Source organism: Halichoerus grypus, chromosome 1 (assembly GCF_964656455.1).
Source record: "Halichoerus grypus chromosome 1, mHalGry1.hap1.1, whole genome shotgun sequence".
Classification (NCBI taxonomy): Eukaryota; Metazoa; Chordata; class Mammalia; order Carnivora; family Phocidae; genus Halichoerus; species Halichoerus grypus.
Genome location: NC_135712.1, coordinates 14,930,959 through 15,003,047, shown reverse-complemented (window position 1 = coordinate 15,003,047; position 72,089 = coordinate 14,930,959). Strand labels below are relative to the sequence as shown.

The 72,089-nt window shown below is 38.1% G+C and overlaps 5 protein-coding genes and 1 pseudogene across 5 annotated transcripts; 3 read left to right on the top strand and 3 right to left on the bottom strand.

The window, feature by feature from the left end:
* Positions 1-11,112: 11,112 nt before the first annotated feature.
* On the bottom strand, positions 11,113-11,734 carry KRTAP27-1 (keratin associated protein 27-1). The gene is given in 2 exon segments (XM_078059854.1): positions 11,113-11,637; positions 11,639-11,734. Coding segments are annotated over 2 exon segments (621 nt in total).
* A 7,547-nt stretch (positions 11,735-19,281) lies between these two features.
* Positions 19,282-19,761, bottom strand: LOC144379677 (keratin-associated protein 13-1-like). Its single transcript, XM_078059853.1, has one exon. It carries the CDS (start codon positions 19,759-19,761, stop codon positions 19,282-19,284), a length of 480 nt encoding a protein of 159 aa, XP_077915979.1.
* A 19,315-nt stretch (positions 19,762-39,076) lies between these two features.
* Positions 39,077-39,604, bottom strand: LOC118541475 (keratin-associated protein 13-2-like). Its single transcript, XM_036101095.2, has one exon. The coding sequence runs from the start codon at positions 39,602-39,604 to the stop codon at positions 39,077-39,079; it is 528 nt and encodes a 175-aa protein (XP_035956988.2).
* A 20,871-nt stretch (positions 39,605-60,475) lies between these two features.
* LOC118541476 (keratin-associated protein 13-1-like) lies at positions 60,476-61,048 on the top strand. The gene has a single exon (XM_036101096.2). The coding sequence runs from the start codon at positions 60,533-60,535 to the stop codon at positions 61,046-61,048; it is 516 nt and encodes a 171-aa protein (XP_035956989.2). The 5' UTR covers positions 60,476-60,532.
* A 6,312-nt stretch (positions 61,049-67,360) lies between these two features.
* On the top strand, positions 67,361-67,901 carry LOC118541477 (keratin-associated protein 13-1-like). Its single transcript, XM_036101097.2, has one exon. It carries the CDS (start codon positions 67,361-67,363, stop codon positions 67,886-67,888), a length of 528 nt encoding a protein of 175 aa, XP_035956990.1. The 3' UTR covers positions 67,889-67,901.
* Positions 67,902-69,249: 1,348 nt separating this feature from the next.
* Positions 69,250-70,001, top strand: LOC118541486 (keratin-associated protein 13-2-like; annotated as a pseudogene).
* Positions 70,002-72,089: the final 2,088 nt, after the last annotated feature.

Sequence of the window (72,089 nt, the reverse complement as noted above, 5' to 3'; positions counted from 1 at the left end):
TAAGACAGGCAGAGTGACCTTCCTCAAGGAGTTTAGCTATCTTAATGTTAGTATTTTGCTAGAGGCAAAAGGCAACCTTAGCTTGACATTAACCCAACCTCCAGGATCCTATAAAAATCCCTTTGGAAATTTCCTTTATCTGTACCCCCCCCAAGATATATGTTAGCAATCATCCTCCAAGCATATGGCCCACTGATATACATCTGAAGGATCTCATGACTAGGGTTTCAATAGACAGTAGTAAATGGCATTTTCCTCACAACAGCTAGCCTCTCAAGGTCCTGGAAACCTTGCTTCCAAATTCCTTAGAGACTTACACTATCCCTAACCCCCTCCCAACTTGAAAGTATATAATCAGTCACTCCTCACAACCCCAGTGTAGGTCTCTCTGCCCACAGGTCCTGTCCCCGTGTTTTAATAAAACCACACTTTTTGCAACAAAGACGTTTCAAGAATTCTTTCTTGACAGTTTGCTCCCAGATCCCAACATTTCACATCACATTCATCTGCTCCCTTCCCCACAAACATTCATCTACATTCTCATTTTCCCCCTGGTAACAAAGATGGGATGTTGACAGAAATATTGCTTTCTGAAAGAGGGAAGAAGACCTCACAGGTTGATGAATAGAATTTGAAGGAAGCCCATTGGAATCAAGTAAACATGTTGACCAGCTTGTATGGCTAATAGGGCAATATTTTATTGTCTGTTAACTGTCTACTAATTAACACTTTATTGTCAGTTAATAAGGAGGAATTGGGCAAACAAAGGCTAACTCCAAGGAAACAGATTCACAAAGAGCTTACCAACAGTGCCTGATTTGAGCAGGAGGAAGTTTACTCTGATAGTGCATCCCAAGTTCTCCCTAATATAATCACCAGTACAAAGATTCAACTAAGTGGGCAGAAATTTCCACCCTCTTTCAGAGGACAGTTACAGAGATGTGCACCTACATTGAGCTTGAAATGAAGAAAATTCATTAATGCTATGATCAGAAACTGGTTAAATTGTTAGAACCTCAGCCGGTTCTCTTGGGGGATTAGAAGATGGTGTTCTTCCTGTGAAGGAAGAGTGAACAGTTGGGCTATCTCCCAGCTCAGCCCCTCCTGTGGCCTGACCCCTTGGAGGTGATGGTAAAAGGTCAAAGAGTTTTTACAGTGGGTTCTGCTCACTAGAAGAAGGCTTTGGTTTTCTCAAGGAAATTTCCAAATAGACTCCTGTGGGACACTCCAGATGAGGCACTGTGTGCCTTGGATTGGGTTTATAATGATGATAAAGGTGACCCACTGTAGAATGAAAAACTGACTTTAAGAATTCTAGGTGAATTCTTGCAGTCCACCCACCACCTTGGAAATCTCCTTTAGCCCTGTGTTAAAATTGGATGAGTATAATAGAGGTTTTATTTTAATAATGCCCCAGATTAAGTTGTACTCCTTAAAAATTAGTTTGTATTGCGTGTCTCAAATCCGAGGGAGCAAAAGGTATAAACCTTGTGACCCACAGCTGGAAGGCAACCTGGCTGTGACTGCTGAGCCAAGGGATTCCCAAGGTTTAAATAAATGGAGTGAGTGTGATGATGTTATTGCCCAATATAGGGCATTGAATGCACTAAAAACATTAGAAGATTGTTTGAGTCCCTAGCTGGTGTCTCATTGCTAAAAATCAAAAGTAAAGGCACCTTGCTTACTGGTACTGAAATACATTCTCTCTTTCTCCTCTCTCTCTGTCTCCGCACCTGATGATTCCTTCCTCCCCCATACCCTGACATCAGTCACTTTGAGGAGATAGATGATTCAGAGTAGGACCCATAGGACCTATGTCTCTCTTTCCCCAAGGAAGACAGAGGCCCGTATGAGCTCCTTTCAATACACGTGAAACTTCTGGGAAATAGGGTTTCACACTTTTATAGTTCTTTTTGGTACAGATGCCCAAGTCATCTTTCTAGTCAGTCCAGGGGGGAGTGCTTGGATTTAGCCAATGAGATTTTGAAAGATATCACAGTAGGGAAGAATAGATAATGTGACCTTGTGGGTGGGGTCTTTGGGGCCAATTCAATGTACTTTTGTTGTTACAAGTATCATAGACCTATACTTCCCCATTTCATAAATTCCAAGGGGGATTCTTCTGATAGAATTGTTAGTACCCCTTGGGACCCTTTTGAACTTAAAGTCTCTGTGACTGATGATTTTGCTGATTGGAGCCTTTGGCAAAGGGAGATAGCCTCTACCTACTGAATGCTGCTTGGAGACCTACTAATAGTAGCCTTACTTAAATACTGAATGAGACATACTGAATACATTTGGGTGCAACTTCAGACTAATCAGATGGATCAGAGTAGCCAGTGGAGTGCCACACTCACAGAAAAATTCATCAGTAGCAGTGTAGAAATAAGGATTAGATATTGGGTGGGGGAGATGATCCCTGTAGGGTTTTAGCATTTCTGCATATCTTGAGAAAGGGTCACTGATTCTTTCTGTTCTAAATTATTTTTTTCAACCATGTTTATATAGTAAAGAGTTTTGGAAAATAAATATAGTCTTTCTCTCTGAGGCAAAAGACAGGCATGCTTACTGCCCATTACCATATCCATGATCCAGGCTTCCTGATCTCAAGGATGCTCTCTTATAAAGCAACTCACTGCAAATCCAAGTATCTTCTGGCTTCTTATTCTGCTGGGGGAATTGAGGGTTAGGGAATTGGTGCAAATGCTAATATTCTGGCTTCTGCTATTGCCATGAATAATAAAGCTTTTGTCTCTGACCCAGGGGTGTCATGTCTTCTGCCAGCATCCATGAATCTGTGCTAGGCTAACTTGGTAGCTTGCAAGTAGGGTAAAAGATCAGACTTTTTATGGTTCTTGTTATCCCCTTCCAAAGATTTTTGTTTTCTAGTTGAAATTGTGGCACTGCAATGTCATAACTAACTCTATTTGTTTTAACAATCATTTAATAAGACAGAAATTTTGGTAGAAGTACAGTAATTGTAGTAATATTGAAATAATGATGAAAAATTAGGCATTTATGCAGCAGTCACTAGGGCAGATTAATCACATTTATTAGAAGATAAAGAAAACAATTTGATGCCATATTGAAAACATATTTCAAAGCCTTAAAGGGCACTAAAAGAAGAAGAAAATTGACAAAAAAGAATAAATATTAACCATGACTTAGTTAATAAATAATCTTAAGTCTGAATAGTAAAGCAATATATGTGTATGCTAGATTTTTCTTTAAAACAATGTAGCCAAGGGGAGCCTGGGTGATTCAGTAGGTTAAGTGTCCAACTCTTCGTTTCAGCTCAGGTCATGATCTCAGGATTGTGAGATCGAGCTGAACATGGGGTTCTATACTCAGCGGGAGTCTGCTGGAGATTCTCTCTCTCTCCCTCTCCTTCTGCCCCTCCCCCCTGCTAACTAGTTTTTTCTCCCTCTCAAATAAATAAATAAATAAATCTTAAAAAAAAATACAACCATATAATATAGTCTTCTAAGAGACTGTCCACCTCTCCCAACTAGGCTAGGTAGAAATGTGTAGGTACTTTATTTAGGGATCAACAACTATGAGGGATTACTCAAAATACCTCAAGGTATAAGATATGGAACTCAGGGACAAAAGCTGTTGAATATGTAGCTCATTTGTTAACAAGAAAAGCACTCCACTAGGGGTCAGCAGATGCTATATCCAATCATGGATGAGCCACAAGATCTGTGAATCCTAGGACAGTAATTCTTGTTCCACATAGCTCAAAGTTTTGAGTGCAGGTTACTGGGTGGTAGGGACTAAAGACTTCAGGGGGAAAAGGTAGGTGATGATTATGTGGCAGGCTCTGGACACACCACAAATGGAGAGGTGTAGGGGGTGGTTCATGGAAGCTGGGCATAGGCATGCTGGTTGGCAGCTGATGGTTCCCTTCTGGTTTCTTGGCCGTCCTTCAAGAGCTGGGTTCTGTCACAACTGCTACTGCCTAAGCAGAGGTCACCTCCAAGTCTCACGTGGAGGAAAGAGTTATTTGAGGAGACGACAGAAACATAGCAATAACCTCCGAGGGAATCACAATTGTAGTTTGAAGCTGAGCAATTATTAAAAAAGACAAGATGACCTTAGTATAGATTCTAGGCAAAGTACCCACACTTTGTGCTATTCCCCCTTTTGTGCTGTGGTTTCTAGAACTTTTTAGTAATGAGTATTGACATCCAGTGCAGACTTTATTCTGACTCACAATTTCAAAACTGGTGATAAACATAACTCAGTTATTTAAATGTCAGGGAAGATAGCTATTTACAGCTGAATCTCTGAAATAAGGGACCTATAGTCTTATTTAACATTCAAAAAAACCATACATTAAGAAAAACAATATTCCAACCTTCATTAAAAGATATTTGAAATTCTGTGGATAGATTAATGTTTATTACAGCTGGTATATTAATTTAAGATAGGTCACATTTATGATCCAATAAAGGTTTTTATGTGTTATGTGTGGTCTTTAATACACATACAGGGCTCATTAAAAATTATTGTGCTTAGTACATTTAAATATTTTTAATAAACTTCTCATGAGGGACACTTTGGCGTTCGGTCAATGGGGCACTGGAATGGGAATCACTAGGTTTGAGCTCTAGCCATGACTCTGCTTGAGTAAATCACATAACCTTGGCAAGTATATTTGTTCAACTGTATAATGAGTGAAGCTCACTAAAGATCTCTTACACATTGAGAAATAATTATGATTTGATGAAGATGTAACCGTAATAGAAATGAGGGAGCATAAGAAGAATGGTTGGCTGGTCTTTGCCACAAATACTTAGGCCACCAGCATTTTGCTAAGCTACCTGATGGAGGTTGTGGGAAACACTTAACTCTGATTGGACATCTTTCAGAACAACCACAGTCTTGGATGATACTTGTCCTCCAGAGGAAAGCTCAGTGGGCTAGAATGTAGCACGTTGTTTTTTGATTGCCTACCATTCCATTTGTAGCCTACAGGCCCCCGACCACTGGCCTTGCATTAGGAGCCCCTCCAGGACCACCTCAAGATCAATTCTTTGATTGCTAGACTCATTCACTGCAGGAAATTAAACCAGACTACTGGGGACCAAGTCACCTTCAGCTGCAGCCCCGGGGAGACAAGGACACAGGAATCGAGGAGCAAATCCACTTTGAGCAACCTGCCGAACAAATCTAGACTTGAAAAATGATAGAATGGCACTGATGCCTGTTGTTGTTTCCTGAGAAGCATTTTTGAAAAACATTTCTCTCAGTAGTAATGGATGTTCTTTAATCTGGTAAGTACGCCTATTATCATTACAAACCTTGACTGTGATTTACTATAAATCTGGTCATTAGATAAATACATTATAGCACTCGTAAATATCAATATGGCTAACATGTAAAATTTATTTGGTTCACTCTATCCTGCAACTTAATTTAATAAAGTATGAAGTCTAGAAGAAGATACTTTGTTCTTGAGACTTTCAACATGCATTATTACATCGGTTTCCTAACCCAGACAGTGTCAGAGTGAATCTAGCTCATTTCAAGGGGAAACAAGAACAACAGTTAATAACCCTACTGTAAAGGTTGACAGGGTTTATGGTGGAGAGGGTTTTTTAATCCAGGTGTTCCACTCTGCACATTCAATTTAAATAAGCAGCATGCACTGTCCACAAAGCACTGGTGACAAGACAGTGCTCTGATAAGGGAGGTGTTACACGTAGGCTTTTCTTTGGTTTTCCATCTCCTTTCGTCATTATCTTTGTCAGTGAGTAGTTACTGAACTCCTGCAGGGGCATCAGCCGTGCACACGAAGAAATACCATGTTGAGTAACTGAAGAACAACAATGGGCTTAACCATTTCCAGTATTTACCTCTGAGATTCTTTTGTTCTTGTGTCTGGATACAACCACATTCCTTTTGCCCCTGGGCTCCACGGAATAACCCTCTTTGAATCCCATTAGTGAATTTGTTTCCATGAAGCGAGGGAAAGTTATCCAAAAAGTCAGGCAATTCTTAATACTATGCAACCACAAAAATGTGGGGTTTCTTAATTCTAAATTTCATTTAATTTTTAAATTTATTTATTTTTTATTTTTTTTAAAGATTTTATTTATTCATTTGAGACACAGAGATACAGAGAGAGAGAGAGAGAGCATGAGCAGTGGGAGAGGCAGAGGGAGAGGAAGAAGCAGACTCCCTGCTGAGTCAGGAGCCCGATGTGGGACTCGATCCCAGGACCCTGGGACCATGACCTGAGCCAAAGGCAGACCCCCAACCATCTGAGCCACCCAGGCGCCCTCTAAATTTCATTCAATTTTTAGATCTTTACTCTATTTGCACCTATCTCCCTATGGTGTGTCTTATTGCTAACTGAAGCCATAGTTCTAATATAACCAAGATTAGTGAGTTATCAATTGTCCAAAAAAAGTACTCTTGGAACCTTCCTACACTGTTGGTGGGAATGCAAGCCAGTGCAGCCACTCTGGAAAACGGTATGGAGGTTCCTCAGAAAGTTGAAAATAGAGCTACCCTACAACCCAGCAATTGCACTACTGGGTATTTACCCCAAAGATACAAATGTAGGGATCCGAAGGAGCACCTGTGCCCTAATGTTTATAGCAGCAATGTCCACAATAGCCAAATTATGGAAAGGGCCTATATGTCCATCAACAGATGAATAAAGAAGATGTGGTATATATATACAATAGAATCTTATGCAGCCATCAAAAAATGAAATCTTGCCATTTGCAGCAATGTGGATGGAACTAGAGGGTATTATGCTAAGTAAAATAAGTCAATCAGAGAAAGACAAGTATCATATGATCTCGCTGATATGTGGAATTTGAGAAATAAGACAGAGGATCATAGTGGAAGGAAGGGAAAAATGAAACCAGAGAGGGAGACAAACCATAAGAGACTCTTAATCTCAAGAAACAAACTGAGGATTGCTGGAGTGGAGGGGGTGGGAGGGATGGGGTGGCTGGGTGATAGACATTGGGGAGGGTATGTGCTATGGTGAGCACTGTGAATCGTGTAAGACTGATGAATCACAGACCTGTACCTCTGAAACAAATGATACATTATATGTTAAAAAAAATACTCTTGTTTTGTGTTCATTGTTCCTTTTTTAGCTATTTTTGGAATTGATTATCATTATTTTCACTTGGACTTCAGGGAAAGAATCTGGAACAATTCCTGAAGTGAAAGAATTTTGAACTGAGGGAGTAACAGGAACTCTCTGAAGGGGGAAATGAGAAGCAGAACAGGAGAAAGCTACTCTGACTTCAAGAAAGGTACCAGTGACTCTGATGCCACATGGAAAAAATGCTGTCCTCATATCCCATTAATGCCTAGAACAGGCTCATCATTTTCAAAAGGAACATATTTAACAAGAAAGACGTAGGGACTAATTGTATAAAAAAACAATTACTAACAACATCAAGACAGTCAAGCTTACTTGTAGAAAAATCTGACTCCATGCCATCTAAACATCTTCCCTAGCACTTAGATGATGTAATTTCACGTGATTTGAAGTTCTTGGTCTTTTCTAAGACACTGGAAATCTGTAATGTTTCACAAACTCCAGTGAAATATGCCCAATTACTTTCTAGCACTTATTCCTGAGTTGTGATTAAACCATCCAATCAATCATACTTAATTTTCTGGTTCTTTCCTCTACAGACTTACAACAATACTATATAGCCAGACCAATAATTTTCAAATTACATATATAGACCCTCCTTAGGACACAGAGATTTTCCCCATATTTGAGCTGCTCTAGTGACAAAGCATGTAATGTTACCAGGGAGTCAAAACTTATAGCTCAATCTCTGAAGTCTAACTCACTGAATTAAAATCCTGGATCCACCGTTCTCTATCTGCCTGATCTTGGACAACCTACTTAATTTATCTGTGTCTTCATCTTCCTTGAAAAAAAAATGAGGATTAAAAAATTGTACTCATCTGACTGGGTTGTTTGAGTTTCAAGGTAAAAAATACATACACAGTGGTTGGTTAACAACTAGGGCCACATTAATAAGATCTATCTGATGGCTTTTGGCACAGTACTGCATAGGCAAGAAAATGTTCATAAAATTCATTGTGCTTGGCTTCTAGGAGAAAAGCATGCTGTTAATCTATCTATGTCTTAAAGAGTCTGGGGTAAGCAACATCAATGCACAAATCCTACCATAGCCTTTCTGTTCAAGCAAGAGGAAATTCCTTGATCTATGAAGATTGTTTTGTAGCATGTACCCCCGAGTCATTTCTACATTTTTTGAGAGTACTGCATACACTATCTAGGTTATGTTCCATACTGCTTACGCCCCTTGCACCTATAATGGAAGGGCTTTTCTGGGTCTCTGTCTTAAAATTTAAGTCCAGTATAGAGAACTCATGAAAACAAACTGAGGTTGTGGCCCAAGAAGCAAATATCAGCTAAAGTGTCAAATGATATATATATTGACACAAACACTTCATTAAGCATTTAATGGCCATGATGGCATTTTGTTGCCACAGTCATCCAACAAATTAGGCATTATCTCCATTTTCTAATAGAGAAACTGAGCCTCAGAAATGTTAACTTGTCCTAGGGCACACAGCTAGTAAATGGCAGAATTTGGATTTGTACAAGGTCCAGTATAATCCAAAGCCAATTCTCTTCCCACTACACTAAATGGCCTACAAAGCATCTCGTCACGTCATCACACCATTATCTATTCCAATATCAAGAATCCTTAGTTCCTGAATCCACACAATTTCTCCCTATAAAGAGTTCCAATGTGCTCCATGGTGGGTTAGATTAGATGGATACTGACATCTTCTTCAGCTAACTTCTCCTTAGGGGATTGATCAAGCTCAGCCTGAAAAGAATGAATTAGGTCTAGGATGATAAACAGAGTAGTTGGAAAAAATGAAAACCTCATTTAACTGCTGTTCCTCTCTCCTGCCTCCCCCTGCCCACCAGCACCACACACACAAACCCCACTCTTAGCCACTTGTCACCAAGGCCCTGTCTCCCAACAAACCACACACATTAAAAGAACGTATACTTGGGAGACAAATGAAATGTCTGTTTTCCCTCTTGTCTTCAGAAACAGTGGCCAAAATGCGTTGTACTCTTCCCAGACCTTCCTATTTGAGTTGCATCAATCTTCACTGTGCATGAATTTCAACTGCATTTGCATGATTGGCTGTGACAGGAATACTGAGAAGCTGCCACGCAGATGAAGTCTCTCCTTGTTGTTGCCAATGCTCTGTCACTGGTATGCCCAGAAGCTTCGTGTCAACGTCTCTTACTGCAGGAATGCTCTGCTGGTGTGGCTGCCATATGCTCTGTTACTATTGATGGGATCACACAAAGTTCATTCAGGCTCTTTCAGACCTGCCTCAGCCACCTCTCAATTCCACCCCTCTAAGGAAACACCTGTGCAAGTAGTGCTTTCTAGATTTTAGGCTTAAATCTTCCTCTTTAGGATGAGCCATGTCTAATCTACCCACAGAACTGACAGGTAAATCAACATTAGCCTTGTCATAAACTCAGCTACTTGCCAGCCCACCTCAGCAAGGCATGGCGTGTTTCCTAAGCATTTCCCTTGGTAAAAGGCGCTACTTGCATCATTCAAGATACAAAACAGCTAGTCTTTCATTTTTTTGGATGACTAGCTTTCTTAATCTGTCATAGATTCTGGGGTTTATCTATAAATCCCTGCCTCTGCTCTTCATATTGAGTCTCCAAACTAGCTAGCTAATCATGTTGTTATATCTTACTGAGGGTTTCCCTCAAGGTCATGTGCTGAACACTTTCAAATTATTAACTTATTAAGTCTCACAGTGGCACCATCATTATTATCTTGGTTTTGGAGGTAAGGAAACTGAGGTGAGAGTGGTTAAATAATTTGTACATAGCCACACCGCTGGGATCAAACAGCCTTCACCCAGCAAAGTGAAGATTCAGACCCAGGAAAATCTGACTCCAGGGTTCATGCTCTTTACCACTACCCTCTGTTGCCCTGAACAATGAGAGCTCCATTTAATAGTACACCCACAGATTCACAATAGCCAGGCTATTCTAAACAAAATTCAGGTATCTTCACACCTTCTTTCTTCATGGTTTTACGATCTTCATGTTGAGCATGTTCCCCATATTCTGCTGACTAGCACAAACGTGCGCTTCTATTCTGGTTCATACTATACAAACAATTGGAAGGGAACATGGTCTCCTTTTTTCTTCCAAATATTTATTTGATTTTCATCTGGTGAAAAACTAATAACATAAAGCCCACAAAAGTGTTGAACAAAAATAATAGTGTGACAATTAAGTTTGTAATTCTAAATGAAGTAAATTTATTTAATACAAAGAGTATTTTCCCAACTCTAAAAACACTTAAGAAATAGTGAAAAGAGGAAGAAGAATAGGTAGTGGGTATACTAAGCTTGAACTCATTATATTCAAAGGTCTCTGGCTACTATGTGGTTATGAAGTCCATGGAAGTGAAATTGAAAATTTTCTTGCACTTTTCGAGCAATAGATTCAACCTCACAGTTGACGACAAAAGTGTTGTGATGCAGCAGATAAAAGAGTGGATGGACAGGGAGTTGACACGGACTTCATTTGTGGTTCTGATGTTATAAACAACATGGACAACATCTGATAAGAGTTAAATCCATCAGAATTCATGGGACTAGACAGGGTTCAGTGTCCCTTTAAGCTCCAATATTATATGGATTTCTGATATTAGTAGCACATTGTATTTATATATTATAATAAGCCAGATTTGATGCTAAGTGTTTCCATAGATAATAATAAGTGGCCAAAGAGTTATGTTGACTGAAGTACTCATGTTAGCTCCTGGTTGCCACTCTCAGTGCTCTATAACAAATAGTGTCCTAGTGACCTAAAGGATTTAACATGCTTTCCAATCCTAGCTTACTACCAGAAATGCCCCAAAGAGCAAAAAAACCAAAAATTATTTTCTTTGAAGACAGAAGACATGTCCATTCCCTCACAAACCCATGCACAATAATATGTATTTAGAGAAATAAAAGTTCCTAGATATCTTAAGAAATCAATTTATCTCAATTAAAATTTGTTATCTCCTATCTACACATCCTACCCATTCTTCACTTACGAGGCAGTTGCAAACCACCAGTAACACAGCAAGTTGGCTCATAAGTGTTAGAAGAAGAGTCCAGGAGTTGTGACCCTGGTGCCACATGGACCGGAGGCCTACAGGAACTGGATCCAGGGCTCTGAGATTGACATTGGCCAGGTTCACGTTCCAGAGTCTGACAACTCTTAAATGCACATGTCTTGGGTGGACAACTCTTTGCCACATAGCTCACAGGCTGGCAGCTCTGGGCTACAAAACCCACTTGCTGGCTGCTTCCTGACTGGCAAGGCTGAGAAACACACTCTGACAGTGTTGAGGAATATCTTGATTGGCATATTGTCTTTTCACAGGGCCTGGAATTAGAACAAGTTGTTTGGACAACTCTGGGGAGGCCAACACTTTGCACACAGCTAGGCTCTGTGCAAGGTTCCTGTTTATGGTTGGACACTTTGCAGCTGGTAGTCTCACTGCAGGTTTCTTGAAAGCTGTCCAGGAGCCAGGTCCGACCATGGCAGCTGCTGGGTAAAAAAAAATCCATCTTCAAAGTTTATAAGCTTAAACCCATGTATGATGGCAGAGAGTGGTGGGACATTGTAGAAGCTCTTGAGCAAGTGGCCTTGGCTCTGGGGCATACTGTTGAAACCCTTGATTGAAGTTGATCATAAGGACCCAGGATGCCAGGTCTGAAGTTTCTTTTTTGGTGAGATTATATACTCAGAAAACTGGGTGTTGCCTTCTTCTCAAGACTCCTTTCCACCTCATTGCTTAAGTTAATTTGAAGGATAACATCTCATTAGCACTTTGTTTAGTAACATATGAAGATGGCATCCTATTAACAAAGAAGCCAGTCCATTTTGAATCTTCAAAATGACTTTCATGTTAGCCCCAAAGCTGATTCATCAGGGCAGTTTCTCAAATATGAGTCCCAACATGCCACCCAAGCTAACATTTTTTTTTTTTCTTAGTCGCCATGACTCTCCATATTGGTAAATGGACAAAACAAATAGATGTGGAAACAACCAATCGTAAACTAATCAATATTCCTCACTGGAGTTTGGATGGATGCTCTTTTGGCAGAACAGAATAATATGATCAAGACCTTTTCAGTCAGAAGCCAATCCAATTAAGCTAACCCTCATTCTACTCAGATCTTAGTCTGTCCAGTTGATCAGGATGTGTGAAGGACTCGACAATGAAATCTCTTCTTACGGCTCACCCAAAGTACTGAAAGTGGCCATTGCTTTATAAACATCATTCCCTTTGTCTAACATTTTGTAACCCTTGTCTTATTGAAGGTCAAATATAAACATTGTCTCTTTATGAATCTTTTCCCTGATCTTCCTATTTACAGGTTACTACTTCTTCCCCTGAATTACCAATGGACTTTGACACATTCTTTATTATGACTGTATTTATACCAAGTAGTGTATTTACTTTTATTTGTGCTTCTCAACAGTTGATAATTTGCCTTTGTAACAAACCTGTTTCAGATGTGCTTTTCATTTTTCTTTATTGTATTTTGTTTTTTTGACTATAGAATGTTGATCGGCTCCTAAATTTATCACATTAGCAGCTGTACACAGCCTAGTTTCATACTCATAACACAGGACCTGCCAGCACAATTTCTATAGCACCTTCTATAATTCACTTAGCTCAGCTTATGAAAGTGAAACAACAGAAGTGTGTTCTTAGCACAATGCTCTGGCCTCTTTTCTCAGATCTGAAGAAAATCAAAAACACTCAGAAACCTGGAACAGCTCTGATACAAACTCCTCCTTAACATGTGATGGACTGGGAATATCCTATATTTCAAAGGACACATCTGAATACATTCGACCTGACAAACAGCACGTTTAACCTGTGTGTAATGCCTTCACAACATATGCAAGTTACTTATAATGTTGAATTACCGGTCTTGTGTGTTTAAAGATCCCATTATGCCCTCCACATGACCCCAACAGCACCCCATTTAAATTGTATGCATATTTGTATTTATCATCACAGAGGCTTCCACTGTAGCTTGTTAACTCTCCTGCTTAGAAGTATTAAATGGATTTTCATTGCCCTGAGAGTAAGATCCATCCTCTTTAATCCATCCTACCCAGCACTTGCGAAACCTGGGTGTTGCCTATTTTACTAAGTCTAAATCTTGTCCTTTCCCTCTGCCCCACATCCTCCATTTGCACAGGCTTCTACTGGGCTCTTGAGTATGTCAAGCCTCTCTCTGCCTCATTACTTTGCATGCAGCTGCCTGTCTGTCTCACCCCTTCACTGCCCTCTCCCACTCCACATGCAGCTCCTCTCCTCATCTTTTGTGTCTCAGCATAAGAGCTATCTCGAATAGTGGCTTTCCTTCATCACCCTGTTTGAAAAAAGATTCCATTCTCAGAGTCTGTTTTTCTTCCTTCATAGAACGTACCTCAGTTTATAATGACTTTATTTGTTTCTTCACTGTGCCTTTGCCACAGCACTGTGAGTTCCATAAAGGCAAAAAGTATGTATATCTTCCTTGCTATTATATACCCAGCACTGAGCACAAGACCTGGCTGACACATAATAAGAGTTCCATAAATGTATTTTGAAAGATTAATGAATAAATAAATGGAATTGCTAAATGTATTCAAATTATAGTTAATGTCTGAGGGGATAGAGTTCTGAAACCTTGACATACCTAAGATTTTCAACAATTGGCCAAGGTACAGAGTTTAAAGAGAAAAAAATAATAATAAGACCCGTGCCTACCTTTCAGCTACCCCTTTGTGAAATAAGAGCAAAATCATTAAGGAGGCCACTTATTAGCATGGCACAAGCTGAGTCAATTATTTCAAAATAATGTTTGATTGTATGTAGGCATGTTTTAAAAAGCTTTCCCCATGAAAAAAGGGCACCAGTTTTCACTGTCAGCACAACAGAGTCCTGTTGCAAAACCAGACTCAGAGGGGGGCAGAGGCAGGACATCATCCAGGCCAACATTCACACAATTGTCTCCAGCAGACTGCCTTCTTATTAACCTCACAATGTGTAGCAAATTAGTGAATACCTGTGCAGTTCCCAATCTCCAAATGTCAAATAGTGATGCTAGGTCTGTCATTTGTGAATAAGGCCACCCCATGAATTCTTTTCTCTTTGGGATGGAGCATTAAGTTGTACATGCTATTTAACTGAGTGCTGAATTAATAGGTGTTTCAGCATACAATTTTAGTTCAATGAGTAAATACAGATTTTGGCTGGTACTGGATTTATAGAGGGAGTTACTAGGTTTATCACTGTGGAATGATGTATGCTAGGACAACTGGTCACCTTCAGACTGTTTTCAAGCAAACTATTAAAAACTAAGTGTTCACTTTGTAGGCACTTGAACAATGATAATTATGTAGTCTATTTCTTAGTTTTCTTGTGAAATAGGTAGAAAAAGTCACATGATTGCTTATGGTGACTGGATACTTTTCTACTAAATGGTAGAACAATTCCCTGGTATCTCCTGGTCTTGAAATAGAAGTGATCGCAGCTGCAGTAGCACTTCCTTACCACCAGAGGGTGGAATATCAAAAATTGTTGTGAAGAAGAAAATACAAGGAAGGGTTCTCCAGTTATAATTCCAAGCCAAGATCTACAATCACACACCTTGAACATTTCCCTTAAATGTCTATGCCTTGGCTCATTCATTTTTAAAATGAAAATTGTAAGAGTATCAACCACATAAAATGGTTTTACAGATGAAATGAGATTATATATATGATACCCAATTGCTTGCCACATATGGAGTGGTAGATGAATAAAAGTAGCAATTATTTCTGATCAGGTTAAGGATCTTTGTGCAAACCAAAATGTTGTTCTGATGGCGACATCAATCTTGTATTGATATAAAACTATCAGGTAAAATAAACACAGTATCTTTTTTGTGTGTTTGAGATTATTTTGTTTGTGTCCATAAATGTTGCAGATTCCATTCTTCTAAGGATTGGATTGTATTCATCATTCCCATTACAGGCCTAGTCAACCTGTTTCTATCTCTCAAGGGCTTGGCACTTGATGATTATAAGGTTGAACAATTTATATTACTTTTATATTTGATTATGTGGCTATGTTGGACTTCTAAACACTTGTTCAGCTATATTAAAGTAAAACATAAATAAATAAAAAATTAGAGCAACATAATTCAGCTCAGTTCTCCCACAATTTATTTCCTCTATCCTTGCCTTAGTTTTATCTCACCAACCAAATGACTTAAGTTAATTTAAATCAATCCCTCTTCTTCAACGAGGAAGTCACTCATATAGACAAATTGCATAGCAATGGAAGAATACTAGATCAAGAGTGAAGAGATCTGATTCTAGCCCTGGTTCTATTAATTCACTGCATGAATTTGAACAAGTCACTCTGCCTCTCTGGATATCTTCTAAGATAATGAGTTTAGATGAGAGGATCTCAAAGGTCCTTTCTAGCTGTCACATTCTATGATTTTCTATCAGAATCTTAATATTTTAGAGTTGAAAAGGACATGAAATGGCATCTTGTCAAATTTACCTGCTGAATGAAATCTGCACTTTCATTTAAGCCATCTAATTTTTATTAAGATTACTCATAAAAATTTTAACAGGACAGAACAAAGACTGAAGTCAGTAGGCTATTAGTTCCCATGCATAGTGGTAGAAATTTATCACTTAAAATGAATAGTCCTATTGTATTTGAGAGTAACTCTGAAAAATAAAGAAAAAGTATATTTTTCATTGGCCCACCTCAAAAGAGTGTGCCAAGGGGAATGAACAACTTCCTTTAAATATAACATTTTGTAAAATTAGTCAAGTATCATATAACCTCTCTCAGACACTGTAATGTATACAGAAAAAAATATTTTAGTCTCTGGAATACTCAGAATTATGACACTATAACCATAATAATGACCCTATGTGGAATATGGAAATGGTCTCTTGCCAGTTTCATCTATTTCTAATGATAAATAGATTGTCTTAGAACACTGTAATAAAAAGGATTCACATGTGACATCATTTTTTTTCTATGAAACTCTCTCTAAATAATTTTGCTTCTTGAGATAATTCTTGGTCATTTACAATTCAATGACATCAGACTTTGATGTAAAAAGAAAGAAAGGAAGAAAGAAGAAAGAAAGAAAGAAAGAGAAAAAAAAGAAAGAGTACTACACACTGTCTATGTAGCCCTTAACAAAGAGTAATTGGAAAGAAAGAATGGACCATGGTACCTCAGCCATTTGAGCATTAACTCCAATATTTTCCAACCCTTTGTTCCATTATGTCTTGGATGTGAAAGTGTCATGGTTTATTATAGTAATTATACACTTGTTTTTGTTCCTTTCCCCAGATGCACTTACTCTGGCCTGTCCCTGAGGTTAGCTTTTGGTGAAGTTATTTTTCTGCCATTATGTGATCCAGAAATGGGAATTTGCTTTTGAGTTTTCCCACTTATCCTATGGCTACTGCAGTTGTGATAATATGTCATTAAGATAGAGCTAAGTCATTTTTGATAATAATGGTGACCAGAAGATTAATGACATTATTGACAACTAGCTTATCCAAATTGAGTTCAACTAGCAAAAATGAATGAATGTTTGTTTCTATTGACATAATACATCCTGGAGACTATCACCCTAGCTCCATTTCATTCTTTCATCTATTAAATTAATATTTATTGAGTATTTACTATTTTCCAGATCCCATTAGGTAAGATTCTATTGTGTTCATCAAGGATATAACAAGGGAAAACAAACAAACAAATAGTACTGATTAAACAAAGTAATACTTTAAATAAAATATAAAGGAGTGAATTTGTAATTGACAAAAATATAAGCATATTTAATGCTAGTGTGTAAGAAATAATCAACTCTATTGATTGTGGAGTCTTCCAAAAAGGAGTGAGAGAAGAGATAATATTTCTGTGGGTTTTGAAGGGTTAGAAAGACATGACACTCCTTCTAAAGGTGCCATTTGCAATGACATGGATGGAACTGGAGGGTATTATGCTGAGTGAAATAAGTCAATCAGAGAAAGACATGTATCATATGACCTCACTGATACGAGGAATTCTTAATCTCAGGAAACAAACTGAGGGTTGCTGGAGTGGTAGGGGGTGGGGTGGGAGGGATGGGGTGACTGGGTGATAGACATTAGGGAGGGTATGTGCTATGGTGAGCACTGTGAATTGTGTAAGACTGTTGAATCACAGACCTGCACCTCTGAAACAAATAATACATTATATGTTAAAAAAAAAAAAAAAGGGGGAAGAAGAAGATAGCAGGAGGGGAAGAATGAAGGGGGGGGGAATCGGAGGGAGAGACGAACCATGGGAGACTATGGACTCTGAAAAACAAACTGAGGGTTCTAGAGGGGAGGGGGTGGGGGGATGGGTATTAAAGAGGGCACGTACTGCATGGAGCACTGGGTGTTATACACAAACAATGAATCATGGAACACTACATCAAAAACTAATGATGCAATATATGGTGATTAACATAACATAATAAAAAAAAAGGTGTAAGACTGTATAAGACCTCAGTTCTGCACAATGTGTTCAAAGAAACGGGAGTAGATAGCATTGGTGGAGTGAATGCATGTGGGAAGTTGTGAGGAGAGGCACTAGGACAGAGCAAAGGGGGACTTCAAATGATCTTTAACATAACACGGTGCCTTTATTGGGAAAAGGAGTTGTTCCAGCTTTTAAATGAGTGTCTCATTTAGGAAAACATTAGCTACAAGTAACTGAAATTGTTTTTCAAAATGGTTTAAGTAATAAGAAAAGTTTACTGGCTCATATTTACCAAAGTCCAGAAATGAGACAGTCTGGGCTCTGCTCCTTGCATTTCTCTTGGCTTTGCTGTCTTTCACGTGATGGTTTAATTTTTAGGCCACATGCAAGATGGATATAGCATTCCACACATGATATGACAAAGTCCAGAGGAAGAGATGGTTGCTGCAAAGAACTCCGCAAGGACTTTACCAGAAGCACCGGTTCATATCATTCCTTGTTCCTCATTGGCTTAAGTCAGATCACATGCTCCATCCTGAACCAATCACTTTCAGGGAAGATTGGGGTGGCCCTAGAACTAGCCAGAATCCATCCTGAAACCAGGAGCATGGCCACCTTATTTTATAGGATTGACTATGTATAGATAAGGAGGGGTACACAAACAAAACCTAGTTCTTTGGGGACGAGGAGAGAGAAGCACCTTGTGAGGGCAATGAACAATCAGTACCCATATCCAGTTACATATTTTTCTTCCTGCTTAGGTATTTTTAAATGTAGATGACTGTGTTCCCCAAAACAAGAGAGTTTAGTAGACTATCTAGTTATCACATCCAGATCTAACCCCAAGATATCAAAAGATAAAGTCCTCCTTCTCGGGTAATATTATCTATTCATGATAGCACCCTGTTTCCAGGAGTTCCCAGGTGACTTCTTTGAAAACAGTGACCAGATTGAGGAAGGAGAGAGTTAAGCATCAAGATGATAAATAAGTTAGAAATTGAATTAATTTTATTATACTCAAATGCATAAATGTTTCATTTCATCCATATTTAGGATGTTTGTTTCATCATACCAGTTACTGCTGTTAGTTAATATCAGGATCTCAAAATTCCATTACCACTTGCATAAGTCTACAAAAGGGGCTCATTAAAAGTATTTTGACATTTCCTCATCTAAAACAGCCAGGATGGTACGCTTAAAGCATCACTGCTGTCTCTGGAACTTTTCTTCTTGGATTAGACTGAGTAGTTTAACCAAAGTAAGGTGCATACTAAGGCTGAAATGATTATACACAGAAGCGTTTAGAATGACCTCCTGCCCCAAGCAATGATTCCACTTGCCAAAAATTCCAGGGAACTAACTCTGTGCTGTCAGAGAATTCTGCCTACCAGGGAGTCTAATTCTTAAATATTTCTTTTTAGACAAAGAACAGTAGGTTTGAAGTTCCCAATGGATAGCTTTTTCTTTAAATTAACATTGACCTGTGATCTGATATCAAATTATATGAGTTTATTTGAAGGAAAAAAAAAAAGACCTCTTGGTTCATTTTTAACTAAAGAAGTAAGAGGGAAAATAGAAGAAAATAGAAGGAAAACAGGATGAGTATGATGAGATAAACAATTTCATATTAATAAGATTTTTATTTAATTATACTTTTCTAGGTAGTAGAATATAGACTCTAGCCAGATCTGCAGGTTGGTTGGCAACGAGAAGTTTGGCAGCTCCTAGAAGCCAAGTAGGTTAGGCGGCAGAATCTGGATCCATAGCCCAGGAAAGGGAAGCCACAGATTCCATTACCCAGGGGTCTGAAGCCAAGTGATCCACAGTCCAGGCAGTAACTTCTGCTGGATCCACAGCCTAGAGACCCAGGGTAAATTGACCGGCAAGGATCGCAGAGCATGGAGGTCCTCTGGCGGTAGCAGGACGTCTGGAGGGGGCTGGACACCACACGGGATGTCTGGCAACTGGTGGGCTCACAGCAGGTCTCCTGACAGCCACTGGAGAGGGAGGAGCCCAGTTGGCAGGTGCTGGGAGAGCAGAGGTCAGTGTGGTAGACCAGGTTGCTGGGGCAGGAAGAGCGACAGGAGGAGCTTGGGGAGCGCAGGTATGCCCCAAAGGAACGGGAGGAGTAGTTTCCAGAGCAGCAGCTGTAGGACATGTTGGCAGGAGATGTGAGTTCAGCTGAGTGACAGTGAGGAGATGTTCTGATATCCCCTCTTTCTCCCAGGCATGTTTATATATATACCCTCACTGCACTAGATGTGATTCAGACCCTCCCCATTCTTGTGCATGTCTTGTCATGAAAACAACCAATTCACCTAGGCCATAATTATAACTGAACACATTCATGTGTTCTTAACTGCTGTTTAATTATTCGGGTTTATAGAAGGCACTCCTCTTCTTACCTTTTTTTTTTTTTTTTTTCTGGAAGTAAGATGTGGTTTGCCTTCAAAAGACATTTGTCATGACACACATAGTACTCTCCCTTCTTCACAAGCTTGACTATGGGGATTTTTGAGCATGAACGTCTAAATTGTTACCAGCAATGTACTCCTAACAGTCATCAGCACCTCCCTCCCAAATATTTGTATATGTTTTATTGAGCATTTACCCTGTGTGCAACATTGAAAATTGTGGCATCATTTAATCCTTGCAACAACGGTATGAGATAGGAATTATCACTCATGTAGTCACCCACGTGTGCCTGTCTTAAAAGCCAGCAGGAACCACATAGCTATGCCAACAACTCGAGAAGCTTGTCTTTTCCACTCCCAGAGTCACATGAACAATGAATGCCAGGTGGAAAAATAACATTTCAATGTGATAACATTTGCATTTTATCTGAGGTGCCTACTTATGAAGTCCTACCTCTTTTATGAAATTTGCAAATGCAACCACTGAAGGAACAACTTCTTAATTCTTTTAGTTAATAATTTTTTAGTATGCAAAGTTACCATGAAGATGATTGTTTCAAACTACCTTCTATTTGTCCTCTCATTTAGCTTGTCATCAATAAGCAACTCATGTTTTATCCAGTATGGAGTTATTGGATTCTTTTTCCAGGTGAGGCAGAGAATTCTTTGGCAAACACTTAGACTATCACTGAGAATAATTGTTAAGAACTGATACACCTTTTGAGTGAGTTGACTACCAATGAAATACATTTGCAAAAACTTGAATTTTAATAGTGTGCTAACCTTTGCCAACTCAGTCGGGAGTGAGAAATGAGACACCTCAGAGAGTGATTCATTTCACTCCCTGCTGAGCTTCTCTTTTGCTCATCGTTCTAGAAAGACAAAGAAGCATAAAATTTACCTTCATACTAAGTAGTTAAAATCATCCTTATCACTATAAAAAAATCAATGGTACAAAGAAAAGTCCTGGAATTAGAGATGTCTTTTTTTTTTTCACTTATTATAATATCCAACTTCTGCCTTAAAGCATCTTTTAGAAATTGGAAACAAAAAGCTATTTATGTGACTTGATCTTTCCTACTTGTTTCCCAGGTGATTGTTTTTTCTAATCTCCTATAGTATTTGCTTATCTATCTTCCACCAGTGGAAGAGTCTGCCCATTGTTTTGCTTATGAATTTTTACCAAATGTTTTGCTCACTTCTCCAAGTCCTTTTCATCTCTTAAAGCCCAAATCCCAAATCAAATTCCCCATCTGACAGGTGTTCATCTCAGCTAAGCTTTGACTCTTCTGACATAAGAATCTTAGTATGTTATAAGCTATCTATTTGGTACACACACACACTCACTCACTCACATATAGAGAAGGAATTGCAAGGGTTGTCTTTTGATATGGCTCATGCAGAATGAGTAAGACTTCAGTCTTTTTTTTAAGATTGTATTTATTTATTTGAGAGAGAGAGAGAGAAAAAAAGAGCGAGCATGGGGAGGGGCAGAGGGAGAAGGAGAAGAAGACTCCCTGCCGAGTTGGGAGCCCTACCTGGGGCTCGATCCCAGGACCTGAGTCGAAGGCAGACGCTTAATGGACTGAGCCACCTAGGCACCCCAACTTCAGCCTTTTGAATTTGCAGAAGAGTCACATGTGGGGGTCAGCAACAGGGCTTAGTCATCTTTAACCCAGTGACTGGCACATGGTGGGTACTCCAAATTATTTATGAACTGAAAGAATATATCAAATCATTAACTTTCTATCTTTATAGTGAACTAATTGTTTTTTTTAATTTATCTTTAAGAAAAATGCTAAGTGAAAATAAGTATCTCTTTCATAATTACATATAATTCTCAAGTTCAGCATATCAACTTCAGTGCCTGAAGTGACCCTAAGATATCTGTCCCCCACCCCCACTCCACACAAAGCTGGCTTTGGGACCTCGATCAGTTATTATTTCTTTCTCTTTCAAACAGTTTCATTCTCATCCATTCTAATAGTTCTGTTTTCTCAGCCTTGTGACATGGTCAACTTTCTTCAATCCAAAAATGTCAACTAGTGTCATTTCCTTTGTGATGATAGGGCTCTTCTAATTTTTAAAGATGGAATTCTCTAAGAAGTTTGTCAACAATCTCACTTCTTATTCACTTTTCAATAACAATATTGTCTCTATCTGGTTTAACACTCTTCTGAAACTTCACTGCCATGCTCAGCAGTGGCTCTATGCTGTTAAATGCCATGGACATTTTTAGGATGATCCTATGTGAACATTTAGTCACATTCAACACAAGTGACTGTGCCCTTCATCTTGAAACATGTTCACCTATGTTGTTCCATGACATCCACTCCTCATTTTCCACTTAATTCTCTGTACCCTTGGTTGGGTACTTTTACATAACGTTTCTTCAGGTTTGGTGCTCATCTCTCGACATATTCTCTCTATAGGGGAGGCACCTCCCCTTCATGGCTTAAAATACAATCCATATTCTGTGCCATTCAAGTGTTTATTTCCATACACATCTTTTTTTTATTTTTTTTAATTTTTATTTATTTATTTGACAGAGAGAGACACACAGGCAGGGGTAGTGGGAGAGGGAGAAGCAGGCTTCCCGCCGAGCAGAGAGCCCAACACGGGGCTCGATTCCAGGACCCTGGGATCATGGCCTAAACCGAAGGCAGACGCTTAATGACTGAGCCACCCAGGCACCCCATCCTCTTTTTATTTTTAATTCTAGACTCAGATATCCAATTACTTACTAGACATTTCAATTTGGAGGTTTCATAAGGGTTTCTAACTTTTATGTGTATGAAATTGAACTTTTGCTCTTCCTTAGGAAAAATAAAATATTTCTTTTCTTATCTGAGTAAGCAGCATTTCCACCCATCTAGTTGGAATCCTCCTAATATATGAAATCCATCCCGAATGTGGCCCATTCTGTCTTCCAGATTCTCCATAAATCTATCTAGTCCTCTTACTGCTTACCTTCTAGTCTAGGGTTTCTCAACCCGATCATCACTGACATTTTGGAATGCATAATTCTTAGTTGTAGGGACTGTCCTATGCATTGTTAGGTATTTGGCGGTACTCTTGGCCCACTAGATGCCAGTAGCACATGTCTTCCCCAACCCCCCACCGACACACACACACACACACCACGACAATTAACTATGTCTCCAAAAGTTGCATGGGAGCAAAAGCAGTTTCTGGGAAAGAACACCTGCTCTAGTTCAAGGTGTTTCCTTTCTTGGCAGGCTGTGGAAGAGTGCCAACATGGCCTGTCTCATTTTCAGAAATTGTCCCCTCCATTCTTTTCTCCCTACCCCCTGCCTGATAAATGTTAAAATGAAGGGGTGCCTGGGTGGCTCAGTCAGTTAAACATCCGACTCTTGGTTTCGGCTCAGGTCATGATCTCAGGGCCCTGGAATCGAACCCTGCATCGGGTAAGTGCTCAGTGTGGAGTCTGCTTCCCTCTCCCTTTGCTCCTCCCCCCACACACTCTCTCTCTCTCATAAATAAATAAAATCCTTAAAAGAAAATCTTAAAATGGAAAGCAGTCACATCACTCTCCTGATGAAACTTTCTCTAGTACCTGTGTGATAAGATACAAATCCTAGACATGATTTGCGAAGCCGCACGGTTATGGCCCTGGCCATGTCTCTAACTTCATTTGCACCCTGGGCCCTTTCCCTCTTTCACAATTAAACTCTTTCTAGCTTTCCCCTACCACAAGGACATGTTATTTCCTCTGTCCTGCATGTTCTTCCTTCATCTGGACAATTAAGATAATTAAGCCTTTCCTCACTTTATAACCACTGTATCCCAGGATAAATTAGGCTTCCATGTTATGATATCTATCATCCTTGTACTTAATTCCAACATCTTTATACTATATTTATTTTTTAAACTGTCCTGTCGACTAGGGCAGTGCTACTGAAAATGACTAGTCCATGGAGATCATTACTATCTACCATGAGATAGTGTATACCAACAGGTAAATCAATGCATCGCTTCCTTCATTAAGAACGTTAAGAAGTCTTGCGTGATTAAAAATGTCAGCTTAACTAAATCATAGGTTTAGTAACACTGTTGATTTACCCTGGTCTATGACTCACTCTGAATAGCACGTCTCTGACTGTAATCTCGGGGAGGGGGGGAGGGGCAGGAAATTACTCTTGTTCAACCCTGAATCCTCAGCTCAAGAAAAAAGTTGTATAGTTGTTGTTCAATAAATACTTCCTTAATGGATAAATTAGGAAATCAATGGTTTTATCACTACCTAAATATCTCCTATCTTATTTTGTCTTTAGACTTCCAAACTTTTCCTTGCTTCACCCTGGGTATTTCACAAAAACAGCAAACTCAGCAGAAGCTTGACTGTCTTCATAAACAGTCTCCTGGCCCAGACCTGCTTCTACTCCTTTGTACCCACCTTAGTTATAGTAAACCATCTAGGCAACCCTGAAAATGGGATGCCCAGGAGATATCTATGACATCTTTCTTCCTCACTTCCCCGGTCTGATCTCGGATCAGCATGTCTTCCTATTTTTTTTTTTAATCTCCAAAACATATTAGAATACTTTCCTTTCCTTTCTTGCTGCATCTCAGCTATTCTGCCTTTGCTTTTGCATGTTGTCCCCAGTATGGGCCCAAGCCTCTGGCCTTGCCTCTTTCAACCCACTGTCCTTGCATTTCTCTGAATGCTCTTTCTAAAAGTCTAGGTTGGCCTTTGCAAACTTAAATTCAATTTTCTAAGTATTTTATGCAAGTCATCCTATGATCTGACCCCCAATTATCTTACACCCGAAACCTTAATGCCTTAGTTTTATGTTCGAAAGATAGCACATCTCTTCAGCTCAGTTAAAGGATTGAAGGCAGAGGAGTTAGTCAGGCAAAGGGGTCTTGTTTCAAGGAAGCTCAGCATCAGCAAAGAATGTCAGAAGAGAGGAGATAGAAGATGAAGCTGGACACAGACAGGAACCAGATTACAAGGGGCTCTGGAAGCCACAGAGGGGTTTGGACATTCTTCAAAGGTCCCCAAATCTCTGAAAATCAAAAATTCTTTGGAATTAATTTGGAGGTGAAAGACAACATGATATATTCCTTCTAGATGGAATCACATAGCTCAAACTAATGGAAACTATGCATATTAATTTCTTCTTGTTAGTGTGGGTATCTTATGTTGTGCTTTAGATATAAATCAATATGTTTGATTATGGGATGTTGTCCCAGATACTACCTGCGGTATTATATAATATACAGCTTATTCATTCTATTATCTTTCTAAATTCTGAAAAACTGTGGATTCCAAATCTTATCTGTCCTCATTGGCTTAGACAAAGGAGTATGAATCTGTAGCAGTGAGAAACCATCCATAGGTTATACATATGGATCCAACTAAATCAAATTTGCCTCCTACAAAATGACTCTGGCTGTCATGTGAAGAATGGATCAGAGGGTCCCTTAGAAGAAAGAGTGGGCCCCAGGCTTCAGACCATGAGAGTACGATTCAGTAGCTTATATTCTTAACCACAGTGCTTGGCCACCTCCCATGAAAATGACGGAAGCCCAGGAACACGTAGAATGAGAAGGGGCCTATGGTGGCACCCCGAGAAAATCTTACATTTAAGGAATTGGCAAATCATTTTCTGTGATTACAATGTAGCTACCAAAAACAAAAACAAAAACCTACAACAACAACAAAAGACAACTCCTTAACATTTATGGCCAAGTGGTCTGGTTTGTGCCCACAAAAGACCTAGAGGAAATAGCCAGTGAAGTAAAAACATAATCGGGAGGGCAACAAACAAAATCAATTTGAAGATATGTTACAAATAGAGGAAAGTAGTCAAAAAAGTATCGAATGTTGGAGAAAGGTCAAGTTAGGGAGATGCTCCTTCTGGATTTTAAGCATCTCTCCATGGGAGACTGCATACACTTTTTTGTTTGTTTGTTTGTTTGTTTGTTTTTTAATTTAGAAATGGCCACAATTTCAACAGTGCCTGGTACAGAGTGGATACTGAATAAACACTGGTTAAACTGAACCATCTTGGGGTGCCTGGGTGGCTCAGTAGGTTAAGTGTCTGCCTTCAGCTCAGGTCATGATCCCAGGGTCCTGGGATGGAGCCCCATGTCAGGCTCCCTGCTTCTCCTTCTCCCTCTACCCGGGGGGGCTCATGATCTCTCTCTCTCTCGCTCTCTCTCATTCTCTCTCTCTGAAATAAATAAAGAAATAAATAAAAATAAACTGAACCATCTTGTCCAATTTTTAAAAAATAATTACAGCTGATTTTTATTGAGTTCTTCCTGCGTGCAAAGGAATCTGTGCACATTATTTCATTTAATCCATAAAAAGAGCCCTATGAGGAAAGTGCTATTGTTATTATCATTTAGAGGCCCAGAGAGATTAAATACAATGCCCAAAGTCATGTGGCTAGTGAGCAGTAGAACCAATATTTGAATCTAGTTTGAATTTGGAACTCATGCCCTTAACCACTGTACTTTCCTGCCTCTTCAAGGGACAAAAGACCACAAATTTGCAGATCACAGGGGCCTCTGGAGTACCAGGCTTGAGCCTCAAATTCAGTTCTAATCTTCTTGGATGTCAAAAAGAAAGGGAAACAGTTAGTCCATAGTACTAATGCCCTCACAGCTTCCAGGTCTTTGCTCAAGTGTTTTTTGGAGATTTTTAGTGTTACAGGGTCACTGGGTTCTTGTCTCATGGAGCCGAAGAATGAATCTCATGGACACAAAAGGGTGTAGTGAAGTGAAAGTTTATTAAGTGAAGGTGAGAATAGAAAGGAAAGAAAAAAGCTCTCTAGAATGAGAGGGGTCCTGAATGGGTCGTCACTGAAGGCGTTCAGTGTCAGTCTTTTATTGAGAACGGACCAGGAAGCTTGTGGCCTTGGAATTGTGCCATCTTGGTTTGAGCAAGGAGTATTGATAACGTTCTTAATGGCTTACTTCTTCTCTGAGGTCTGGTCATTTTCTGTGATTACAATGTAGCTGCCAAAACAAACACAAAAACAAAACCAAACAAACCTACAACAACAACAAAAGACAACTCCCTAACATTTATGGCCAGGTGGTCTGGGTTGCTCCCTTATCTCTGGTTTTGATCGTTTCAGCATTTCTCCACATTTGGGATTTCTGTGAGCCTGGTCATGGAGCACCCTCCCTGTGTGAGCCTAGCCAGGGAAGTCAGGGGCCTCCTATCTCTCCCTGCCTAGACCTTAACCCTTTCCTTACACAGTGTTACATTACTTTTAGGTGTACAACATAGTGATTCCACAAATTTATATATTATGCTCTGCTCACAGCAAGTGAAGCTTCTTTACAAATGGGCTGTCCTTACTGATTTTATAAAATGAGCAACCAAAGCTATCCATATAGTAATATGTAATATAAAAAATGCAACCCCAGTAAGCCAGTAAGTCTTAAAAAGTCAAAGAAAAACATGAATATGTTTAAAATCCATAAAAGTTTAGTTTAGTAAATGGAGACATATCTGTCACATTGTAGAAGAAAAGAATATGAAATAACCTTATAATTTTTTTATATAATTTCTTATCATCTGACATAAGGTAGTTTCCCAACTTTGACTTTCTTTTTTTTTTTTTTTTTTTTGACTGTTCTTTGATTGTATAATGATGACAGAACATGTATCTCTCAGAGAAACTAAGTAGTTGGTGGCCAGTCAATTCCAGAAGTGAGGGGTAGTAGTAAATGAATATAATAGCATTTCCTTGTAGGAATGTGAAGAGGCATGAAGCTAATTTATAGAAGCCAGTCCTACAGGCTGGTCTGTATTAAGTTGTAGAGAAGTAGTTTTCATGGCAGAAGCTGGGATGATTCAGGTTTGGGGAATCACAAGATCTATAATTTAAAGATTGGAGACCATTGAATTCATAGTCTCTGGAAAAAGGATAGCTTCTGGCTGCTGGTGGGTTTCTGGCAACTCTCTTGTGAGTCACTACAGAGAGACCTATCTAGGTGGAGACTGGGAGAACAGAGATCAGTGGGTAGACACAATAGCTGGGGTAAGAACAACCATAAAATAAGATGGGGTAGACCAGGAATTCTGTAAGAGAAAAGGAAGAGAATTTTCCAACTCAGCAGTTGAAACATATAATCATTATGTCTAATTCATTCGTTATCAATGTCAGAGAGTGTCTGAATATTCTCTGCTGGTTTAGACAGCTTATGTGCTCACCCTGTTGGTGAGACATTCTTGACAGTGGACTTCAATATCCTTCTACACTACAATTTGCATAAGACCAAGGTGTATCGTCTAACTTCAAACAACTAGAATAATACTATTATAAATATGCTTACTTGTATTTTGTAGGTAAAAGCCAGCTTACAGTTTTGCCTTGGATTTCAGATGATAATTGTATGCTCAAAGCAGTTGGTCATCATTGCTGGTTTAATTTGTGACTCGGAGGGTCATTTACAAGGTGCTGAGATATAGCTCTCTTCTTTCCTCCCAGCTTACAGTATTACATTTTGTTGTGATCCTTTTCTCAGTCATTCCTAATGTGGCTTGCCATATTATAAAGCATGTACTTATGTTCAGTAACAAGTAATGTGTGTGACAGAAATGGTTCATAAAAGACAAAGATTATTCCATGATCATGATACTCCATGAGAATCAAATGAGTTTTATGGAAAAATAATTCTGCTTGGCTCTCTTTACCAGCTGGATGACTATGGAATGTCTGATATAAGTGGACTTAAATTATATTAGCTAAGAAAATGGAAATCTCAGCCCAAATACTTTAAAAAAGTAATCTACCATCAAATTTATAGTGTGTAAATTTTTAATGGCTCCTTAGGGGCTGTGTTTATAAGCAGTAAAGCAAATACCAAATTATTTTCCTCCAGCACACTGAAAATTGCTGAACAAATAAAAATTTCCAAAGCAATGTTATAGATATCACATTTTCATGTTATGTGAGGGTGGATATTACATCTAAAGATCCCCGATTAACCTCATAGAAGAATGTGGTGGCTTAAAGACCAGACGAGCTCCAGTGAAGACCAGGAGTCAAAGGCAAAGAGGTAAGACTGCCTAGAAGGATCACAGTATAAAAGAAATATATATTTTTTAAGATGAATAGAAAAAGCATTATAAGGAAATTCTGAGCTAGGTTATAACCAGGGATTAAATATATATATTTATATATTTAAATATATATATATATATATTCTAAAGGTATTGGGTTAGACTATGTTTATTTATATATTTCTGATGTTTGGGAGGGAATAGAGTACACTGTTGTGTACTTTAGTGGATATTTAAAATGTTTAGGAACTGAGAGAATAAATATTTCGTTTTAGACTATATAAAAGATGTGATGGGCAGCTGGGTGGCTCAGTCACTTAAGTGTCTGCCTTCAGCTCTGGTCATAATCCCAAGGTCCTACTCAGCAGGGAGTGTTCTCCCTCTCCCTCTGCCCCTCCCCCTGCCTGTGCTCTCTCTCTCCCTCTCTCCCTCCCTCTCTCTAGTTCTCTCTTTCTCAAATAAATAAAAATCTTTAAAAAAAGAATGTGATGTCTATGGCTCATGCAACCAGACAGTTAGGTCAAGGGACTCACATGCATTGATTTGGGGGACATAAGTTCCATACATTTATAGTCTAAATAATAATTAACATTTATAGAGTGCTTTCTATATCCAAGGAACTCTTTTAGTTGCTTTGGATATCTTATCATCCATTCCTCATTGTAAACCTGTGATATAAATACTATCATTATCTCTTTTTTACATTAAAGGAAATTGAATTTTTGAGAGGTCCTACAATATGTGCAAAACAAATAAGCACTAAGTGTTAGAGTAATGGATTCAAATATGCATGGTGTTTCCTCAGGAGTCACATACTTGGACGGTTCAGCTGGGTTCCCTCTCACAGCAGACAGATTAATGCACGAGTGAAAAAAGGTGTGATTCTAAGTGCTCAAATATTCTAAGAAATGATTCTGAAGCACAAAAACTGAGAAGCTCCCCTAGGTGGAGAAACCAAAGTTGGGATCCTGAGTGTGGCATTCTGATGACCAAGGGTGGTACAGGTTGGGATGTCAGTTGGTTAATGGATAGGAAAGCCCAGCCTCCTCTGAACTGACTCTGTACCTACCACCAGGAAAGAGCTATCCTAGTTCTAATCACATGTGGGGAAGAAGGAGTTTCTGGTAATAATCAAGTCCTGACTTACAAACACACCCCACCATTCAGGAATCGAATAACTATTAACAGGGAGGAGCTCTGGGGATCGTATTAGATTTATATGGTTTCAGCAGCTTGAAGGCGATGTGTCTTCATTCTCTACCCATACTGGCAAAACTTCAAAGTTCAACAGGCAAAGGTAATAATGTATGTTGCTCATTCATTTTGAGTTTCAAGACTATTAGTAATTTTTTGTTTGGCATTCTCCACAGAATCATTAATAGAGTAATGACTGAAACTGTTATCCCAAGGAATAGGATCTGGTGGGCTAATGGGTACCAGGTAGCTCTTTGTTTCGATAGTCATGCTTTCCTAACTTTTCGATGGCTCTCATCACATGCTGCAATGATTTATAGGGGTTTATCCAAAGTAGTATCTCAGCAGGGAAGGACTCTTTTAAGGAAGGTTTGCACATTTTTGCCTGTTTTACTCTGACCCAACACAGCAAAGAGTAAAGATTTAAGCAAGGAAATATATTAAATTAGTCACAGGTAAACTCTGGAACACAAAATTGGTATTTCTCCATATTGGAAAAAACAACTATTGTTTTGCTTCTGCTCAAAATAGCAATGTCCTTTGGGGCGCCTGGGTGGCTCAGTCATTAAGCGTCTGCCTTCGGCTCAGGTCATGATCCCAGAGTCCTGGGATCGAGCCCCGCATTGGGCTCCCTGCTCCGTGGGAAGCCTGCTTCTCCCTCTCCCACTCCCCCTGCTTGTGTTCCCTCTCTCACTGTGTCTCTCTCTGTCAAATAAATAAAATCTAAAAAAAAAAAAAATAGCAATGTCCTTTGCATACATTTTGGAATCTCAGTAACGCAGACCAAAGTCCATTCTATGCTCCTCCCACTTGCTAAGAGACAATTAATATGTGAACATTAATTGCCATGTATCTGAGAATCACATCGTATAGCAAGGGGAACGTGCTCAGAACAAAGATGTCTGAAACATAGTACCTTCAATAAATTAAAAATCTCCACTGTATATTACATAATTCTCATATACATTCCTCATAATAGTCCTGTGAATTAACTAATATTATTTCCATTTTTCATATAAAAAAGAGAGTAGTGGTATGGTAAGTCATGTGTTAAAAATTATTTTAATAAAAACTATAAAGCCAAAAAAGTGAGACTGGGTCTATCCGTCTCCAGATATTTCATTACCCACCCTTACCTTCTATATTTGTTAAGCCACAATATGAAGCTACAAATGTGAAGACCAATGCATGCTGCAGTTGAGGTAGAGTTTTATTACTACCCTTTTTGGCACTTAAAACCCCTCAGAAGATAGAATTAAAATGGAGGTGATAGGGGACAATCTCAGGTAAAGTGCTAAACCACGTACAAAAGGTATGGAGTAGGAAAGTAAAAAATAAATCATTTTAAAATTCACAACCATATTCTTTTCCCGTCGAGAATTTGAAAGTGAAAAACTGAATAGAACTCCATCTCATGACTTCAGTAAACTCAGGCGTGCTGTACAAAACCCTTCCCCTCCATGTGTTGACAATCGATTAGAAGAACATTTCCACATCATTCTCCCAGAATGAAGTTTGCAGCTCCCGAGGATGTGCTAAATGTGGTTTGACTGTTTGTTTTTCCTGCTTTACCTAGCGCAATAATAGACCATGAGAAATCACCATAAAATTGTTGAAGCTAAAGCATTTTTCAAATTTGGTTTATAAGCTAGAGAAGATGAACAATCAATGACACCTCTTCACCTTGCAGTATCCATAGGACATAGAAAGTGAAGTCCTCTGGAATCAATTTTATAGTCAAGACATTAACCTCTGTGGTCATTTGCCCGGCAGGAAGAGTAAGCTGTTAAAAACACAGAATCAGCCACTATTCACTCTTTTTATGATTATGAGTGTGATAACAGCTTCCCTTTCAATTACATGACTGGGATTATTTTGCTGGTAAAGTACCAAAATGAGAGTGTATATCAAAAAACAAATTTAGATGTTATCTATTTGCAAAAATTCCCCAAAGTAAGGACAATACCTCATTGTCTGGAGCATAGATTTTTGACTAAAACTGATTTTAACTAAAAATTACAATATTATCTGGCCTAAAGAACTTGGGAAAATTCATGGAGTGTCGCTGTCAACTCCATCATGGATGGGGGCAGAGGAGACTGTAATCTTCTTTCTTTTGGAAATTCACAATATGCCTAAACATATTTTAAAACTCTGAAAGGGGAAGAAAGCGAGCCTGATTAATTTGATTAGTCCAATATTCATCACATAAATGTAAATTTCTATCGAATCTATTATGTGTCCCTTAAGACTAGTGTTCCAAGAAATAAACATTGGGAAGTGGGGCTTTAGTCATTTGGAGTAGAGGAATTTTACTGACTCCATCAAGAAGCAAAATGGAGATTGATGGGAAATCTTACAAATTCTGAAATAGACACCTGGTGAACATAGAAGAAAAGAACAACTTTGGGCAATTTCTAATCCTTTGACTTCATTCACAAACCGCATATCTACCCTTAGCAGATTGAGCTTCCATGCCATCAGTGATGACTGCATCTTGTCACTTTAACTCACAGACGTTAACATGACCCTATGAATCTTCCAGAAATGTCCATTATAAACCTATATCACATCTTACCAATCGATAGTCTACTTACATTGTCAGCATATGGTTAATTTTCATTTAGCTGAGGTTTTTGTGTTTTTTTTTCTTTTGCAAATAATTACAGACTCACAGAAAGCTGCAAAAATTGCACATAGAATCCCTTGAGCATTACCCAGATTCCTTCGATAGTGACATCTTAATTAATTGTACTACAGTGTAAAAACCAGGAAATTGACACTAGCTCAAAACTGTCAGACTACAGTTTTCAGTAGTAACTGAATAAAACTGAATAACCGTATTCAGTTTTACCAATTTAAACATGCACACATTTATGTGTGTGTGTGTTTGTATAGTTGTGTGTAATTTTATCCTATGTATAGACTCATGTAACCATGTTGCAATCAAGATGGAGAACTCTTCCATCAATGGCTAACTTTTTCATGTTAGAAAAATTAAAAAGGGTAATGAATCTGAGATATGGACCCCCAGTTGTGGCTATTATATTTACATAATGTTATTTAATTTAATTAAATCTGAGGTTTTAAAAGAGTGAAGCTTGTTTTTCCTAAGCAATGATATGAAACAGTGGTGTGACAACTGAGGTGAGGTGAGGGGTGGGGCAGGGCAGGAAGAAAGACCAAGTCAAAATATCCCACCTCTCGGGCACGGGGGTGGCTCAGTGGGTTAAACGTCTGCCTTCGGCTCAGGTCACGATCCCAGGACTCATGATCCCAAGGTCTTGGGATTAAGCCCTGCCCAGGCTCCTGGGATGGAGCCCCATGTCCTGTTGGGCTCCCTGCTCAGCGGGGAGTCTGCTTCTCCCTCTGCCACTCCCCACCCCGTGCTCTCTCTCCCTCTCTCTCTCAAGTAAATAAATAAAATCTTAAAAAAAAAATCACACCCCTATGTAATAATATCCCTTTTCCTCAAGCAGACACAGTGCCATTAGAAAAGCCTAAGTTGAGAGAGTAGATCTTTCCATGGATAGTGTATGTAATACCTTTTCTTATTTTCTATATTAAAGGAAAAAACATGGTTCACATATATTACATGTTTTAATATGTTTTACAATTGACATTTCTGATTTCACATACTGTTGTCAGAAGTCTTGAAAGACTTTGAATTAGGGGACATGGGAATGAATTACTATGTGGCCTGTCTCACTCACCTTTCAGGGTATCTGCACTTTTTATTGCTTTTGATCTGTTTTGTTGTAGAAAATTGATAATATGCAAATGATTCCTGTCCATAGAAATGAAAATGATTTCTGTCCAGTGCCACTGATTTTCACTCCATAGAGCGAACCCTTTGCACCGATCTTTGTAAATTCATTTCAGCATTTCTGACAGCCTACATAACTGTGTCCCTTGAATTCTCCTTCTAATGGTCTTCTCATCTATTAATGGGTTCAATAAGATATTTCATTTGTGTTTGTTTTTTATTTACATGAGAATCATGATTCTACTATTTGAAAAGTTATCTCTTAATACTATTAGGTTTTATATCGCATCCCATTTTACACATTAGCCTTCTGTTTCTCCCTTTCCAGGCCACAAAGAAGAATCTAAACTGTAGTGGGTGCATTAAGAGCCCACCCCCCACATGACACTGCTATCATATAATATAAATAGGTCTATAATGCTGAAGGAAATCTTAGAGATCACAGATTATCAAGGACTATCTCATTTTACATATATGGAAGACAGTACCCAGAGAAGTGAGGTGATGAATATAAAATCAAAGTCTGGTTAATAAGAGGACCAGCAATAGAACCCAAGTCCCACATGTTTTTTATTTGCTTTATTTCCCTGTCCATGGTGCCATAAAAGGAAAGGAAAATTACAAGATTTCAAAAGCCTAGTCTACCAATAGTAATCTTAAATATAGCAACATTCTTCTAAGCTGGAAATTTAGTGTCTCTTTAACAAAAATATCAGTATTTCTTTAAAACCTAGAGAATCCAAAAGATATACCAGACCACACACACTAATGAAAAATAATAGAGTGCACAATTTTGGTTCCAGTAAGTTAAATCTCTACAGTCTCATTTTTCTTTATTATTTTCTACTTGCTTATAAAGATCTACTTCATTGTAAAGGATAAGCCTTGAAATGTAACATTACTAAGATTTAATAATTTTTAATGGGTGAATCAAATAGCCTTTGATGAGCAAAGGCTATTTTTCTCTAGGTAGATGGTTGCTGGTCCAATTACAAGGGGTATCTTAGAACAGGTACAGTTTATCCAGGAAAAGGCCATAGTCCAATAAGGGAATACTCATTATGTGACAATCTTGATTGTGTAGAGAGGGTTCAACAGCACCAGAAGCTTGTGTAGTCTGTGCATGAAAAATATGATCAAGCAGCAGTTTGATGAGTAATTTATATATACAGACTGGTTGGCAAAATACACAAAAAATTTACAGAAGCAGATAAGGTGGGTGGCAAAAACAGGGTCCACAACCGAGAAGTGGCAATTATTATGTCCCTAGACCCAAGACTCCATGTCAGCAATGTGGTGGGGCCTGCAGAAAGCAACGGTTCTTGTCTGGCATGCATGTGGCAATCAACACACATGGTAATTAGAGAGTAGAGGTAAACACACTCTAGGACTGGGGCTTGGGTGAGTGAATGGAAGCCTGAGGTGTATCCTTTAAGAAGGCAGTCCTTTGCACAATTTTGATGGTGAGTGTCCCCTTAAGAATGAGATGCTGCATTAAAGCAAATCAGTGGGATGAGAACAGACACAGCAGAACACTAGGAAATCAGAAAACCCCTAAGGGGGCAGTAAGGGGAACTCCTGGAGCAGCAGTAAGTAAGGCATGGTGAGAGGTATGATTTCCTGTTGAATAGCTGCATAAAGTATCTTGAACTTGAGAAACAACTCATGTTTCCTTAATTCAGAGTGCAGTGCCTCTCAAGTTATAGTCTGCATCCCTGAACTCTACCCTGTGTGTTAGCATTTTATTAGATTGTTAATTGCAACTGAATGAGTCCCCAGTCACATAAATAAGCACATTAATTTTGCTTCCCAAGAATAACATGAGCCCAAAGAACCATTCCCGCATATCAAATATGAAGGTTGTTTTTTATCAGTGACATCTCGTCACTCCAGACAAGAGGCTCAGGCTTCCTCAAGCATCTCTCTATTTCTGGACTTGTAGGGTTGCACCAGCTCACTTTTTATTATTATGTAATCTCTTATCTTCTTGTGCCCAGATTTCAGAGTTTAATAAAATGAGCTTGAAGTTTTCCTCCTTGAACCCCACACAATATTCTTCCAGGTGATTATACCATTGCTTATGCAGTTACCTCTTCCTGAGGCTCCCTTGGCATCCCCTTACACTCACCCTTCACACCAAGATAATGGGAGGAAGTTTGTCTCTTCCACTACATGTGAACTAGCTCTTTACAAGCAAAAGTCTTTGTCTTTTCTAAGTTCCCAGCATTTTTCACAAAAGAACTGTAATGCAAAGTTAAAGTTCAAAATATATTTAGTGAGCTGAATTCAGAGCAAGGAGCTGACGTCACCTAATGTAGTAAGGGCATTAGAAGTGGGGTAGTTATGAATGAGCAGACTGAGCTTGAGAGACAAATGCCCCTCTTCACTCCTAGCTTCTTCTTAGCCAACGACAGACCCCTGCCTTCTATTACACCCTGTCACCATCATCCATTAAACATCGACCAATGTTACCTGGTGCCCAGACTCAATAGGACACCAGAAGGTGGATGTGGAAAAAAGCAGAGTGCATGTGAAAGGTGAAAAAATCATGGAGGGAGGGAGAGAAGGAGGGAGGGAAGGAGAGAGAGAGAGATGGAGATATGAGGGGAGGGAGAGAGAGAGAGATGGAGAGGTTGAGAGAGAGATGGAGGGAGAGAGATGGATATATGAAAGAGAGATGGATATATGGGGGGCAGATAGAAAAGAAAAGCAGAGGGGTGAGAGAAGAAAAGTGGAAAATGGAAACAAGCAGTGGTGAGATACTGAGAAAATCACAATGCAGAGAATGAAGGATGCAAAGGGTATTCATCATGTCTGCTCCCTGAAATCTGAATCTTCATGTTATACTTGGAAAAGCTTACATATTAAAAGTATGCCGATGTATGCATTTCCTCTCCCCTCCTTTGACCCTCCGTCTCAGTCTTTGTCCTCTCACCTCAAAGATTCCATTATAGTGGGGAAAAATCTCCAAGTCATTCCAGAACTAGACCCTCTATGTCCTCTTCCTTCCATCTTGGGGTTGTTCTCAGTTTTAAACATTATGTGTACTCATCACTCCTTATTTGGCCCCCATGCCTTCCTTGCTTGAAGGTAGAAGCTTCTAGTTCTACTAGGTTTGCTGACTGTGTCCCCAAGACTCTCACTGGCCATACTACTGTGACCCTCTTGAGTTTGCTTTCCCAAATGCTTTCTTTAGTCTGCATTTTACTCATTCCACATCATTTTAAGAAGAGAATAGTAGTCCACCCTCACTGCTAATGGTAATAGTTCGGACTCACAGAATCTTTTTGTCTTACTAATAAAATTTTTAAGTGTTTCTTTACACCAAAATCAATGAGTAACTCTGCACCTAGATGACACATTTTATTAATTATAACTCTTTGAATGTGACAGAAATCTTAAATTTTATTTTAATTATTTTAATTAGTTTAAACCAAAAGAAGACTTTATTGGCCCATATAATCAAAGTACATGAGGGGCTAGTAAAGCTGGCTTAAGGGATAATGGAAACCAGACGCTCCTGTGTCACCAGGAACTTCTATTTCTCTCCTCTCTATTCCTCTATTTTCTGTCCCTTGGGCACATTTCTGTGCACAGAAGACCTGGTTCCCATGCATCCATACTTAGCCCATTATTTTCTTGGATATAAGAGAAAAGGAGCTCTCTTTTCTCAGCTTCTATTAGAAAAAGCTTGAGGAAAAAGTAACACGGAAGACAAATCAATAAACACTCATGGCACATGATTGCATTAAGTGGTAAATCTTTGTTGGTGATTTCTCCCATTCACGATGAGTTGTCACTAAATATGTTATGAAAAAGTTTTAACTGAATTTTAACACTACATTTAGGCTCTGAGACAAAAGCTTGCTCATATTAAAAATAAACACAAAGGGTGTCCTGCCTCAGATCTGCATAGTGTCCTACAAGGATGTGTCCACTTTTCACTACCACAACTGAGCAGTGGATCCCAAGAATACCTACATGGGTTATAAGATTCAGAACACCAGAAGTTATCTACTCTTACCTCCAATTCAACGCAGAAGTCATAAGACAAACAAACAAACATGGGATTATTCATCTTCTACTTGTCGAGAAACTGAATAGCCTCAAAGTACCCAGGTCATAATAATTTTGTAAACTTATAACTCATAAATTTATATTTTTTTATAATAAGCCAAAATATTTCTCCCTATAACTTTTTCCATTCCTCACAATTTTTTAAACTTTAAGACTCTGTTTATCTGTCTCCCTCTTACACACACACACACACACACACACAAATACACACCGCTGAATAACCCATATTTCTATATATTTAAAGACAATCATCATGTCCTCCAAACCCTAACACTTCATATTTTCTGTTTTTCATGTCAATATATCAGATTCATTCAAATAATTTATATATTTTCTAAATGCTTTTTCACCCAGTTAACATCTCTGGACAAATTCTAATTCAATACTATTTCAAAAATGTAAACTCAAAACCAAATAAGCATACGATGTCCTCACTGAAAATGTGACGAGAATGTTGACTTTATATGGGCATACTCTCAATAATAAAAATCCTACCAGCTTTGGAAGACATGCACACTTATTAGCTCTTAGTCAGTAAACTGCCCAGAGAATTTCACTAGATACCAGGCCTGCTGCCATTTCCTACGGAAATCCAAACCTATTTCTTAAGGAAAGTATTCTGAGGGTCTGGAGCCCCAAAGATAGATCACAAATCAGACTTTGAAAATCAATAAAGAACAATGAGAACATATCAGATACAAGAGCCAATGGATTTATTAGGTCAAACAAAACTGAATTTCCATACATTTTGTAAGAAGAATTTATGTAATTCTGAGTCAATTGTTCAAAATTATAGGCACGCACTTAATATTTTGGTCATTCATTAATTTCACTGCCTAAAGAAACTAGTCTATCAGCTGGTACTTGATGCCAGACAAAGGGTGAAGAGCTGGAGGTGAGAGGCATTTAGCTAACATTACTGATAGGAGCTCTATGTAGAGACTGAGATATTTTGCTCAAAGGGTCTGGAAACTCAACAAGTTGGTCTACAGAAGGCTGATCTATAGGTTGGCCTGTAACAAGGAGACTGGCAGCTCCTAGAAGCCAAGTAGGTTGGATGCCAGAATCTGGATCCATGGCCCAGAGAAGGGAAGCCACAGACTCCATAACTCCTGGATCTGGAGCCCTGGGATCCACCTCCCAGTGAGTAGCAGCTTCTGGATCCAGAGCCCAGGGAAGGATAGCTGCTGGACCCAATGCCCACAGACCCAGAGTGAGTCGTCTGGCAAGGACTGGAGAGCGTGGAGGTCCTCGGGCGGTGGTAGGACGTCTGGCAGGGGCTGGACACCACACGGGATGTCTGGTGGCTGGTGGGCTCACAGAAGGTCTCCTGAGAGCCACTGGGGAGGGAGGAGCCCAGCTGGCAGGTGCTGGGAGAGCGTAGGTCAGTGCGGTAGACCAGGTTGCTGGGGAAGGAAGAGCGACAGGAGGAGCTTGGGGAGCGCAGGTATGCCCCAAAAGAGTGGGAGGAGTTGTTTCCAGAGCAGTAGCTGTAGGACATGTTGGCAGGAGATGTGAGTTTGGCTGAGTGACAGTGAAGAGATGCTCTGAGTTTCAATGCCATGGTCTGGACTCCAAGTTATATATACTCTTAGAAGTGGGTGTGTCACCATCCAGATGCTCCCTCCTCCTTGCTTGTCACTCTATGCAAGAATGCCTCTCTAGGTTATTGCTTAACTCTAATTTATCACATCTTCACACAGTTAATTGTGCTTCAATCACTCTGATACACTTTGGAAGAAGCTACTCAGTTTCTTTCTCCAGGAATTCTCTGTGATTTGACCTTTGAAGTTATACATCATCACACTTCCAAATACCCTTCCCTTTTTTATTCACATGGGCTGTGAGTCCTTGTCCCACCAAATGGACTTGCATGAACTTTTCCTTCACTTCTGCGAGACTATCAGGACCATCAGTGGTTACTATTCAACATACTTTGTCCTTTTCTTCATGAGCATATAACAATGGATTTCTCCAAATACTAATTATGCTCAGCAGACTCAACAATCTATCAGTCAAACCTTTTACTCTTTTTCTATTTGAATTAATCCATGTAATTACTGGTATCTACTAATTTAGCTTAATTAAATTGTGGCTTCATTGGCAAAGCACTCAGCCTGCCTTTTCTGTGATACACTTGATTTTCTCATGTCTTGAGCTTACCACTGGAATTAAGGGTTATGGATATCATTCTTGTTGACCATGCCAGTGGACTTCCTTAAAGGGAATGGAAGCCTAAAATGCTTCCTTAGAAGATGCTCCTCTAGAAACAATAAACACAACCCTTTGAGTGAGGTTTTAAGTAGAAGTGTTTGCTAGAATTGAATTTCTGCATGTATTTTCTGAGAAGCCTATCTTGCAGCAGGCTTATTCTCTGCTTATGTCCTAACCCAACTCATAGTTTTTTGTTTTTTGGGTTTTTTTTGCCTTATTTCTTGGTGAAGTGACATATTCCTAGTTGCGGTTACTAATTTATATCTCAAATTATATTTCAGGAATTAACATCTAACATTTTTTGAAGCAACTAACTTGAAGTATTAGAGCTACATGGGTCTTTAATATCTGTGGTCAACCCACACATTGAAAAATTATGTCTTGGAGAGGTTCAGTAAATGCCTCCTAAGGGCTAGGAAAGATAGAAGCTTGAACTACGGTCTCCTTATGCAGAGTCAAGATCCAAATACTCTGCAAATATAAAAGCAGATTTAACTTTAACTTGTCTCAGAAAAGAATCTATTAAGCTTATTTATACTAAGATATAAAAGCCTAATAAAGCCTTATTTACCTCTCCTAAGAATATTTGCACTGAATAGTGTTCAACAGTAGATGTCCATGCATCACTGATCTTTATGCATTTAAAGTATATTTTACCTTCTAGCCCAAGAAAGAGAAAAGAATTTGGATAACCCATACTTAGATTAATGAAAAAAAAAAAGGGAAGAAGAAGAAAAAGGGTTTCTTCTTATCTGGTTTGTGCCCATTTTTCTTCTTTAGAATCTGACATTTTATTTGGTTTAACTAAGGGGAATGGCATTTACAATTGTCATTGAAAAGAAAGCTCCTTAACTACCTGAAAATTAACTTGCTGAATTCCAAAGCACGCTGCTTCGGAGCACTTAGTTACTTTGTTTTATGATTATCTCTCCCATGCAGAATCCAAAGTGTGGCATGCATCACATGAAGAGCCCTTGTGCAATACTTAAGCCATCACTCTGATTCACTGAAGTAAAAGAAGTTACGCTTTATGAATGGACACCTATTAAATTTACTAAAGAAGTATGTGCCGTCCCCAACACATGGGATTCCTTAAAATGCCAGCCTTTAACTCCTTTAGAATGCACAGTATTTCTCTCTTCCTATTCATAGTTGATTCTGGTAAAAATAAATAGATAAATAAAAAAGGCTTTCTAATATCCAGAAGTTCTTGCTTCTCCAGGTTAGCTCCCCATGCCTGGGAATTAACATGAAAATAACTCGGGAATAAGTCAATTCCAATTAATATCGCCCCACACCCATTGCTAATTAGGTGAACACTTTTCATTAGTCATTCGTGCACTTTGTACAGATACTAGTGAATAACTCATAAATGCTAATAAATGTGTCCCTCTGAAAGGAAGAAAAAGCAAAACAAAACTAGAGTGGTTTTAATAGTTCAGAAGTGGATCCTGGAACTAATAAAACACTCTGTGTACTCTATAAACACAGGTATAGTTTTTAAGAAAAAAAAATCACTGTCTGGGTATGTCAGAAGAAAAATGCGATATTGCAATTTTTTTTGAAATGGAGAAATACCAATACTACATAGAATAAACCAGCATTAGAGGGCTCAGTAGCCACAAGTAACTTTATGATCTGAATTACTTGAGTATTGATTATTTTTCCAGGTCATCACATTAATGTAGTTCAGTCTTCAAGCTGACAATCCCCTTTTGCAATGTTTTCAGAAATTTTTGAATACCTTTCAAACCGGGTGAATATTAGTAGAAATAGCAGAAATCCATATATTCCAGCAGGTAACTTTATCTTTCCTGTTCACTTTTCTCTTATATTCTCAAAACTGCCTTCTCTAGACCTACAAGGGACTTTTATCACCCCATCTGCAAAGGTTCTGCTTCCTAACAGCTATTCCTCACTAGGATTTTACTTTCCAAATTCTCTCACCTAGGGAGTGATTTATCTGTTAAAGGTTAGCACTAAGTATGGGCTGAAAGACCCATTTCCTGGGAAAGGACGAGGAAAAGCATTCAACCTCTCTGCTCTGGCTTCTGGCCCAGGCGCCAAGCAAGTCAGCCATGAGCAGCTACTTTCCCAGAGGTCATCCTGCTGCCCTGTTAGACTCTCTGGGTGCTGGCACTCCTCTAACATAACAACAGCCTCTTCCTGCTGCAAACTGACCGTTTTAAGTCTGCAGAACCACATCATCCATAACCTTGATTGAAAAGGCCAGTGTAGCTGATTTCTAGACTCTGCTTCCAGAACCCACTCATCTTCTGACACTTGCCTTTGCCTAATTCATTTTGAAAATGGAAAAAAAAAAAGAATACACAGAATGATAAAGCAAACTCTAGAGCAGTTTTCTGAAATGCCTAAACTCTCAATTGTTACCATTTTGTCATATTTATTTCATCTCTGTCTCTCGCTCAATTAAAGAAATAAAACATTACAGATATGATCCCTCAGTGGGCCAACCTCAGTCTCCTGCTCTTTCCTATCTTTCCACTAATGCCTTCAGTTTGAAGGAGTCTTCCAGGAAATTTTCTGCACACATATTTATAAGTGTATGTACTTTGTTGTTTTGTTATCATTATTATTATTTCAGATTTTATTTATTTATTTCAAAGAGAACGAGAGAATGGTGGGAGAGGGGCAGAAGGAGAGAGAGAGAAGCCTCAAGCAGAATCCCCAGCAGGGAGCCCAATGCGGGGCTTGATCCCAGGACCCTGAGATCATGACCTGAGCTGAAATCAAGAGTGCGATGCTTACCTGAATGAGCCACCCAAGCACCCGTTTCACTATTATTGTTTTAAGTTGTAAGAATGCAGTCTTATTGCACATATATTTGTAAATGTATTTTTATGAAAAATTACTTTTTAATTTTTTTAAATTTTTTAAAATTACTTTTAAAATATATCCATGTTGATATTTGTATATTTGGGTATTGTTCTATTATCACTTCAGGGGCACTTTTAAGTGCCAGGCACTGTTCTAAGCATTTTATTACAAATATTAGCTCATTGAATCTTCATAATAATCCTATTCAGTACATACTGCTATTGTTCTTATTTTAGAGATGATGAAGCTGAGACAAATAGGTTGAGTTTCTTGCCCATGGCCACTCATGTAGTAAGTAACAGAAATGGAATTTGAACCCAGATACTGGACCCATCGTCAGAGTTTTTGCAAACAAGCACTCTATTATAATATAAAGATCTAGTTTCTTGTTACTACTGTATAGAATTCTTCCATAATAATATCACATTTTATTGATCTATGTCCTTATTATTTTTGATTTCTCACTATCACAAATCATGTGACAAGGAAGATACTTGTACTTATGTGCACATCTAGGGTTTCTGTCAGGTATACACTTAGAGGTAGACTTGCTAGGTATTTTCAATTTCATTTTCAATTTTAGTGTAGTAATTGGGAGCATGGCCCTTGGACCCAGAACAGCTGGGTTTGAATCCTGACTCCATCATTTGCTAGTTATATAACTCAGACTCTTTCAAGTTCAGTCTTTTATTATTACCTTTTATCAATTATTCTATAGAGTAATTTCTCCTTTCAAATTAATTTTTAATTCTTTGTGTATTATTTATTTTATGCCTTTATCTTTTTTTAAAAGATTTATTTGTTTATTTTAAAGAAAGAGAGAGCAGTGGGGAGAGGGGCAGAGGGAGAAGGTGAGAGAGAATTCTCAAGCAGAGTCTGCGCTGAGCAAGGATCCTGACCCAGGGCTCGATCCCACAAACCTGAGATCATGACCTGAGCCAAAATCAAGAGATGGATGCTTAATCGACTGAGCCACCCAGGCACCCTTGCCTTGTCTTTCATATGTTGCAAAAATATTTCTCCACTGAGTTGTTTGACTATCTTTTTTAAGCTCAGATCTATTGAGGTACAATTTACACATAAAGAAATTCACCTCTTTTAGGCATACAGTTCAATGAGTTTTGACAAACATATACAGTCAAGTAACCACCGATGCAATGGAAATACAGGACATTTCCATTATCACCTAAAGTTTCCTTGTGAGTCAATCTCTTCCCACCATATATCTGAATTTCTGTCCTTGTAGTCTTTTCTTTTCTGAGATGCACGGTAAATGGAACTGTCCATTACACAGCTTTTGTGGCTAGTTTTCCTCACAGAGTACACTGCTTTTGAGATTCATCCATGTTGTTGTACAGTCCAATAGCCCCTTCCTTTTCATTGCTATGTGGTATTTCACTGTATGTATGCTATCCACTCACACCACTTACGGACATTTTGATGATTTCCAATTTGGGGCTATTAGGGACTAACCTGCCATAACCATTTACATGCATGTTTCTTCATAGACACATGTTTTGTTTTTTCTAGATAAATATTTGGTGGTGGGATTGCTAGTTGATATGGTAACTGCATGTTTAGCATTACAAAAACACTGTGAGACTATTTTCCATTTTGCATTCGCAACAGCAAGTTCCACAGTTGTTCCAAATCCTCTATAGCACCATGCATATCATTATTATCATTACCATTATCCATTGTTATTTTGCCTACTCTAGGGGGCATGTAGTGGTGTCACACGTGATTTTAGCTTTCCTATTCCTAATGACAATAATAGTGTACAGCTTTTGATGTGCTATTTGCCTTCCATGGCTGTCCTTCAGTGGTACCTATTTAAATTTTTTTTATCATTTTTGAGTTGTCTCTCTTTACATAATTGAGTTGTAAGAGTCCTTTGTATATCCTAGATCCAAGGCTTCTATCAAATAGTGTTTTTCAAATATTTTCTTCAAGGTTGTGGCTTGTGGCTTGTCATTTCATTTTATCAAAGTGTTTTGGAGAGCAGATGTTTTTAGTTTTTATTAAGTTCAATTTATCAAAAAAAAATTTGGTATATGGTACAAAGTTTGAGTCAAGGATTTTTTTATTTTTTGTCATATAGATATCCAATTATCCTAGTACCATTTGTTGAAAAGATTGCCCTTTTCCTACTGAATCACCATGACAACTTTGTCTAAGTCATGTATGTACAGACTTATTTCTGGAGTCAGTCTTCTGTTCCATTAAGGTACATGTCTACCCAACACTACCATGCCTTAAGGACTATAGCTTTATAGTAAGCCTTGACATCAGATTGTAAACCCCCAAACTTTGCTCTCTATTTTCAAAATTATTTACCTATACGAGTTCTTTTTCATCTCCATATAAATTTTAGAATGAGTTTGCCAATTTCTACAAAGAACCTGATATGTTTTTTTCATCTGTATTATGTCAAATCTGCATGCAATTGGGGGAGAATTGAAATCTTAATAGTCTTTGTTTCATGAGCGTGACATATCTCTTCATTTATTTGAACGTTCTTTGATATCGCTCATCAATGTGTTATGGTTTTCATTATACAAATCCTACATATGTGTTATTAGGTTTACAGCTAAGTACTTTGTGGAGTTTGGTGCTATTTTAAATGGTATTTTAAAATTTCAATTCCTATTTGTTCATCACTTTTACATAGAATTACTTTTTTTTTTTTGTATATGGCTTTGTATCCTGCAAGTGTACGAAGTTCATTTATTAGTTCTAGCAGATTTTTGTGAATTATTTCAGGTCTTTTGTATAGGCTATAATGTCATCTGCAAATAAAGACAATATTCTTTCTTCCTTTAAATATGTATGACTCCTTTCTTTTGGTCTCATCCTATTGAGTAGAACCTCCAATACAATGCTGAATGGAAGTGGTCAAAGCAGACATCCTTACTTTGTCCTGAGCATTCCATTTTTCTTTATTAACTATGATGCTACCAGTATGCTTTTGTAAATGTCACTTATTAGGCCGAGTAAGTTCTCTTCTAAATCTTGTTTGCTGAAAGCTTTTACCATGAGCGCATGCATGCTGAGTTTTTCTAAATGCTTTTTCATGCATTTGTTGAGATTATTGTATAGTTGAGTTTTTAGTCCGTTGATGTGATAAATTGCAGTAGGTGATTTTGAATATTAACTCAACTTTGCATTCCTGGGAAAAACATCCTTGATCATGATGTATTATACTTTTAATACATTACTGGATTAGATTTACTGACATATTTTCTAAGGTTTTTTTTTTTTTTTTTTTTTTTAATGCCTATTTTATGAGGGGTATTAGTTTGTGATTTTCTTATAATAGTGTCCATGTCTAGTTTTCTACGAAGGTAATGTTGATCTATAAAATTTGTTGGGAAGTGTTTATACTTCTCTTTTCCAAAATATTTTATGTAGAATTTTTTTTCAAATATTTTGAATAATTTTCCAAAGAAGCTACCTCAGCTTGGAATTTGCTTTCTTGTAAGGTTTTTAACTGTCATTTTAATTTCTTTTATAGATATAGGGCAATCCAGGATGTCTCATTATTCTTGATTGAGCTGTTAGTGTGTATCTGCCAGGGAATTTTCCCATTTCACCTATGGTGTCCCAGCGAGTAACCTCAGAATCCAGCAACAGCAGTCATATAAATCTGCTCGGGCTATAAAAAAGGTAGAAATAGTGGTGACCTGTCTCACGACCACATGGACAGCATAAGCCATTGCAAGGGCCACTCTGGCCAGAAAGCAAGGCAAGTTCAATGATACCAGTTGGAGTAAAATCTGAATCCAGAAGACATAAAACCAACAATCTCACATGTATTATCTCATTTGTTTTGTTTTCATGTTAATCATTTCTGCCATGATATTAATATACCTGTTCTCACTCAGATGTTCATTCAAATGAAATTTTATTGCATCTTTTTATTAAAAGTATTTTAAGAAACCAAACATCTTTTGAATCTTATTAAACTTGATGGCCTCAAAACAGAATACATGTTGCAGTTGAATGGATGCCCTAGTTCTCTCCTTTCCATCATTTTGTGCAGACATGCATGTCCACTTTTCTACCTCATTTTGCTCTCAGGGCTTCTGTTAGCTGTGCTTACTAAAGCAACAGAATGTGGTGATAGGATTCACCTTGCATTTGAAGTAAAGATCATTTCCTGGGTTCTGGCTATATCACTTACCTGGTGGAGGTTCCATCTTCAGTCTGCTTGTCAGTTGATAAACAAGGCTGATTTTTCTAAAATAATTAGAAAATACTCAACTCCTCATCTGTTTCCAAACCTTAGTTCTCAAATCCCCATCCTGAAAGTTTTCAAAGATGTGCATAATCTAGGAAAAAAAAATTAGGGGGCCAAAAAGGGAGTCTAGTATTACATTCAACTTCAATGTTCCTTATTGTTTTGTTTGTTTGAATTCAGCACCATAGACAAAACAGAAACACAGTCTAACTAGGAATTGAACAAAGTGCAGATATAGTTTACAGCATCAGATATTACTAAACTTACCAAGTAAATGCTAGTGGTGAAACCACGGATTGCAATATCTGATTTTTTTTTTTTTTTTTTTAAAGATTTTATTTATTTATTTGAGAGAGAGAGAATGAGAGAGAGCACATGAGAGGGGGGAGGGTCGGAGGGAGAAGCAGATTCCCTGCCGAGCAGGGAGCCCGATGCGGGACTCGATCCCGGGACTCCAGGATCATGACCTGAGCCGAAGGCAGTCGCTTAACCAACTGAGCCACCCAGGCGCCCCGCAATATCTGATTTTTTATACTGATAAAGGTGAGTTTTAGTATGATCATGGAGACAACACAGAACGACAGCAGTTTACTTTAGGTTGTTACATAGATCAGAGGCAGGACCAGATGGCTGCTGAAGGTCCTGACAACTGCAAAATTCAATGACTTTAAGGTAAAATTCACTTTCTGATAATTCAGCCTCCATAATGAGTTTCCATATGACCACATGTTGTTGTTTAACTTTTGTTCTTTGGCTGGTTTGGAAGAAAAAGGCACATTCCCTCCCTAGTGAAGTATAAGCAAGATTCAAGAAGTACATGATCAATTTGGTTAGAAAGGATACTTATAGCAAACATGAAGAAAGTCATCTATTTCTTAGAGAGTGTGTTAGAGTTCTCCAGAGAAACAGAACAGATCATATGTACATGTGTGTTTAGGGATAGTATATATATATATATATATATATACACACACACACACACACACACACACACACACATATGTGAGTGTGTGGGGGTACAGAGGCAGAGAGATTTATTTTTTAAAATCAGCTTGTGTGGTTGTGGGGCTTACAAGTTTGAAATCTACAAGACAAGACAGCAGGCTGGAAATTCGTCCTGTTGTGGCAGTCTTGAGTCTGAATTCCATAACATGGCAGGATGAGAACTCGGGCAAAGTTTCTATGCTGCAGCCTTGAAAATTCCTTCTTCAGGAAACCTTGTATTTGCTCTGAGGGCCCTCAACTGATTGAATGAGGCTCACCCACATTATGGAGGTAATCTGATTTACTCAAAATTTACTGATTTATATGATAATCACAGCAACATCTTGATTGGTGTTTGATAAATAACTAGATACAATATCTTAGCTGAGTGGAAATATTATAGTTATAACCATAACAGATAGTTATTAAAGCATTAAACAATATCAGCAAATAAGACATTATCAGACATTAAAGTGTTAACAAACAATTCTTTCATTATAAAAATATAATTGTCATTCTGCTATTTACTCCTCTTGATTTATTATTTCTTTATTTACTTTAATAATATTCATAATATGGAACTTGTGAATATCTCAATATCTTTAGTCATTCTGGATTAAGTTATATTTAAAATCACAAACTTTAAAGTCTCAACAGCACTTAAAGGAAATCAAAATTGCTCTCAACACAAGTGTTTTAAAAGGTAAAGCACCATCTGGGAAAGACATTAGTCTTGTTTATTTATAAAAGAAAGAATGCTTAAAAATATTCATAAGCCAGTACTATTCAATGTAAATTAAATCTATATACACTCTATATCATCATAATGACAAATATATTCTATGTATTTATTTACTAAAAGTACAAATTGATGTCCTGTAATATTGAAATATTTATTATAATAGTTTTAAGAACTCTTGACTTGAAACATGAGACTTTGAATCTGTTACAGGAAGCCACATTTGTTAGGATGTATTTGCTCACTTAAAGTTGTAAACTATGTTTGCCATTTGCTGTAAGATGTGAGTTTTTACACACTACACTTGTAATTATTTATATCTCAATTATGACATCACTGAGTTAGCTATCTAACTAGCTAGCTAGCTAGCTGTCTAACTTGAGTGATGTTAACTCACTCAAGCCGTGTGAGAGCCCTGAAGAGTTCTTTGGGACTAGAAACATACCTAAAAGCATTTCTAGATTTTTTTTTAAATATGCAGGTAAAATAGAGTACAGAGCTTCATGATTAATTTTGAAATTCAATGCAGAGTCTCAATTTTCTCTCTTAATAAAATAATAGTGGGTAATATTTAATAAGCATTTTATATAGACCAGGCATTGTGCTAAACATTATACATGGTACATAAGTTATCCTATTTATCTCACAGCAGTTCTACAATAATTTCTATCCTTTTATAGATGAGCTACAATGTAGCAGAGACCATGTACCATCATAGCTTTATCTGAGCCTATGCTCTTAGCTCTTAACTGTACTGCCTCAGTAACAAGGAAGACGGATAAGATGGTTGGGAAGGTAGAGAGTGAAAGATTAGAAGCAGGGTAAGGAATGAAGAAATATTAGGACAACGTGAGATATATTGGAATGATTAGGATTCGGGCATGCTCAGGACCTGTTTTTGGTTTCAATTACTCAATTCTGTTGAAAATAAATTTTAATTACCCTGTTGTCTATGCTTTATTAATCCAAACCAGGAAAAGCAATACCTAAGATCTACTACAAATTCAAGCCACCACCCTAGACTTCAATGATACTCCAATCATCAATCTCCCCTAAAATAAAAAATAAAATTTCCATCCTGGTTATATAACCTTTTACAAATCCTTGTATCTTTTTAAAACATATCCTTCTTCTTTTGATCTAACTGTAACTCCCAAGGTTTGGACTTTAGATCTCCCTCAAATAATGGCTCTCATGAAGCCTTTCCTAGCTTTTCTCTGACAGGATCCCCCTTGGTTCAAAAATGTTCATCACTTTTCTGTGAGTCAACCCTGAAAATTAGTTCATTTTAATTTCTAATTTACATGCCATAGATTATAAGCATACAAATCCATAAAAAAAAAAAACAAGTTGAGGTCTGCTAATAATCAAAAGTAAGCTCATATGGGAGAAAGCACAGGTGCAAATACTAAGAAGTTGAGAAAGTTTAGTCCAAAATGTCATCCTGGGTAAAAAAGAGATTTCCTGGAAGAGAGATCAAAACAAAGAACTTAGACAGAAAGGAAACAACATATGATCAATATGTATGAAAAAACCCTATACCAGGAATTCTAAATATACAAATTTATTTAATTTTCCTAGGAAATATATGCCAATATCATTTACATATTCCAGATGCAAAAGCAGAGGCAAACAAAACTTTTATAAGGTCACTTCACCTAAGTAATGGAATTAAGATTCAAGTTCATGTTTGTCTCACTCTAAATTACATTCTTTTCATTCATTCATTTATTCACTGATTCACTCACTCACTCACTCATTCTATTCATTTCATTTGCTCTCATAAGCATGAGTTTCTTGAGCAGGATAGATATTTACTAATTTTGAATAGATGAGTTATAATGTATAGATACATAAACAAGTGAGCAAATGAATAAAGTCTATGAGGTCATTACAGTCTGATTATTAGTACCAAATCTATTCCCAAATTTTCCAAAACTGACTCTGCTAGGAGCCTGAAATATATTTCTGGATGACAGGAACTATTTCTGATCTTAGGTTGAATTTGGATTCTGTTTCTTTGAGACAACACTTAGGTCTCAAATGGAACATTTTGAACAAAAGAGAGATTTTTTTTCTCAGCACATTTCTTAAGCTGTACTCTTTGCTTTATCTAACCAGGAATAGGGAGAAGCTAATCATTGTTGGGCTTTAAAAAAAAATATCTTGCTTGGGGCTCCATGTTTGGATAGAGACCAAGAGAAGTAAAAAGAGAAAAAGGAGATATAATTAAGAATCTAACTATAGCAGTGATTTCAGTATCTGGGGCACCTGGCTTGCATATTCTCCAGAAACTATACTCTACATTTAAATGATTGGTGTACCTTAGGGGAAGCAGAACCAATGCATTTTCATGCCAAAGAAAACAGACTAAACTGACACTGACACTGAAATAAATAGAAACATGAGCCACATTTCTGTTAAGCAAATTATCGTAAAATAAGTTAGTATCTTTCTATTCTGTTGTGACATACTAGAAAGAGATGATCCAGAAAGTAGAGAAAATAAAATGACAAGCCACAAAAGACTCTTAATCAAAGGAAACAAACTGAGGGTTGCTGGAGGGAAAGGGGGTGGGAGGATGGGGTAGCTGGGTGATGGGCATTAAGGAGGGCACATGATGTAATGAGCACTGGGTGTTATATATGACTGATGAATCACAGACCTCTACCTCTGAAACTAAAAAAACATTATATATTAATTAATTGAATTTAAATAAAAATTAAAAAAATAAAGTGTGTTCTAAGAAAAGGAGAGGAAGGGGGTGGGGAGTGAGGTAGGGGAGAAAGAGAATTTTGGAAGTAACAACTTGCAGATTTCTAGTTGTTACATAGATTATGGTGAATTAAAATGCTTCAATTAATGACAGAAGATGGCTTTTGAAGGTCTCCTTTCTTAGGAATGGATAAGTGGTTCCCGAGTTAGAAGATCTAGTACTTCCTTAACAATAAAGTTATTTAAAAATTCACTGAGATCTTAGAAATGCAACATGCTGATTTATAGACCTCTGAACACATATTGGTCAGGAAAAAGGTGACTGACCTCGTCTAGAGAAACTACAGGAGTGTCAAAGGGGCCCGATTCATCATGAAAGGTGGGGAGGTCCCAGATCCACAGCCTCCAAGCCCACAGTCCATCCTGTGGATGAGGGAGGGAACTCATAAGTGGGCACAGGATGGCTGGAAGGTTCCCTGGTGCCCAGCAGAAACTTTGTAGACATGAGCAAAGGGAGTCAGTCATTGTGGTAATTCAATTCCTGGGGAGACAGGACTCCCTTTTGACCAAGGGAGGATATATCTGACAGAGTGCTACAGACTGGGTGCTCAAACAACAGATATGCATTGTCTTACAGTTCTGGAGGCTGCAAGTCCTAGATCAAGATACTGGAGGGCTTGAGTCCTTCTAAGGGCAGTGAGGGAAGGATCTGTTCCAGGCTACTCCCCTTGGCTTGTAGATGCCCATCTTCTCCCTGGGTCTCTCAACATCTCCTTCCTTCTATGCATCTTTGTGCCCAAATTTCCCCTTTTTGTGACAAGAGTCCCACTGGATTACAGTCCATCATAATGACCTCACTATCTAATTGATTGCTTCTCTAAAGACCCTATCTTCTAATAAAGTCACATTCTGAAATACTGGGGTTTAGGACTTTAACGTATGAATTTTGAGGGACACAATTTAACTCATAACAAGGGACAAACAGTCATTAAAGAGGGAAAAAAATTTTAAGAGTTTGATTATTGTCTCCTAACTTCAGTTTTTTTCCGGGTTTAATGAAGAATTGCAGTGAATTTTCTCCTAAGGAACTTTATAAACCCTTTCCATTGGGTGTGGTGTGCGAGGAAAACAACCTGATAGAGTCCTCTGGGGTTTCACTAATCAGTTATCTAATTAAAATGAAATTGATTTTCCTCTGCACAGACATGGCTTAATATGTTTTATTCATTTACTTAAGAGACACAGATCATTCCTTTCTCATATATGGGATGGAGGTGACTATTTTCATGGCCAGTAATCCAGTAATCAACATGCAACGCCGTAGGGCCCTGGCCATGTCCCACTCCCCAGGGTCTCATACTGACAAGATACCATGCTCTTCTATTTCCTGTCCTAAGGAGCCAAGCAGCAGAATCTCAGTTCTTAAAGTGATGATCATGTATTTTCAGTTGTCAACAAGTAAAAATAATAAAGTCAATACTAAGAATGCCTGTATTTATCTTTTTAGTAAACATTACCACAAGTCGACTGTGAGTCAGTAACTGTGGGAAGGATGTTGTCCCTTCTTTTGGGTCCACTCTGTCTGGGAGATTAAGACAGGATGCACAAAGCTCGGGATTCCTAAAGTACTCTGTAAGAGCAACGGACTAACAGCTACAGTTGAGAGCAAAGTTTCATCAGGGCCACTTTGGCAAATCATCTTGAAAGTGTCTTTGGCAATAGTTGATTAAAAAGACATTATAATATGGAGATTCCAAAATTTTTATTTTTTTAAAGATTTTATTTATTTATTTATTTTAGAGAGAGTGCACAGGCATGTGTGAGCAGGGGAGGGCAGAGGGGGAGGGAGTGGGAGAGAATCTCAAGCAGAGCCCCATGTATGGCTTGACCTCACAACCCTGAGATCATGACCTGAGCTGAAACCAAGAGTCCGAGGCTTAACCAACTGAGCCACCCAGGTGCCCCTTGAGCTTCCAAAATTTTAAATGGGAGCTAGAAATTTTCATTCAAAGACAGCTGATCTAAAATTAAATGAGATTCCAACAAAACTAATGAAATGGCAAGCATTTTAAGAGAAATGAATAGAAATGCTTAACTACTCTTGAAAACAAGCACAGAAGGGAGTCAAATTTAATGAATGAGACAAATGGAAACATTTCTTTGGTTTGGCAGCATTGCCAGTTTAGAAGGCTAAACCAAGATAAATGATGTGTGAAACATAACGTGGGGGGAAAAGAGAGAAGGAAAGGGAAGGAAGAAAGGGACGAATGGAGATGAGAAAGAAAGGGACATTCCAGAAGGATAAGAAGCACAGCATGTGAGCACAGCATGAAGCCATTAAGTTAGGAGGCCATCCATCACAGGCTTTGCGGTGCTGATTAGTCCTGTGAAGGCTTAAAACTCTGCTTTCTATATAGGGTCGCAGTTGCTATGCTTTTATTTTTAAACAAGTGTACTTTTTGAAATCCCAAGTTTCTCATTTAGTTATAAACATTTCGCTCTTTTGTTAAAGAATGATTCAGGCAATAAAAAAAAAAAAGAATGACTCAGGCAATAAAAATGTATTTAAGATATTTACAGCTGTGATTCTCCAAATTTGATACCTCAGAAGCACTAGCAAAGGGTTTTCTTTGATCATTTGAGCAAAGATTCACATATAAGCTTTACTAATTGTTAGGCAGTACTGTGAGTATTTTACTTATATTTTTATCTCATGTAATTCTCATAATAACCCAAGGCGAGAGGTATTATTATGCCCATGTCACAAACAAGAGAGTTGGGGCATGGAGAGCTCGTCAATGACAGGAGATCACAGTGCTAGGAAAGGTAATGCCAGGATTCACCTCCCAGGCGTTCTGACAGCAGAATAGGGGCTTTGAGCTTCCACGTTACCTCCCCCCTCAATTGGGAAGGCCCCCTCCCCACAGCCATGCACTGTGCTGGTGGCATTCTGACAAGTATGTTTCAATAGGTATTACTTAAATCCACCAGAGTTTAAGATCTTGAGTGATCACACACAGCCCATTCCACAATGCCCTAAGATTACGTTGTTTGTTTTAAATTTCAGATCTCTAAAAATAAATCAAATCCTGGTATTAGGATAAGTTAAAAAGCTATTGTCAAGAGAGGTAGCAAGCAAGACAAAGGAACCCTGTGTATTACACTTCCTGAGGAATAAACAGGCTAAATATGTTTTGCAGTCTTTAACCCCTCCCATCAAAACCTTAGTCTATTTTGAATGGGTCAGAACTTGCAAGGGAGACTGCCCATTAGTCTCTGGGCACCAGACAAATTTCAGCATCATAGAATTCTATGATTTGAGCACAGAAATGAGGAAATGAGGAAATGGAGTTAAGCAGTTTACTCCACTAGTAAGTGAGAAAACCAAAACAAGACCCTGGACTGGAGGTATCTCAGATGTTGGCACTCTCTCCAGCGGCTTCCAACAGACGCTGGGAAACCATGACCTCTGCTATGTTTGTGCCTCCAGCCATCCACCAAGACAGAGCTCAGCCAACTGAGCAGTACTAAACAAGGGCCCCTCCAGAGAAAATCCGGCTGTCTTCCTGTCAAGGGCCCCTGCCTAATTACAAGGGTGAACAAGCCTAGGAGACAAAGAAACCTCAAGTACCCCTCTACTTTGAAGCCTCTAAAAATCCGGAAGTACCCTGGAATAACTTCCTCCTCTTTACCTTTCCTTTTCCTGCTTTCTCCCCTGCCCACTCAGGTACCTCCCCTCGCACCCCTGCACTGGAGATGAAGAAAGGCAGAGTAAACGTGGAGTGGCCTTCTCTATTCCACTCCTTGTGCCTTTAGTCAGCGAAGGGCTGGGGAGAGAAAGAAATGAGGCAGGAGATGCTGACACCCCAGCATCAGGAAGAGGCCAGACCTCCTCAAAGTAGCAAGAGAGGAAGGTGTGCACATGCACTCACACACACACACACACACACACACACACATCTGCTAGTCTGTGCTCTTTCTCCTCATCTCACTACTTTCCACTAGGTCAAGACTTGATGTCACCTGGAAACCTTTAAGCCCATGGGTCTTAGCTGACCCATGACATCTGAGTAGAAAAGCTTCCGTGTCTATTAAATACATATAGTCAACCTTCACTAAGCTGTCAATCAAAGAATGAACACACCAAAAATAGTTAATATCTATGTAATCTTCCACGGTGACTTCCTTCATTTAAGACATTTATAACATTAAGACAGTGTCCCTTTTCACTCAATCAACATACGTCTATAGAGTGCCTACTATGTACCACAGACCATTTTAGTTCCGCTCATACATTTAACAACTGATTTCTAACTCAAAATTTGTTTTTATTCTGCCTTCCAATTTTAGCTATCACAATCTGTCACAATTGCTATTCTTCTCTCCTGTATTTAGAGGGAGTCATGACCACTCATCACGAGGCCATCTGCACAATGTCACTGGGTAGGGACACATAGCCTTTGTTCAAACCCTAGGATGCTGCATCTTGCAGGATGGATATTAATGCTACTAAATCCATCTTCAGTGTTTCCAAACAACAGCATTCGTAACAGCTATTATATCTGCATAGTAGCAAGAAGAGAGGGTGCAGCATATTATTAGCAGGAACTGCCCATTACAATAGAATTATGACGTTATAAACAGAAAATAGATTTCCTTTTCTCTCTTTGTAATGTTGTACTTCATATTCTTGGAAAGACAATCCCTGTACAAAGGTGGTTACAGTTGTCAGACATGCAGTAGTATGATGTCACATGGCTATGAGTATCTCCTGCGGGCTCCTGGCTAGATGTTAACCCTTTAGTTATTTAATTTAATTTAATAATTTAATTTAATATTTAATTTAAGTGTGTTAACTCTTTAATCTAACCATGGTAGTACATCAGAATCACATGTGGGGCAGCCTGGGGAGGAATTCAATCATTTGGTTTTTAAAATTGTTTATTTCTTTTCTGGTTGGTTTGTATGTCCTAAAATGACCCATTTGTTACTTCTGTTGCATATTCAGAAGTAAGACACCACTGATTTAAGTCACTGCCCAGTATATAAAAACCTTGTCACGTTCTGCTGACATGTAGAGTATTTTAAGTCAGAGGATAATAAACATAAGTGAGGTGGTGCAGTTGACCTGTGATTTGTCTCATGATTGGTGTTTTTATAATCCAATTCCACCAACATAGATGCATCATATTTTCCTATTAAACATGGAAAAATATCCTTCAAGTGCACAGGGAGATTGTTTTCACAAAGTGTCTTAAAACCCAAAGTCTCTCAATTTGTGATAGTGACATTAACTAACACAACAAAATAATGGCACGGGCTTGATGACTAATGACAACTGAAATTGGGCCCCACAACTATAAAGTAAAGAGGAGTAGCTGAACTTGGGAATTTCAGGGAGCATATCCTCTATGAATGGAGTAGCTTATAGTGAGTTCCAGGCAGCTGCAAGCAAGGGAGCCCAGCAGAACCAAATTTTCAGAATTTTTAAAAGATGTCAGAAATCCATATTTTGTATTAATTCTTTTGATTTTTAAATATTAGTGACTAATTTAGAGTTTAATAAAAAACCTATGGGGGGGTTGGTCCATGCTTGTGCGATGAACAAAACTGGGTGGGCTGGATTTGGTAGAGGACCTGGGGGTTTGTGATCTGTTATTTCAGCTAAAATCAACCCTACCACATTGACGTGAGGAGGGTCAGATGTACAGGGAAGAGAAGGCCATCATTGTACATCTGTGAGGGCAGCCGGAAGGTTCTGTCACTATAGACAAATTTTGTTGACTTTATTATTTTGATTAACAATAGTCCTATCTCCAGTGAGAAAAAAGTCACTCTCATTTGTGATAAGACTACTATTTCCAAGAAGTTCTTTGAAAAACAGTGATTTGAGAAAGGCATGGTGTTCACAGCATTGAGTGGGCTGGGACTTTTATCTCAGTGGCTAGAAACCCATAGGAAAAAAAATTTAAAAATTTAAAAGATCAGGGCGCCTGGGTGGCTCAGTTGGTTAAGCAACTGCCTTCGGCTCAGGTCATGATCCTGGAGTCCCGGGATCGAGTCCCACATCGGGCTCCCTGCTCGGCAGGGAGTCTGCTTCTCCCTCTGACCCTCTCATGCTCTCTCTGTCTCATTCTCTCTCTCAAATAAATAAATAAAATCTTTAAAAAAAAAAAAAATTTAAAAGATCATAAGATAAACTTTTTTAAGGTAGCTGTTTGATGTGAATTCAGCTACTTCACCATTTCTTGGACTTACAGAAGTCCTATATAGTGTTTCCTTTTGTAAAATTGCAATGAAACCTACTCTTACATTGAGGAAAAGTTGTTAATTTAAGCATTTACAGTAAAATTGTATTGTAGTTTTATCAGAGTTGCAACTCAATGCCTTAAGCCACAGCACTATACTATCTGAGTACCTGATACCACGTAGTTGAATTTTGGTGTATGTTACACCAAATTGGCAGGAAACGGCAATATACTCAAAGAATGTGATAAATCTATCAGACATTTTCCTTTAAAAAAAACCCCAAAAACTTGGAGTTAAAGAGGACCAGAGGCAAATAATAAAAGCAGTAACTAACCACCACAATGCAATTATTGAAAGTTAGGTTAGAACTCTGGACAGAGACATTTCCATGGAAAGTATATTGAACAGACACCTGGGCACTCTATGTGGGTCCCTGATATCTCAGAAAGAAGGTCACCAGCACATGTTCAAGTGTCTTGGATAGAGCAACTTAGGTAAAGACAGAGACAGATTTAACCTAATGAAGTTTCCATGGGAGGGTCCTCTTCAGGGTTCTTTTGTCTGACCTTTTCCAAGGCTCCATTGCACTCTTTCAGGGAGGTCTGGAGGAATCCACTGCTCCAGTTGTGCTGCTGTATCCTGAGAGTCAGTCATTTGCCCTTGAAGTAGTTCTGGGGCTATAGGTGGATCCAGAAAGCTGCCTGTACTACCTCTAGACCCTAGAATCAACCTGATGAACCTCAGAACTTCAGGGAGTTTTGACTTTAAGAAGAAGGATTAGAACTAAAACATTACTCTGCTACTTAATAGATCACTAAAACCGAGGGTCCACAGCCATTTGTAGCTGATTCTCACACAAGTCCACAACCTCTAGGGCCAGAAGACTGGGATGGGGAGATAAAGCAGGGACACCAAGCTGAGATAAGCATAATCCCAGGATTGAAGCACCAACTGAGAAGAACTGACACAAGGTGTTACAGATGTGGCATTACTAATAAATAGCAATGTTGAAAGGAACTTTTCTGTGTCATCAAAAATAATTTAAGTATTTTCTGATTCACAATCTTGGAAGAAAAACTGAAATATATTCTATTCTTTCTACAGAAAATCATGTTGACAAAATCATTGTCATATGTAAAAGTGATCAAAGACTATGCAGCCAATAAATATAGAGGAAATGTTATAGATGTTGGTGATGATTATGATAATATCATATTATTGTCTTGATTTTGTGATATTTATGTTTTTTGTCATCTTATAAGTTTGTATTTATTAATATTGTTTTATTCTAAATTAGCATTCATATTTATATCTACTATTATGTTCATAATGCTGTATTCTTTTTCTTAAAGAAGTGCCCCCAAATTATAAACTTCAAGATTCACATAACCTGGATCCCCTCTAGTAAGAAAGCTGGGACAGAAACATGTATCAAAAGTAGGGAGAAAAATATAGGATCTGCCATGACCTTGGAAATACTCAGAGAACATTCAAAATTTTGAGGGGTTGTGGGAGGATAAACCCCAGGATGTTTTGAGCATATAAATGTATTTCACAAAAGCCATGATTTAAGTTCATTTTTAAAAACTTTTATATGATTGAACTAAGAAGTAGAATATCCACAAGTCATCCAATGGGGTAGAAGAAAATCTTGACAGACTTGTTCCTCTCTCTACCACTGTCCCTTGTTTCCTCACCTCATCTCAATAGCATCTCCCATTTTAGTTTTCTTCACATGCGCTCATATTGGTCTCTTCTTGCTTTAGATTTGATTTCATTTTTCTAAAGACTAAATTTTTCCAGCATATTTGTTCAGGATTATGCCCACTTCTAATCATCTCTGTCAATCATTTTGGCTTACTTTTATAAGAGCCCTCTAGACTGGACATAGTAAGGAATGTTAATAGTAAGTAATAGATGCAAAATTATATTAAAGTGTGAATCAATGGTTTGATGTAGGGGCAATATTTAGAAGATTCCTCATCAAGACCAGATTTCTGCTTGTCAACCACTGACACAAAAGAGAGATGAATGCATTGTAATCTCCCCCCTGGGAAGAAAGCATTATTCAGCCAAAGCTGAGCACATGTACATGCACATGTTTTCATGACCAGAAAAATCAGAGGGACTTCCCTGGCCATGATGGAGTAGGCATTAATTACAAACCGTCATAGCATTTGTAACATAGATTTACCTCATTGACATGGGGCCATAAAAACAAAATGGGTGAACCCATAAATATAAGATGAAGAGAGGTAGTTAACTCCAATTACAAAAAAAGATTACTGAGTTATATGTATGCAAATGAAGGACTCCAAATTTTGAAAAGATGACATTGTGATGTGCCACACCCATTGCTGAGAGTATATAAATGCCTCACTTGAGGAGTAAGATATTCAAACACAAAATCTTCTCGCTGTCACTAAGCTGAACTCAGATCTCCTGCCAACATGTCCTACAGCAGCTGCTCCAGAAACTACTCCTCCCCCTCCTTTGGGGCATACCTGCGCTCCCCAAGCTCCTCCTGTCGCTCTTCCTTCCCCAGCAACCTGGTCTACCGCACTGACCTACGCTCTCCCAGCACCTGCCAGCTGGGCTCCTCCCTCCCCAGTGGCTCTCAGGAGACCTTCTGTGAGCCCACCAGCCACCAGACATCCCGTGTGGTGTCCAGCCCCTGCCAGACGTCCTACCACCGCCCGAGGACCTCCACGCTCTCCAGTCCTTGCCAGACGACTCACTCTGGGTCTGTGGGCATTGGGTCCAGCAGCTGCCCTTCCCTGGGCTATGGATCCAGAAGCTGCTACTCACTGGGAGGTGGATCCCAGGGCTCCAGATCCAGGAGTTATGGAGTCTGTGGCTTCCCTTCTCTGGGCCATGGATCCAGATTCGGGCATCCAACCTACTTGGCTTCTAGGAGCTGCCAGTCTCCTTGTTACAGGCCAACTTGTGGATCTGGCTTCTTTTGATCAACCTCATTAAATTTATAATCTTGTTGTCCAATCTCACCAATGCCTCTACTCATAACCTTTATTATCTCCATCACCTACTGGAAGAATTATCTTCTTATTCTTAGATTATCAAATCCTCACCTTGTCTCTGGCCCCAAATACTGGCTGACAGACTTTATTTAAAAAATTCTGTAATTAATGTACTAACTGAAAATAAAATCTAAAGTCTGCATTGGAGATAAAATTCATGTTATTGGATTTTCTTCCAAAATTGTATGACAAACCAAATCATTATAACCTAATAAATTTATTGGTTCTGAAACCAGCTATGTTTATTGTTGTTAGTTTTTATTGACTATGCTTTTGATTATGATAGATAATGGAAATATTATGAAAAGATCAATATGCACCTGGATAGAGATTTTGAAATCCTAAGAAATTGGGGATTTGAATTTTGAGGGACCTCAGATATTTTTCTTACTCAAACTACAAGTAGTGGAAGACTATTGTTTAAGTATATAGAATTTAATGAATTGAAATCTCAGATTCAGGAATTAAATTAATTCCCTCACAAGATGTGGGAATGCCAACAGGCATAACGTAGCAGACTAGTTGATAGTTATATAAGAAATGCAGGGAATAAAAGTAATATTTACATTTATATGGTTAGGCTTATACATGAAAAGAAAAATTAAACAGAAGATAAATGAACATGATTATGTATGAATTTTAAGTAACTTTGCTTGAAGTCACCCACCATTTCTTAGTAAAAGTGATAAACACCTGCATCCCACTGATGAGTATTCAATATGATCTTATCTACATATGTGTAATGAGCAATACCATAAAATTTGAGTGAAGAATCTAAAATCATAAGGATGATTTCCACCTTGGTTTTTACTCATGTTTCAAACTAAAATATAAGTAGCATTTGATACCATCAGGAGTGATGATTTAATGTGTATCTTTAAAAAATGGGGAAACATTACTTCTCTTTTCCATGATAATATTCTCTGTTTTCTCAGGAAAGTATTTTCAGGGATAGCAAAGAGCGAAAATAGATAGATTTTGATAAGGAACCTAAAACTGACAACAAAAAGAGTTAACATATGTTCAGTAAATGTCCCTAAGCCTTATTTCTTTAGGCTATACAACAGCCCTTAGAGAAAGATACCCATTATAAATTTGTTATGTTAAGTGTAAGAAAAGGGAGACACAGAAGGAATAAGGAACTTATAAGGAATACCTGTCCCATGGCATCTTAAAAGGTGAAGTTTATTTAGAATTGCAAAGACATAGGAGTATTAGAAGGGGCAAAAGGGAAATCTGGGAAGATGAAATAAAATAACCAGAGTGGGAAAGACTGAAAATTACTTTTATATTGAAGGAATGACTGGCAATTTGATTAACTTACAATTGAAGGATATTTTATATGGTGTGACAATGACAAACATGGTTAAAAATAGTTGATGAGTAACTATTCTTCCATCATTTAGAGGTATTACATTTTATTTATTTCTTAGGGGTATTATATTTTAATTTGCAATAATTCTTGTTTCCACCACCTTCCATTCAGACTACTAAAATAGTTTTGTGGGGAGCCTGCGTGGCACAGTTAAGCCTCCATTCTTGGTTTTGGCTCAGATCATGATCTCAGGGTCATGAGATCAAGCCCCAGACTGGGCCCCACACTTAGCTTGTAGTCTGCTTAATATTCTCTCTCACTCTGCCCCCCCCCACTTTTTTTCTCTCTCTCTCTAAAATAAATAAATAAATCTTAAAAATAAAATAAAATAGTTTTGTGATCGGACACTACTACTCTATTTCTCACCTATTCCAGCCACTTTTTCATAATTACAAGATAAATCTTTCATCTAAGGATTGGTTATGAATTTTAAGCTTATTCCTAAGGGGGGATAAGGTAAAAATTGATATACTTACAAATGAAAAAAATACTTGGAACTAATATTTTTGTCTAGAAAAATTAGGCAAAGAAAATATATGTGAAAATGTCCAGAAGTTACCAGCGCCCAAATGTCAGGGAGGTTTTAACAACAACAACAACAACAACAAAGTCATAGAATTTGTGACTACTTTTCAATTAGAGATATTGTTGAATCCAAAAGGGAGGCTGATGAGACTCATGAGCTCAGGTAACCAAAATCGAAAGTTAGAAATTTCCAATGATTTTGACCAAAATTGAGACTCTGAACAACACCTTAGGACTAGGCTGAACCTTCAATATTTACCCCTTCCTATGAACTGAAATTAAGTTCCCAATCATTTCAATGCTCGATTAGATTAGCATGGTACACAAACTGGAGTCGCCACTCTGGAAAACAGTATGGAGCGTTCTCAAAAAATTAAAAATAGAGCTACCCTATGATCCAGCAATTGCACTACTAGGTATTTACCCAAAGGATATAAAAATACAGATTTGAAGGGATACATGCACCCGAATGTTTATAGCAGCATTATCAACAACAGCCAAATTATGAAAAGAGCCCAAATGTCCATCAACTGATGAATGGATAAAGAAGTTGTGGCATGCTAAGCAAAAGAAGTCAGTGAGAGAAAGACAAATGCCACAGGATTTCACTCATATGTGGAATTTAAGAAACAAACCAGATGAACATGGTGGGGGGAGAGAAAGAGAGAGGCAAGCCATAAAACAGACTCTTAACTATAGAGAACCCAAACTGAGGGTTGCTGGAGGGGAGGTGGTCAGGGGGATGGGTTAAATAGGTGACGGGGATTAAGGAGTGCACTTGCTGTGATGAGCACCTCAGGTTGTATGGAAGTGTTGAATCACTGTAATGTACGCCAGAAACTAATATCACACTATATGTTAAATAATTGGAATTTAAATAAAAACTTCAAACTACAAAAAAAATTTAGCATGGTATAGAGTTGACCTTAAATTATTTCTTTACATAGACAAATCTAAATATAAATTATAAATGCAGATATAGACTTAGAGGTATAGATATAATTGTTTTATCCAGATACAGATGAGTATATAGATGATATACATAGATAAATGATGTAGACATAGATCGTCTGATATCCTAGGGAAATTTACTAGACTTCAAGAAGTTAAGAAATGACTAAATCCAAAATATATATATCAGATAGTAGAATTCATTTTAGGAAATAAAACGATAGATTTAAAATTTTAAGAGAGAGAGAAACATATTAAAAGAACCAAGTAGAGGGGTGCTTGGGTGGCTCAGTCAGTTAAGTGTCCAACTCTTGATTTGGGCTCAGGTCATGATCTTAGGGTCATGAGATCAAGACCTACATCAGGCTCCATGCTGGGCGTGGAGCCTGCTTAAGATTCTCCCTCTCCCTCTGCCCTTTCCCCCCACCCCCACTCATGCTCTCTCTCTCTATAAAAAAAGAAAAATTAAAAGAGCCAAGTAGAAATTCTAAAATTGAAAAATGCAATAAGTTAAATGTAGAATTGTTGAATGGATTGAAAAGAAATTAGACATAGCTGGAGAGACAATTAGAGATTGTTCTGGAGAACATATTTAAACTAACAAATAAAGAGAATACCTTGGAGTCAAACTGATGAACAAAAAAGAAGAGAAAAATTTAAAGCAACCAAAGGGAAAGAAAATGCAAGTTACCTTAAAAAAAAGCAACAGTAAGATAGACAGCTGAATTCTAAACAGAAAAAAGGAAAGTAGAAACACAATTAAATATCCTCAAATTTCTGAAGAAAGAAAACTTTAGAGTCCTTGACTAATGAGTATTTGTTTCAAAAATGAAGGAGAGGGGAGCCTGGGTGGCTCAGCTGAGCATCTGACTCTTGATTTTGGCTTAGGTCATGATCTCAAGGTTGTGGGATCAAGCCCAGAGTTGGGCTCTGTGTTGGGCGTGGAGACTGCTTGAGATTCTCTCTCTCTCTCCCTCTGCCCCCCCACTCTCTCTCTCTCAAAAAAAAAAAAATGCAGGAGAAATATAGACATTTTCAAACAATCAAACCTGTAAAAAATGTGTTACTAGGCTTCCAACATAAAATATATAATAAAAGTTATATATAGTCAGAAACAAAATAATCTCAGAACATACAAAAAAAGATGTAAGAAGAAATGAAGAGTAAACAAAAGAAATATATACATATATTATATATATTTATATATATATGATAAATTTAAGCAAATTTTGGTCATAAAAACATGGAGGCAAATATATATCAATATACACAAGCATACATGAAATTACAATACAGAAAATCCTAACATAGTACATGAATTGGGGTAAGAATAATTGACCTTAAGATTTCTGACATTCTTGCACCGGACCGGAAATAGTAAGAGTATTCATTTCGAAAAAAAAAAAAAAAAGAGTATTCATTTCGATTAGCAAGTCAACAAAGCATGCTGTGAACTCTAAGGCAGCACTGCCCAATAGAACTTTCTGTGTTGCTGAAAATCTGTTTATCTGCATTTTCCAATATATGGCATCCATCAGCCACATGTATCTATTGTGCACATGGAATGTGGCTAACATGATTGGGGAATAAAATTTTAATTTAACTTAATTTTAAATGATATAAATTGAACTTAATATATGTGGCTAGTGGCTACTCTGCTGGATGGTATGGCATTGGGGTAACCTCTAAATGAATCACAAAATCCTGGATCTCATCTTGGAAGGCTGACAGAATGATTGTTAGGAAATATCTTGTATTACATCTAATAACATGATGCTTTACATGTTATCATACAGCAAACTTTGAAGTTAGTAAAACAGAAGTAGCATTTTTGTTTGTTTCTTTTGTCTGATGTATCTTTTTACTTTCTCCCTTCTCTGCTTCCTTATATTTAAGAAAATCTATTTTAAGTAGGAAATAGCTTGGGTTTCTAGTCCAGTCTGATATTCTAAGTCTTCAATAAGGATTATTCAGTCTATTATATTTAATTTAATTATTGATACTTTCAGATTTCTACTTACACATTTACTATTTGTAATAGTAAATTTTCTGGGAGGGGTAATAAAATGATTAAAGCTATAATTTTACCCTTTTAGGTTATTATTATTTTATAATTTTTAAATTTTTTAGTAAGTTTTCAAAAGATTTTAATGATCACTTTAATTACTATTTACTTCTACCTATTTATTAAGAACCACAAACCACTTTATTAGTGTTATGCACAATGAGTAGACAATTCACTTATAGTTCCATCTTTTTTATCACCTCCTTCAATTACAACTTCCCCTTTGAGGTAATTGCCTTCCTAACTGGAGAAAATACTTCAGTATTCATTTTAGCCTAGGTTTGCTTGACATGGAGAGCTCTATAAAAGACAATATTTGGATATTTTACAATAGAAAAATAATCTTGAAGAACTGAAGTAGGGAAAAAATGTTTTTATAATGAAGGAAACAATTATAGGAAAGAATCTAAAGATAAAAATGACCAGAAGGTCCTGCGTGATAAGAATTGTTCTAGGAGAGCAGGATCACTGGACACACTGTAAGGACAGGTGATAAAAGCGACAATGTATATATGAAAAGCTATAAAGTATATTGATCCAGAACCCATTTTTATTGGAATTACACACAGATGGAAAGATCCATCGTGTCACTAGTTATCTTCCCTCACCCCAAGAGTATTTGACTCTTTGGAATTTTTTGCATGTGTATAAATTGGTATCCACTGAGACTCTTTTTCAAATTAGTCTTGCTTAGTCATTTTGCCTTTAAACATCTGTCCTGATTTATCTCTGTGATCCACCAATTTCTCAGTCAATTTATATTATCTATTTTCCCCTTTCCATTGGATTTGAGGGGCAATATGTAATAATGTAATATATGAAAACTAACTTTAGGGGATGAAATAAATTTACAGAAAGAAAATCATTGGTGACAAAATAGGGTGCCTCTATTCCACTGAGGGAGAAAAAAAAATGACTTAACCTTAATCCCCACCTTTAGATCTAAGCATTCCCCAGCCAATGTACAAGCAAAGGCACAATGAGTCTCAGCCAAGGAGAAGGGTAGGGGCTTTTCTGGCCCTGATTAGCTGGCATTAATGACATACAGTCATAGCATTTCTGACTTTGGAATAGTTCGTTGGCTTGGTGCTATAACAACATGATGAATTCTCCTATAAATATGAGATGGAAGGAATCACCAGCAATTACAGAAAATATCATTGAATTACACATATGGAAATGAGAGATTGCAAGTGTGGGAAAGACGACTGTAAAAAATGCCACACCCATGGCTGAGAGTATAAAAGTGCCCCAGTGCAGGAGGTGACATTCAACCTCAGAATCTTCTCGCTGTCACTCAGCTGAACTCAGATCTCCTGCCAACATGTCCTACAGCTGCTACTCTGGAAACAACTCCTCCCGCTCCTTTGGGGGCTACCTGCGCTCCCCAAGCTCCTCCTGTGGCTCTTCCTGCCCCAGCAACCTGGTCTACCGCACTGATCTATGCTCCCCCAGCACCTGTCAGCTGGGCTCCTCCCTCCCCAGTGGCTCTCAGGAGACCTTCTGTGAGCCCACCAGCCACCAGACATCCCGTGTGGTGTCCAGCCCCTGCCAGACGTCCTACCACCGCCCGAGGACCTCCACGCTCTCCAGTCCTTGCCAGACGACTTGCTCTGACTCTGTGGGATTTGGGTCCAGCAGCTGCCATTCCCTGGGCTATGGATCTAGAAGCTGCCAATCACTAGGTTGTGGATCCCAGAGCTTCAGATCGCTGGGTTATGGAGTCTGTGGCTTCCCTTCTCTGAGCTATGGATCCAGATTCTCCCGCCCAACCTACTCCACTTCCAGAAGCTGCCAGTCATCGTGTTATAGACCATCCTGTGGATCTGGCTTCTATACATCAACTTGTTGAGGATCCTGACCTTTAGAGCAATGTGTCTAACCTCTAAACAGAGAGTTTATCGTCTTTATGATGTTCAGGAAAAACTCTCCAATTACCTTTTTTTTCCAGCCACAACGTGCCGGCCAAAAAAAGGCCAAAATCTCTAACATATACTGAACTTAATGACTAATTTTATTGGATGAATTTATAGAATTAGTGGAATTAATGAAATAAATTGTGAGATCAATTAATGGAATTTATGTTAATAAACATGAACTAATGTTAATGAATTAATGGGATTCGTGTTCATACATTTTATTCACAAGAGAGATGAAAACCTAAATGAATATAGTGTAATAAACTCATTCATTCTGGCTTCCAAATATTCTGCTAATTTTGTTAGTTTTAATTGGGTAATTTTTTTTTCTTTTGTTTTTTTGGGGGGGTTTTCAAGTTAATATTTATTATGTCTCTGGGAGCAAACTTTGGAAATCTAATAAATTGGTGAATTTGAACTAACTTATTTTGGGCTTTAGACATTTCTTTCTTTAAAACTTTTTTTCTGAATCCTTTTTTATACATAAACTTTATGTGAATAATAATCTCAGGAGCAATATAGAGCATATTTCCTCCAAAGGATGTGAGACCTTGACTTTTGCTGACAAAAGGAAAAAACACATCTGATACATCTAAATTCCTGGACAGTGGCAATTGACCTGATCAGCTAGTTAGGGACCTGGAAAGGAGAATATTAGAATATTGATACAAAGAAATCTGGTGTGGAAATGTATGGATAGACACATGCAGTGGGCACAAAATGTGAAGATCTGTATTTCCTCTTAGTGCTCACCAGAACGCATCCACCATGGAAGAGGAATGAAACAATCAAGTAAACAAAATGACTCTGCCAGTTGTTGAAATCCCTGTCTCTTCATTCCCTTTTTCCAGATTCCCACATTGTCACCATCACTCCTGCTCCCTCTTCATATGGCCTGAGTCAACCTCTTCTTGTGACTCCATCTCAATTCAGTCTTTTGCCTTTAAATGTTTGTCTGGTTCCTTCCTATTTTTAGCCACTTCCCATTATGTGTTATTTTTCTTCCCTCCATTGGATGTGAGAAGTACTGTATAATACTAAGTGATAGATGGAAAATAAATTTGGAGAATGTAAATCAGTGGTGACAAGTAGAATCAATCATTAGAAGTATCCTTATAAAAAATAAAGCTATGTCACTTATCACTTGACATAGTAGAAAAGTGACAGAAAGAATTCCCGAGCAAAGCAGGAATAGATATACATGGAGTCATAGCCAGGGGGAAAAGAAGGGGCTTTCCTGGCCATAATAGGTTGAGGATTACTGACAAATTGTTCTGGAATTTCTGAGATAGGAATGATCATTGTACCCATTGTACCCGTAAGTAGAATAGCTACGAAGCTAGTCAACTGCAATGACAGAGAAGGTTAATGAATTACACAAATGCAGAAGAGGGTATGCAGATGATATGAGAGGACTGTACCTATACTGTGCTGTACCATCTGATGAGTATATAAAATACCCAGTGCACAAAATCATCTTAAACTTCAGAATTTTCTCATTGTGACTAATCTGAACTCATATCTCCCGTCAACATGTCCCACAGCTACTGCTCTGGAAACTTATTTTCCCAGGCCCTTGGGAGAGGGAGATCCTGAGCTACCTACCCAGGCTCCTCCTATGGCTCTTCTTACCCCAACAACCTAGTCTACAGCATTGACTGCTGCTCTCCCAGCACCTGCCAGCTGGGCTCCTCTCTCCACAGCGGCTGTCAGGAGACCTGATGTGAGCCCACCAGCTGCCAGGCATCCTGTGTCCAGCCCCTGCCAGACATCTTGCTACTGCCTGAGGATCTCCATGATCTGCAGTCCCTGCAAATCAATTTATATCATATCTATGGGTCCAGCAGTGTCTTCTCTTTGGATTATGGATCTACTAGCTGCTACTCACTGGGTTGTGGATCCAGTGGTTTTAGACCCTTAGGTTATGGAGTCCGTGGCTTCTCTTTCCTGAGCTATGGATCCAGTTTCTGCCACCCAACTGACTTTGCTTCTGGTAGCCTCCAGCCATCTTGTTGCCAACCTACCTATGTATCTGGCTTCTGCTAATCAACTTGTTGAGTTCTAGTACATTTATGCAAAGTCATCAAAATGTCTACCCAGAGTTCCATCATGCTCATTATTTCCAGTGACAACTATCTTAGTGTTTGATCACCAGTTCCTTACCCAATTTCTATCAAGCATAGACTAACAGACTGATTTTTGCATCCTTTTAATTTAATGACTTAACTCATTATGGATGAAGTTCATGGTAATTTATTTTCTGCCCCAAATGGATAAAAAGTTAAATGATTATAATCCAATAAACTAATTTATTCTTATTGAAATATTTTTATGTTATTTTTTATATATTATTGAGCAGAGTTTGTGTTAAGTTTGATTTGACAGGTTTAATAAAAGCTCAATATGCATCTCATAGTAAATTTTGGAAGTCTAAAAACTTGTGAATTTGATCTGATTTCTTCAGATTATGGATATTTTTCTCATTCAAACTACAGTTATTGGACATCCATATTTTTTAGTTTTAGAATTTTATGAATTATGGTCTGAGAATTAGGATATATTTTGAGTACTTCAAAAAACATGGGTTTTATCTATGTGGACAGAGGGAATGTGACTGAAGTTGACAGATTCTTCAGGAATTTCATTAACAAGAATAACATTCAGATTTGCATGGTTAGTATAATAAATGAGAGAAAAACTAAAATGCCAGTTTAAAAATATATATGAGCCTTAAATGAATTCTAATGAGTTTACCCAAATCTTATTAAAAATGGCCAGACTCACACATCGATTGATGAATGTCCAACATAATTCACTTTTTTATATGTATGGAAAGATATTCTTAGTGGGAAGAATGTATGTGATTCCCTATCAATGTTTTACTAAAGCTCAAACTAAATATAGGTGAAAACAAAAAGCACTTTATAGCAGTGGACTTAACTTTTCATTTGGATCTCACTATAAAGTTGGGGACACTATATCTTTACTCTTTGGGTAGTGTTCTCATCTTTCGCAGGCCAAGTACTTAAAGAAACCCATATGAGACTAAGATAAACAGCAGGTTACTAAGGAATAAAATTATATAAGACATTATCCCTAAATAGTGCTATAATCAAGGCTCAAAGAATATCCTACTCATTGTTTCCTTGGACCCTCGGATAGAACTATGAGAAAGACTATTTTTAAAATTCAGGTTATTATTTACTTATTTGTTTTATTTATTTATTTATTTATTTATTTATTTATTTATTTGAGAGGGGCAGAGGAAGAGGAAGAGAGAGACTCTTAAGCAGGATCCATGTCCAGCCTGGAGCCCACTGCAGGGCTCGATCTCACAACCCTGAAATCATGACCTGAGCTGAAATCAAGAGTCAGACACTTAACCAACTAAGCCACCCGGGCACCCCCAGTTTATTTTAAATAGAAGGAAATGAACACAAAGTAGATCAGAGTCTTCCTTAGTCATGAAAACCAAAATTGTCTCTCAGATGTTGCCAAATATTCCCTGGGGGATAGAAGGCATAATCACTCTTGGTTGAGAACAATTTATCTAAACTAATGTATGGTGAGAAATGGAGGTAAAACAGAGAAAGGAATTTATGCAAATATGGACTATAGTGAAAAAAATTAACATACTTGTATTTGGAGTCCTAAAGCAGAAAGGAGAGGACACTGGGGAGAAAATATATTGCGGAGACATTTAAAATTTTTCCCAAAGTCAATAAAGGCTGCAAAGTAAAATTTAAAGACAGAGAATACCACACCTACGCACTAGTAAATCTGATGAACACCAATGACAGAAACATTTCTAAGAAACTGAGAAAGAAAGCTGATTTCTTTTTAAAAAGAAAAAGTGACAATAGGACTAAAATACAAATTACTTACAAAGATAATTGAATGAAATATTCAAAATTCTGAAAGAACACAGATGCCATCCTAGAATACTATGCTCAATAAATAGGTGCTTTAAAATTGAAGATAATTTCAGACAACAAAAAATTGAGAGAACGTCTCAGCAGCAGACTGACACTAAAATACGTACTGAAAGTTGTCTGTTAGTGAGAAGGAAAATGTCTTTACCCGTCAATAGGAAAAAGTCTGAAATTCAGGTATGAGCTGACTTCTCCTCCCATT

Bases quoted from the DNA above. Each gene is read 5' to 3' on its own strand.
- LOC118541477 (XM_036101097.2), top strand. From the start codon at position 67,361: ATGTCCTACAGCTGCTACTCTGGAAACAACTCCTCCCGCTCCTTTGGG.
- LOC144379677 (XM_078059853.1), bottom strand. From the start codon at position 19,761: ATGTCCTACAGCTGCTGCTCTGGAAACTACTCCTCCCGTTCCTTTGGG.
- LOC118541476 (XM_036101096.2), top strand. From the start codon at position 60,533: ATGTCCTACAGCAGCTGCTCCAGAAACTACTCCTCCCCCTCCTTTGGG.
- LOC118541475 (XM_036101095.2), bottom strand. From the start codon at position 39,604: ATGTCCTACAGCTACTGCTCTGGAAACAACTCCTCCCACTCTTTTGGG.